The sequence below is a fragment of the Pseudonaja textilis genome, chromosome 7 (genome assembly GCF_049901715.1).
Source record: "Pseudonaja textilis isolate UNSWEBS1 chromosome 7, rPseTex1.2, whole genome shotgun sequence".
NCBI classification, from domain to species: Eukaryota; Metazoa; Chordata; class Lepidosauria; order Squamata; family Elapidae; genus Pseudonaja; species Pseudonaja textilis.
Genome location: NC_141996.1, coordinates 54,650,056 through 54,709,437, shown reverse-complemented (window position 1 = coordinate 54,709,437; position 59,382 = coordinate 54,650,056). Strand labels below are relative to the sequence as shown.

The 59,382-nt window shown below is 38.2% G+C and overlaps 1 protein-coding gene and 1 long non-coding RNA gene across 5 annotated transcripts in view; both read left to right on the top strand.

Moving 5' to 3' along the window:
- The first annotated feature begins 2,515 nt into the window (after positions 1-2,515).
- Positions 2,516-30,415, top strand: HSF2BP (heat shock transcription factor 2 binding protein). 2 transcript variants are annotated; one of them, XM_026713655.2, is made up of 8 exons: positions 2,516-2,628; positions 4,186-4,336; positions 6,243-6,346; positions 10,336-10,485; positions 16,078-16,216; positions 20,962-21,079; positions 23,762-23,865; positions 28,072-30,415. In XM_026713655.2, the coding sequence occupies exons 1-8, from the start codon at positions 2,578-2,580 to the stop codon at positions 28,278-28,280; spliced, it is 1,026 nt and encodes a 341-aa protein (XP_026569440.1). In that variant the 5' UTR covers positions 2,516-2,577; the 3' UTR covers positions 28,281-30,415. The 2 variants fall into 2 exon arrangements, with proteins under 2 accessions (XP_026569440.1, XP_087793793.1); XM_087937667.1 differs by lacking the exon at positions 10,336-10,485.
- A 20,346-nt stretch (positions 30,416-50,761) lies between these two features.
- Positions 50,762-59,382, top strand: part of LOC148125343 (uncharacterized) — a 16,462-nt gene continuing 7,841 nt past the window's right edge. Inside the window, exons 1-2 of one of the 3 annotated variants that reach the window (XR_015744362.1) lie at positions 52,610-52,670; positions 54,704-54,800. This is a non-coding gene — a long non-coding RNA (uncharacterized LOC148125343). Of the gene's footprint in view, positions 50,815-52,609; positions 52,671-54,280; positions 54,801-59,376 lie in introns of those variants that run through there. The other 2 variants (XR_015744363.1, XR_015744364.1) reach the window with 2 other exon arrangements.

Genomic DNA, 59,382 nt, shown 5'->3' with positions numbered 1-59,382 from the left:
ATTTGAAATTCAATTTTGGAGAAAACTATTTTCGGGTAATAGTTGAATAATTTAAGTATTACTATAGTAATACTTAAATTATGCAGTTATAACTGCAGGACTTTTGTAGAAAAAAATAAATGAAACAATATATTATAACTAGATTTAAAGAAAAAGAAACCTCTAAATAAAAAGTCCATGTATTATAGTAACCGCTATACTTTCAAAGTAGTATATAAAAATTATTGTAATGCAACTCCATATGGGGCCATGGAAAGTGTTCTGAATGCTTTTTATAGTGATTTGATTAAATACTACTCAGTCTGTACAACACAACAAACTAGTGATATAGATTGAGTTGGGATACAATATAGATAAATATTTTGAAATTTTATACATTGCCCAATCCAGAATTTCAGTTTTTAAATAAGTTTGTCATGGTGTAAAATGTCAGTTCTGAAAAAAAAAAATCCTTAGGGTATATTTGACTTGTCAGAAAATGTTTTTTAAAGTTAGCTCTCATTCTTTTTATGCTGATGTAATAAATTTGCAAGGACTGTTATATTACAGTTCCATTTTGATAAATTGTTATTATAATGACCTAGGTTCCTGAAAGTTATTTAAGGATTTAAAATGTTAATGTTTTATTAAATTATATCATCCAAATTTGGAACCTTTTAAATCTATAAATAATTTTTGATTTATTGAACTTGGACCATTGCAGAAATGGGGATTAATATTTATATCCCAGACTCCTAATATCTTAACAAAATCTATCAGCTATCAATCAGCTCTGTACTGAATGAAACCTGAAAAAGTAGACAATATTTAGTTAATTTTATTGCACCAAGTCATATGTGTGACTTGGTGGCTCACAACAATTAAAACAATAACAAAAATAGTAGAAATGTATTAATAGTAGAAAGTTTAAAGATTGAATCATAATGTTGCAAAAATTGAAGTTATATAATTGGTAATAGTGTGAGATCCAGCTATATTTCCCTAAACGAACCATCAGAATTTAGGTGGATATTTTGAGTTTTGAGATTTGCCCAGCTGCTTATAGGATTTTATTTTTGTTTTTGTTTTATTTTTTTTTCCTTTAGCAAAATGGGGTCCAAACGCTTATCAGTACTTGTGGAGAATGAGGAAGACAAACTTGACTGAAATAAGTCAGATCTGTTATTGAAGCAGAAATCATGACTGAAATAAGTCAGATCTATTATTGAAGCAGAAATCATGACTTAAGGTCAAAAGAAGAAGAAATTATACACAGTTGACTAAGTCACATAGAGTAAGGCAAAATCTGATTTGAAAAACTGCTGTCAGCCCCATTATGTAGACCAAATCAAGAAATCCAAAAGTAGAGTGATTTTTAATATTGGCACTAGTAGTGGAGTTTTGTTTTTGTTGTTATGGCTCCAAGAGGGGCTGGAATCCTAGCTTCTATAGCCACTTTATTTACTTTGTTTTATTTTAAAGAAAAGATCAACCTATTGTATAATAGTAAAAATATGACAGTTCTCCTCACCTTGACATCTTTTTCTCACACATCCAAACTATCAACACTGTATTTGGACTATGGAAATGTAGACAACAACCATTAGTTAACCGTTAGCAGAAAGCAAACAAATCTTGGTTCTTGTCTAGTGGTTAGTTGGTAAATAATCCTTTGGCCAAAAAAATGGACAGAGCAGTTGATTTATACAAGTGCTATATTCATTTGGTGACTGGTAGCAACTTTTCCTGCAATTGATGATGTTGGATGAGATGCGAGTTTCAACCAGAAAAACTGCCAGTTATTTTACAGTGCCACACACAATACAGCTGGGCAGAATGGTGGCACAACTGGGTTCCAGGCATATTGTGGGGATGCTATGATTGCACTTAATATGATCCCTCATCAGGGTGGTTACTTTATACTGTTTCGTGCCAATTTAGTCTGTAACGCTAAGATGTTACATTGCAGAACAGTGATGAAAGCCAGTTGGTTAACTTTGGGTCAGTCATTCTCTCAGGCCAATCCACCTCACGGGGTTGTTGTGGGAAAGTAGGAAAAGGAAGATGTGTTGGATATGTTCGCCACTTTAAGTTATTTGTAAAATTCCTAAAGGCGGAACACTTAAAACTTCTTTTTTGGTAGGGGATTACTGTGTTGTCTTCAAAGTAAGCATTATTCATTAGCTTCATTTGTGTGTGTGTTTGTGGGTGGGTGGGTAGAATAACGATTCACCGTAAATTAAATATACCCGATTAGAAAGGTCTATATTATCTTAAAGGATGGTGTTTTCAAAAAACAAAAATCTTGTTATACATTGAGTTTAACACGTTCTCACAGGGTTACACCGAAATATCTCTCCAAAGTTAGGAGATCCCGGCCGAATCAAAGAAGAAGACAAGAAGCTAAAATTTACTCAGAGTTACTAATTCGATCTCCCATTTTCCACCGACCTTTTTAACCAACAAGATAACAATATAGAGCGGCAAAAGAGTTCTGTGGTCTGGCGACTTTCGAGAGTTGTCCCGCCACAAGATGACTGTCACGTGGTGTGCAGCGAGACTGAAAGGAGCGGGGACGTTTTTGATCGTGTGTGAGAGATGAAGCGAAGTTGCTTATCTCGCTCGGCCTGCTCAGGAGGCGGACAGCAGGTAGCGGAAAGCGCTGCCTTTACTCTCCCGCGAGATTCTTGATCCTACGCTCGAAGTTAGCCCTTTTCCCTCAGTTACGGGAAGACGGCAGGGGACAGGCGATGCTTCAATCCCCATCCCCCAAATCAGCCGCAATTTTATAGTGATAACAATAGGCTTCTGGCCTCCAGAAACCGACCATGAGGCGCTTTCTTCCCTTTTCAATTTCGATGCATCCAGAGACGGGCATCCTACAGGAATATGAATACAGGGTGGCTGAATTTTCACTACATTGAAGCGTTGTCATTGACAGCACCGTGCGTTGTGCGAACAGATTAATGAGTCGATGTAATCGTTGACTCCTGAGCCGCTTAAGAAGGATTTTGTATTAAGTGATGTATATTTTAAGGATATGGTCTTAAGCGTGTTTGCTTAGAAATAAATTTAATATAGGAGCAAATAAAAATACCTAGTCTGGTATGTAAAATAACTTATTGCAGCATTTTAGTACTAATAATACACAATTTTCGGAAATATAACGGTAATGAAAGACACATTCTTGTTTAGTTTACTTCATTGTCATTGCACCTTGCACAAAGAAATTAAATGCCATCTTCAGTGTACATTATAACTATAAAAATAAAATGCAAACACACATCCTTCACGTTCTATACAATTGAATTGAAAACCCGATATTGCATTAATACAATATACAGTAGAATTCTATACAGTAGAATTCAACATAGTGCTCTGAGATAGAAGCTGTATTTTAGCCTATTTGTCCTTGTTTTTATTTTCCTGTATTGTCTGCCAGATGGTAATAGTTAAAAAAAAGGGTGTGTGTGTGTCCAGAATAAGATTGATCTTTAAGAATGTTTTGAACTTTCTTAAGGCAGTGGGAGCTATAAAGCTCTTCCAAAGAGGGAAGAGGCAACCAATGATCCTTTGGGCAATGACAACCCTCTGAAGTGCAATCCTATCTGCCACTGCAATTGGCAAACCATATACAGATTCAGTAGTTAAAATACTCTCAATGGTGCTGTGGTAGATGGTCACCAGCAGTTATATTTCAATTGTTATATCTCAGTTATATATCTCAATTGTTTCACAATTGTCTACATTCCTCACATGGGAGATGAGCACTTACTGTGGATGAATATATATATAAATGGATATTAAAAGTTCTCTATCTTCTTGAAGTAAAAGGGGGAACAAGTTGCCTTGTATGTAAAACTAGCTGCTTTTTCAGCATTGCATGCGGTATATGTCGATTTATAAGATGAATGCTTTTTCCTAGTTAAAATAAACATGTACTGCTGCAGTTAACTTGCCTTCATAGAATTTATGCAAAGATATGTTAATTTCTCAATGTTTTTTTTCACCTAAATGCTCACCTTCCATCTGTTCTTTTATATACCATAATTTAATACTTCTGAAATGTATAAATCCAAACAATGTATGAAAACAATGGTTTAATATAGCCTAAAATGTAACAATAAAAGAGAAAGTTTGTTGTTAAAGACATTTGTTGAATAGCAGGGAGAAAAAAGAGGGGGAAATTGTTTTGTTCTGTTGCAGAAAATTGAAGTAGAAGTTGAATTTGTTAAGGTCAAAAAGAGAGCTTTGGAGAGGTTGACAACTGAAGTAATGCAGTTGCATGACATTCTACCCAAGATATTGAATAGTGATGTCTTAGAAAGCTTTCAGAAACTGGATGCCCTTGAAACAAGTAAGTTCTCCTATATTAACCACAATTAATTCATAGAATAGTGTTGAATATTCTATGAAAATAAGACAATTGTTAATATTATTTGGTTGTATTCCTGCTTTCTGTTCTTTTTATATTCTATATGCAAGACAGGAATATAGTAAAAATACTTAAATATAATATACAAATTTATTGGTTAGGAAAGACCCTACTTTTTTGTTTAAAAGAAATTAAGGTGCAAGAGTGAAGAATGTTAAGTAATATGAAATATTGGAATGATACTTTCCTTGCCTAATAATCTATTTCATATTGAGTTGAAAAATGGAAAAATTGAAATGGAAAAATGGCTGATATGAAAAGTCTTAAAAACATTCCTCCTGCTGCTTTTTTCCTACCAAGTGGTCTTTTTATGACAGAAACTAAAATTGTAACTTTACAACTTGAACTGCATTATGCCTTCCACTGGGAATTTGTGGAAGCAAAAGATACATAGCAGTAAGCAGTTAAAAGTTGAAATTAAAGAGGAACTGTACAGTTACTTTTCCTTCTTTACTCCTGATCATATCTGATCTAGTCACTTCAGCCTCAGTACTACTGTTCATATTCTTGCGGTTTCTGAGCGAAAGAGAGGAGACATAATTATTTGCTGCCTATCTGAGCCAAATATAATAGCCATAGCAATAGCACTTAGACTTATATACCACTTAATAGTGCTTTACAGCACTCTGTAAGAGGTATATATTTATATTTATCAACCTCGGAAGGAAGGAAGCTGAGTCAACGTTGAGCCGTTCCTGGAAGTGGGCAGAATCAGCCTGCAATACTACATTTTAACCACTATGCCACCACAGCTGTGAATCCATGACATTATGGATTCAGACTGATAGTAGTCTAGAACAGGGGTCACCAACCTTTTGGACCTCGGACCACCAAACTCATAATTTTAAATCCCAGGGACCACTAATCGGTTCTGTGGGTGTGGCCTAATTTGTGGGTGTGGCTTGATGGTCATGTGACTGGCTGGGCATGGCTTGTATATAAATATTATAAATATTTATATAAATATTGAATTTTTTATAAAAAAAGAGCAACTTTTACCCAAAATCAGGCAAAACAGGCAGGCAGATTGAGTTGTTCACAGAATCACAGATTCAGTCAGAGATCTATCTGCCATTGGCTAGCTCAATCTGTCACATAAAATTTGCTTGCAAGCAAACTCACAAAATTAACTCACAACACACCGTGTATGTAAATATTGAATTTTTTTATTAAAAAAAGAGCAACTTTTACTCAAAATCAGGCAGGCAGATTGAGTTACTCACAGAATCATTCAGTGATCTATCTGTCATTGGCTAGCTCAGTCAGTCACATAAAATTTGCTTGCAAGCAAACTCACAAAATTAACACACCATGTATGTAAATATTGAATTTTTTATAAAAAAAGAGCAACTTTTACCAAAAAACAGGCAGGTAGATTGAGTTGCTCACAGAATCAATCAGTGAAATATCAATCTGCCATCGGCTAGCTCAGTCTCTCAAATTTGCTTGCTGTGAGTCTGCACTGAATAATAGAACCTTCAGTCCTAAGGGAGTTTTGGCTAGTTAGAAAGCAAGAAATCTAATCTAAATCTCCCGGCATAGCAGAACTGATGATGGTCGGAAAAAGGAAAAACAGCAATTTAGCAGGCAAGTTTGCTGAGTAATGAGTGAGTGGGCGGCCATGTGGGCTGTGCAGCCTTGTGTTTCTGTGCAGCCTGGATTAATTGCTCTGGGGAGGTGCTCTGGGGGTGTAATTTCTCTGTGGCCCACCAAAATTTTCTCACGGTTGGCTACTGCTGGTCTAGAATAAGCGCTAGTCTATGATTAGAGTTTAAATGGTAGTATTTGAATGACTTGATTTGTTTTGCTTGTGGTCCTCCATTTTTAGTTGTAGAAAAGAAAGGTAATGAACTGGAAGAATTGAGAATGGATTGTGAACACTATAAAGCTCGCTTGGAAGCAGCCCAGGCAGACTGTGTGAGAGAAAGAAAGGTAAAGAAGGATTCCTATTCATTACCCAGTTTATATATAAAAACTATTATTACATTTGCTGGGACTTATTTGAAATCATTATTTCTTAAATTTACATCTTATCTCTCCTTCAGAAGCTTAATGTTCTTTTCCTTTAGGAAAAGATTTGTGGTCTTGAGAATGACTGGCCCAAACTCAGCCAGTGAATTTTCATGGCTAATGATGGACTGGATCATGAATCTGCTTTGTCATAGACAAATACCTTGATTACTATACATCAGGTATTGGCAAATAAGGTTAAAAGTTCAGTCTTTTACTTTCCAGTTCTGTATTTGTTTTCCTGTATTTCTCTACCTTTTAGAAATCAGAGAATATATATCTTAATATACACAGATAGGCTAAAGTTATGTGAGAGACAATATGTGCCAGTATTTTGCTCATAGAATTGCTCTTTTAATAAGGTGAAACATGCTTATTGTCAGATTAGCATGACAATCAAATAACCAAAGATATTTTGTATGAGGGAATATTAGTAAACTAAAAGTAACTGTACTAAAATTCTCGCATTAGATATTTTTTTCTAGCGTGACTGTTCTATTTTCTCATATAGATTTGAGATGCAATCCCATGTATATGTATATCTAGAGAAGTCCAAAGAGATTCAAAGAGATGACATCTACATAGTTTCATTGTTATGTTATTTCCACTTTCCATCAGAAATTGCTGCCTATAGTTAATCAGTTTTCACCAATCTAATGTCTTTGCACATGTTGGTGTACAACTTTCCTTATTTCCAGGTTGCATGGCCGATAAAATGTCAGAGGTTCTCAGATGTTCTTGCATACTTCTGCAAGTACCCTCTGCATGCGAATCAAATAGAAAGTTTTTAACAATTCTTTAATGAATCAGCCAAAAATTCATTGTGATATCAGATACAAGACTGCCCATTTCTCTAGGAAGGTGTGTGTGCACTGATGAGCAGAAAGCATTTCTTTGGTTTAAGTCACTTATAGAAGATTGCAGAAACTTGTTCCTTTTTCTGTTAACTCTTTGAAGTAGTGATGTATAAAACTGGAAAGAATTGCTGATGAACATATTGAAGTCTTCTCTGTAAGTTAAGCAACATCAGACACAGTATAGGTATATATATTTGAAGTAATCACAAATAATATAATGAGTTTCAGGTTTGCATTGCCTTTCTTTAAAGATCATAAACGATCTGAATTATAAGTTTTATTTTAGTCTATTGCCTTTGTTTTATTATTTTGTATCCAAACTGAATATGATGGTTGACTTATCCTCTGTTTATATATGGAGGTGGAAATCTATTTTTATTATTTAAAAGTACAGGTAATCCTCAATTTACAACATTCATTAACAACTGTTCAAAGTTATGGCAGTGCTATAAAAAAATAGTTACAGCTGGCCCTCACACGTACAACTGTCACAAACCCCCTGCAGTCACATGATCAAAATTTCAGTGTTTGGCAACCAGCATGTATTTATAACAATTGCACTGTCCTTGGGTGACGTGATTGTCATTTGCAACCTTCTCAGGAGGCTTCCAACAAGCAAAGTCAATTGTGGGGGCACAATTTGCTTACCAACCATGGCATAAAAGGTTGTAAAATTGGGCACAATTCACTCAATGACCTTATCACTTAGGGGTAGCATTGTGGTCCTGATTGTGGTCATAAGTTGAGAGCTATCTATATTTACAGATGAAGAGAATTAAGGTTCTCAGCAGCCGAGCTTAAATACCGTATTTTCAGACTATAAGATGCACTTTTCCCTCCTAAAAAAGTGGGTGGAAATGTCTGTGCGTCTCATAGAGCGAATATGGGTGTGATTTTGGCCTCCCGAACCTTCTGTGCGTCCTGTTTTTGCCTTCCCCGGCATCCAGAAGCACTCTGCTGGCCAAAAATAGACTTGTTTTGGGGTCCCAAACCCTCTGCGCCAGAGGTGGTATCTAGCCGGTTCTCACTGGTTTGGGTGAACAGGTAGTAGCAATTTGGCCTAGGTCGCTGAACCAGTAGTGACTTCTGGCTGGCCATGACCCCTGCCCAGTCGCCACTCGCTGACCCCTTTTGGCCACTTGATGCTCGCTTGCCCTTTCCAGCCACTCGACAATCGCCTCATCCACTCCCGCCCTATATATGTTGCCTTTGCCACAGGGCCCAGCTTATCACCTCGCCAGTTGCCTTGCTGATGCCCGCTCAGCTCATCTCACCAAAGGTAAGCAATGCATGATGCCTGCTCAACCTTTGCCTTGGGTCAGAGGCTGGGGCCCCAGGGACGTGCCATTCCCCGAGGCCCTGAAGCCATTGCCTGCCTTGGCTGGGTCAGACAACATGTGATTCCCTGGCTTTGGCCTTGCCCCGGAGCCACCCCCCCTTGCTATCCGCCTCAACCATGTCAGGGAATGCTCCATTGCCCAGCTCCAGCCTTGCCCAAGCACACATCCCAAGCTCCAGCCTTGTCCCAGAGCCACCACCTGCTCACCACCCGCTCTTGCTTAAGCGTGACACGTCACCCCGTTTCCCCACCTTCAGAGGACCTGGCTCTTAATCTCCCCGCTTCCTTCCCCACGACTGCCTCTTTCGTCGTCCCATGGCTGCAACCTTACCTTCCTCCTGCGGCTGGCTTGCAGGAAAGGCAAGCCAGGGATGAGCCATCATCGCCACTGGGCTCCCCACTAGCCCAAATCTTGCTCCCTTTCTCACGAGATGCCTGCAGCTGCCGCGTGTTTTTTTCAGATTCGGCTGGAGTCTAGCTGCACTGAGAAAAAAACACAGCGGCTGCAGGCTTCTCGCAGCAAAAATGACTGATTTCTGGCTTCATTCCACTTCTCCAATGTGCAACTGCTACTGGCCTGTTCTATGCACCAGCCACCTGCGCGTACCCCATTGCTTGCTGCCACTATGCCTGAGGGACTTGCCCGGGCAAGTCCTAGTGGAGTGGCGCAGCAGGCAATGGGGGTGTGCAGGTGGCCAGTACATAGAACAGGCCGGTGGCGGTAGCATGTTGGAGAAGTGGAGCGGAGCCAGAAGTCAGTAATTTTCACGGCAAGAAGCCTGCAGCTGCTTCATCTTTTTTTCAGTTTGAGAAGCCTCCCAGTTGCTCCCTCTTTGCCAGCCGGAACCAAGCTGGCAGCAGCGGCTAGCTCGAGGCTTCTTGTGCGGAAAACTACTGGAGGTCTCGAACGTGCCAAAAAACCTCTGCTGTTGCCCCCCTGTTCTTTGACAGGACAGCGACAGCACTGCAGAGGCCTGGGAGGCTTCTCACAATCGCACTAAAACAATAGAACTTGCCTTCCCCTCTTCCACCAGCCACTGCGGGAGGAAAGTAAGCCCGAAGAAAGAGGTGGTTGTGGGGGAGGAAGCGGGGCTAGGGCCAGGGCCTCTGAAGGAGGGGAAACAGGGCAACGTGTAACTGGTGAAGGGAGAGCAGGTGGCATGCAGGAGGAGGCCTTTGACAGATTAGGCCAGGCCTGCACGGAAAATAGGTAGAAATATTTTTTTTCCCTTACTAGGTTCTGTGGGTGTGGCCTGATGGGGGACCATGTGAATGAGTGGGCATGGCTGTGAGTGACTCAAATACTTGACACCCCCACCAGGCCATGCCCATCAAGCCATGCCCACAGAACTGGTAATGGAAAATTTTGAATCCCACCACTGTTCCGCGCATCCTGTTTTTGCCCTCCCCGGCGTCCAGAAGCACTGTGCAGGCCAAAAATGGGCCTGTTTTTGCCTTCCGGCGGCTTCTATGCACCCCATTTTTGGCCTCCCCATTGGGGAGGGTAAAAATGGCAAAAAACTATTTTTTTCTTGATTTCCTCCTCTAAACCTAGGTGCGTCTTATGTCCAGTGTGTCTTACAGTCCAAAAAATATGGTAATTGTTATTTAAATTTGCTAAGAGATTTTTTTGCAATTTCTTGCAAAACATTAGAACTATCTGAAAACTATAATTTATACTATTGATCACCTCTTTATATTTTGATTATTTTCAGGAAAAATTAAATATTCGACAGCAGCTGAATGATGCAAAGCAACAATTATTACAACAAGCTGAATATTGTACAGAAATGGGTGCAGCAGTATGCTCATTATTATGGAGTGTTTCTAATAATGAAGATGCAGTTAAAAATATTCTAGGAAGTGTAAGTTTAGCCATTTTGGGGATATTAAATCATTTAATCACTTTTGGAAGATGAAATCACTACCAGCCTTGTTAAAATCCTTTTTAAAAGAGCTTACTCTTTTTCTCAATCTAATTGGAATTAGCACACTATAGTCAAATGTGACATATTTGCTGAAGACTTTCTAGAGTCTACATTATGGTAAATTTATTCCATTTGAGGCCAAATATTGGTCCAAACTTAGTCAACAAGATGGGTAGAATTTAAATTGTCCCTTAATAATGTTAAAGTAAATGGAGAAATTTAGAAGACATATTTAGGAATTAAATTTGTTTTTTGTATATAAGTTATCAGTTGAATACTCAGATGCAAAAGAAATAAGCAGAAATTTTAAATACTTATTAAGCAGATACAGATGGAACCAGATTAAATAATAAATAACTAATAATACGAACATGTTAACTACTTCTAACTGATATCTAGAAAAAATCTGTCTTTACCATCTTCAGGAATGCTTCTATGAATGGGGCACATTAGCTTCTAAGGGAAGGCTATTCCATAAGTTTGGTGTTGTAACAAATATCTGGCCTGAAACTGCCATTCTCACTTTTATGAAAATGAGAAACAACAAATTTCTAAGATAGATCAATTCTGTTTGGAGAAGATGATCATGCAGTAGATAGTTCCCAAACTGTATAGGGCTTTATAAGTCAAACCCAGAAAATCATGGGACAACCAATACAGCATAGATGTAATGTGTTCTCAGTAACATCTGGTTGGTAGACTATCATAATTCGTATCAATTGCAGTTTCTGAGTAATTCTCAAAAAGGGCTCTATATAGAGTTCATTATAATCCAGACATTTGGTGAGGATATGAGTTACTGCTGCAAGATCCCCTAATTTCTATTGAGCCGATGTACCAAGACTGGATAAAGATCCTATCAGTGGTGAGGCCACTTGGCCTTTACATTCCATATCCTCTCGTTTCTTCTTTGGACCCTGGTATTTCTCCAGCTTCTCATACTCGTTCCTGATGTTGCTGCTTAGCACAGCTACTTCTATCACCACTGCTATTGTCTATTGTCTGCTATCATGTTTGGTTAATTTGCCTGTTGTAGGATTTGGACTTCCGGTGGCACTTCCATCGAAGTCAGATCGGAGTCCTTGATTGTGCACGGCTTTGATTTGTGCTCTACCCATTGGAGGATCCCAAATGGGGCTGGAGCCACCTTGTAGGGGTGGTGAAAAAGGGGGAGACCACCTGCTGCATCGAGGGGAACCACATCTCCCCTCCCTTGCTAGGAACACTCCCACTGAAGACGGGCTGTAGTGGTGGTCTAAAATGGCCACCCTAAAGACAAAAGACTGACCGGGAAATAAGGTTGTGCTGGAGCAGTGAAGCTGTGAACAGTGTGTGGACCAGGTGAAATATCTGGAAATTAAAAGGTAACTCCGGAATTAAAGGGAAGAGTTATTATTAAAGATTGTAGAAGTGGTGACTGAAGAGAGAGAGTAAAATTGGAAATTCAAGAAATTGGACTTTGGCGACTTCTGGTTTGTGGCGCTTCGGTGCAGGCAGGAATCCGCGACTGTGCGCGGTCCCTGCCTGTGTTCACTGCCTGAGTGCCCTGAGCCATTTGGCTTCGGGGCTAAGCCACCTTTGCAGAAGGTGGTGAAGACTGGGGGGCTCTGGCAGGGACGAGAGACATCGCATCTCTCTTCCCTAGCCGGCTAAATCTCCCTCTCTGAAGGCAGCTGAGCGGCGGTCTGTAATGGCCGCCACATAGAAGAGCTCAGCCGGAAAAAGAAAGTTCTGGAGGAGCTTGTGAAGAAGTGAAAGTGATCTTTGCTGACCGGGACAAAGGAACAGTGAAAGTATCCTGATATTTAACCCTTATTAAAGATACATCGTTCCCAGACTGAGTAAGCAGAGAATGGATATTAAAGGGAAAACTTTTTTTCTTTTCACTCTCCTTCCAAACGGAACAGCTTTGAGAGAAATCGGAAAACCCGCATTGAAGGTATGCTAAATGCTAAAGACTATGCTAATGCCAAAGGGATATGGATTTCTAAATATTTAAAGAAAATTTTTTCTTTTGCTGTGAGTGGGAAGGGAGAGGAAAAAAATTGAAGTAGAATTTGAAAATAAGGAGCAGACTGCCTAGAATTTTAAAGAGCCATTTGAACATTAATAAGACTTCAAAAAGACATATTTCAATTGGAATTTTGTGACTTAATAGCAACCCCAGAAAAAGAAATGGAAGAAGGGAAAAAGCGCTAAAAGAAATAGTCTATCTGGATTGCTTGGTGACTTTGGATCTTTTGGGAAATTTTTTTTTTCTTTGTTTAAAAACACTCGGCTGGTTGTTTTGGCCTCCAGCCAATCAGAACACGGCCAACCCCCCAACCAATCAGAACACAGCCAAACCCCCTACCAATGAGAACACCCCCCCACCCAATCAGAACACAGCCAAGCCCCCACCCAATCAAGTCACACCCCCACTAGCAGTTAAAAGGAAGAAGCAGCTGCAAGCTCACATCACTCTGAGAAGCACAGAGCCGAAGACAGAAGCCTGAAGATGATGAATGAGACTTCATCGAAACGTTGCCTAGATACTTCCAATCTTACGCGGGAGAAAACCCGAATAACCAAAGATCCACATACTAATACCCGCGAGAACCTCAGAATATATATATATATATTCTTAAGTTTTCGCGGGTACTTACATGTATGGTATTCAGCTTTGTTTGGGTATTTTCCCACGTCATTGTAGTTGTGCTTTTAAAGTTGTAGCAACGTTTCGGCAGAATCTCATCTGCCATCATCAGGCTTTAGACAAACACAATACAGAAGCTTTGATGATGGCAGATGAGATTCTGTTGAAACGTTGCTACAACTTTAAAAGCACAACTATAATGATGTGGGAAAATACCGAACAAAGCTGAATACCATACATATAAATACCCGAAAACTTAAGAAAAATATATATATATATATATATATATATATATATATATATATATATATATATCTTCTTCTTCTTTTTCTTCAGCGTTTGTCTCGCGCTCGGGCGAGGTCCGCTAATGTCCTTAAGTACTGCTTCCACACCTCTCTGTCTACCACGTATGTCGGGTCTGCCTTCGCGATCTCTAGATCGGCCTTGATCGTGTCCATCCAGCGTTGCTTAGGTCTACCACGCGGTCTCGCTCCTCCGACAGTCACCTTCATTGCAGATTTGATGATAGATTCTTCCTTGGCGCGGCTCACGTGGCCGAACCATCGTAGCCGGGACTGCCTCATGACCGTGGGGATGGGCACGACGTTGAACCGTCTACGCACTTCTTCGTTCCTGACGCGATCGAGTAGGGTGAGGCCTACCGACCATCGGAGCATTCGCATCTCCATTATCTGGAGTCTGCTTTCAACTTCTTTGGTCGCCGGCCAGCACTCTGCGCCGTATATGGCCACGGGGCGCACCACAGAGTTATAGATTTTCGCCTTCAGGCGCATCGGCATCTTCTTGTCACAGAGGACGCCCGTGACGGACTTCCATTTGCCCCACGCTGCGTTGATCCTGGCTGCCACCTCAGTTTGTAGTAGGCCTTCTTCCCCAAGAATAGTTCCCAGGTACTTGAAGGTGGAGGCGCGCGGTAGCTCCTGCCCGTTCACGTGGATGGAGCCTGTCATTTCATTGTCAGTGGTCGGGTATTCGGACTTCTTTAGGTTCAGCCGGAGCCCGAACTGCTCGAGGCGGTCGTGCCACTGTTGGACTAGGTGCTCGAGTTCAGCCTATATATATATATATATATATATATATATATATATATATGTATGTATGTATGTATGTATGTATGTATGTTATAGTACTTAAGGCACTATTAATGTAGAATGTGGTAATTAAAAAATGGCTATATTATAAATGTTTATAATGGATTAAAGGATTAAATGGGGAAAATGTATAAGGTAAAGGGTGGCAAGCTTGAATTGACAATGAAAGGGGAAAACTTTTGGATGATAAGATGAATTTTATTGAATAAGGAATGGAATAATAGTATGTGATAAAACTTGCAAATGTGATGGATATAAGAAAATGTGCAAAGAATATAGAAATTGAATAAGAATATAGATAATATTGTAAAATAAGGCATGAGAATATTTAAAGAAAAATGAAATAAGCTATATGAAATGAAATTGGATAAAATGAGGGTAATGAATATAGAAATTGAATAAGAATATTGATAATATTGTAAAACAAGGTATGAGAATATTTAAAGAAAAATGGGGCAAGTAATAATAAGATATGAATTTGGATATGAAAGCTGAATATGTAATCATGGTCACATTTGTATTGAAATGTAAAAACCTGTAACCACATTGTTCACCTAAGAAGATGTTTTTTAAAAAAATATAAAAATAAAAAAATTATTGCAAAAATTTTTTTTTCCTGTTTGTCTTGAGCTGGAAGTTCCACAGCATCTTAGCCCTATTATTTTCCACAACCTTCTGTGGAATCTCCCATCTGGACTTGGGAAGGTCTATCCCAGGGGTGTCAAACTCATGTTGTCATGTCGTCATGTGATGTATCACAACTTTTCCCCCCTTCGCTAAACTGGGCATGGGTGCGGCCAGTGTGTGATGCATCTGGGCCGCGGGCCGTGAATTTGACAGCCCTGGTCTATCCCATACACTGTGCAGATGTTCTTGTACACAATGCCACCTACTTGGTTGTACCATTCAGTATTTCCTGCTCCTGCTTGCATCTTATTCCCTTATTGCTTCTATGGATCTGGTTCTTAGAGCTTGTACTTGTGCAGCTGTGCTCAGGGCTTTCATGCTGTCTTTTATTCCAGCTCTTTCCAACCGCTGATAGGATTTCTCACTGACAGCCAACTCAGTTATCTGATGATGGTACATCTCATGGAAGGTCATGGAATATTGGAATACTGCTATTGTGTCCCCCCAATCCATTTCTCTAGAGTTGCCAAACCCAAATCCTACAACTGTTCATCATATGTTTTAGTCTGAAAACCATTTGTCATGTTTTAGTCTTCTCTAGATTTATTTTAAAAAACCTGCTGCTATCCCTAACAAACACGAATGGTTGTTTTAACATTGTTTTTAAACCTTGAAATTGGACTGTCTTAAAGACTAATAATTTATCATAATACAAAGTTATCTGTACTGTAGTAACTTAGACTGCTTATTGCAAGATTTGTTTTCTTAGCAACAAACTGTTACTTCTTTAAAATTTCTTACCCATTACATAACTGATCAAAATCTCAAAATGTGTCAGTGAAGCCATCTGTAGTATACACCAAAGTTTGTGTTGAATATACATTATTTATGATATATGAACTGAAGAATTATGTTGATCAATGCTGTAAATTAAAAATATTTATAAACACCAATTGTCTAGTTATGCAAAAAATCTTTATCCTACTGGATTGCTATGTTATATAATTAGAAAAACCTTTGTCCTAGGGTAAGAAGTACCTTATAAAATGAACAATATGTAACTATATGTTTACTTTTACATTTCATTGTTTGAAGTGCTAGTTTTTATAAACTTGTTGGTTTATTAAATAGTTATTTTACTCTGTGAAATTTCAGGCTCAAGCAGTAAAGTTTTTTAATATTGCTGGACAAACAATGGAGAGTTTTGTCTGCTCTTTAAATGAAGATAGCAAACATCAGGATATGGATTCTGATGAAAGTCAGTTTGTGTTAGGTTTGGCTGGAATTGTTACAAGTAAGTAACTTCTAATATTTTATAGAATAATAAGAAATCACTTAAGTTGACTTACAACTTCAAATTTATTTTTTAACTTAGCTTATTTTAGTATAACCATGTTATTTATGAAAACTGATCATACCATATTAATGTCTTTCTCCTTGAGAATATATTTAGTACTAATGCATCTTTACTTACTTTGACCAGAATCATATTTGACAAATAAAATAATTCTTCTTTCCCCTCTGGTAGAAAAACTATGGAGTATCTGACTCAGATTATGCTATGCTGCATCTTCAAAATTTCCAACATTGAATCAAAGTTTTCTCTTTGAAATAAGAAAACATAACTTGTTCATAGTTTGAACAAAATATAGTTTAACATTTCTTTCAAATTTTATTTCAGTGATTAATGTGGTATCAATAATGTATCAAAGAAATAATAACAGATACCACATCTCAAATGTTCTAGGCAGTTACATGTACTATATGTGAAATCAAAATATTTTTCCTGTACACTTTTAGAATTCTCCCCAAAGTTACATGTTCTTATTTCTATAGTGGTGTTGATTTTAAAACTTGGTAATGATACGTAGGGAGACAAAGACCATTTCATTTCTGACCAGGATTTGCATCTAGAAAACAGAATTTAGCAGTTGCACGCAGCACTCCTCCAACAGATCCAGTTAAGATTAATTCTTAACAAAGTGAGTCACCTTGTTTTATGTCCGGTGAAATTCTAGACCATCAACAATAAAAGCCCCATGTATACTTTTAAACATATTTCTAAATAGTTATATAATATTCATATAAATTACTGTCCCAACTTAATAAAAACAAACAAACTAAAATACAGATGTTCTGCAGCACAACTATTTATTAGCTATATATTAGTTCTCATGATTTGCTGGTGAATTGTTTGTGACTGGAATTCATATGCATATTATAATTATTCTGGATTAATATTTGTGGATGTCTTGTCCCATTAGCTGGAGACTGTTAGGGATGGAGGAATAGATTCAGTTCAGTCCTAGCAAGACTAAGTAGCTATGAGTGGTTCATATGGCATGGCATAAAGCAGGGGTGTCAAACTTGATTTCATTGAGGGCCGGATTAGCATTGTGGTTGTCTGCCAAGGGCCGGAGGCACGTCATGTGGATGGCTAGATGTGCTTACTCTGTCCCACTGCCTGTTTTGGCTTGCAGTTGGAGACTACGGCTGATCATCTCAGCCCCCCTCGCAGGTCTTGCCCTTGGCCTACACATGAAGCGCATACCCCTTGTGCATCCAATACACCTTGGCCCCACTTTGGGCTGCTGTCGCCACCACTCAGCAAACTCGCCCAGCCCAAAGGAGGTGAAGCAAGCAGCTAGAAAGGCCGAGTAGAGTTGGTAGAGCATGCCTAGGCCTAGGCCTGTTGCCAGACAGATGATGTCAGGCAGCAGCTGTCCCACCCTCTGCTTCACCTTGACTTGGCCCACGGTGGTGGCAGTAACCTGAGGCAGAGGCACAGGGGGGAGACGTGATCTGACCTGCTGGATGTGCCAGGCAGCCACTTTCCCTGTCCCAGCCACAAGGGATGGAGCAGGCACATCTGGTGGTCTGCATCACCTGCCTCCCTCTGCCTCTGCTTGGTGCTGATGCCACCACCACACACATGTGAACGGCCAGGAGCAGGGCCTGGAGACACTGGTGCAAGCATGGTGCTGATCTGCAATCTGGTGATGGCCATCCGGCTGGACTGCAGCCAGCCTTAGATCTGCAGTGACGCCTCAGCCCCATCCCCATGGCATGCACATAGGAGGCGGTGAGCCAGTGGTGGTATTCAAAAACTTTTACTACCGGTTCTGTGGGCGTGGCTTGGTGCGCGTGGCCATGTGCCTGGGTGGGAGTGGCTTTTTTTGCAGCCCCCACCCGTTTTGGGGAGCTTCTTAGCCACAGAGGAACCTCTGGGGAGGCGTTTTTGCTCCCCTAAGGCTCCTCTGGGGCTCAGGAAGAAAAGGAACAAAGCATGGGAGGGGCACGCAGCACTCCTCCAAGCTCCGTGTTGGGAGCTTCCTAGCCTCAGAAGCCCCGTGGGGGGGCGTTTTTGCTCCCCAAGGCTCCTCTGGGGCTCTGGAAGGCAAAAAATGGAGGGGGGGGGTGAGCTCCTCCCTCCATTTTTTGCCTTCCTGGGCCTCAGCAAGGGGAATCCCGGCACAGCTGATCCTATCTACAGCTGATTATTGGGAGGGAAAAAGGAGAAAGAAATACCTTAGGCGAATGTCAGGCAGGCAGGTGGGGTGAGTGAGCATCGGGAGGGAGGGCGACCGGGTGGGGGGGCGTGGCCAGCCAGAACTTACTACCAGTTCGGCGACCCACGCCAAATTCTTGCTACCGGTTCACTCGATCCATTGCGAACCAGCTGAATACCACCACTGCAGTGAGCGTGAGAAAGCTGGTGTCCTGGGTGAAAAGGAAGTGCTCAGAACGCAGTCCCCAGGGACTCCAGGTCCCGCATGCTCACACTCCATGTGCATCCCAAGGGGCAGTGCCGTGGATCTAAGGCTGGCCGCGCTCCGGCCTGGATGTCCTCCACCAGGTTGCAAATCAGCACATGGTTGGCCTGAGTCAGGCCGAGGCCCCACGGGCTGGTCCTTTGCTGTTTCTCGGGTGACTCCTGCGGGCCAAATCTTACCATCTTGTGGGCCAGATCTGGACCGCGTGCGTTGAGTTTGACACCCCTGGCATAGGGCCTAGCTGTTTGAGGGACTGCCTGTCTCCCATAGTGTCTGCCTGTCAGCTTGTCCTGTGTGCTCCAACATTGTCAACTTGCTATTGATTAAGTAGTGTCCTTCAGTGAGACCCAGAAGCCAAGCCTTCTCTTTTGCCTTTGGAGCAGCTTCCCTCCATGGTGTGGATTTCCTGCCTGCTGTCAAGCAGTCTTTTGAAACCTTCTGTCTGTCCCTTTTTTTCATTCCCACCCAGACTTGGATTAAAATGGTTTGTTATTTCCTCAGTAGCTGTTGTTCATCTATATATTTATCTTTATGCATAATTTGTTTTAACCTTATGAAGCTACCCAGAACCATTTTAGAATTAAGCGGACAATAAACTTACCTAGACAATAAACTTACCAAACACAGCAAATATTGCCTAGCATTTTTTTTCGTTGTGGAAAAGTTGTGTGATCATTGTTATTCATTCTCTCTCTCTCTCTCTCATCTTTTTTTATTCTTTAAACATCTCTTTGAATGAACAATGTGATTCCAGGTTTTAACATACATACATAATCATAATTACATAATTAGCATTCTTATCCAGTTTCATATCATATCATTACCTATCCCATTTTTCTTTTAATACGTTTTATTACTTTATATTATTCCATTCATCATTTCCTGAAAAAACACTTCCAACTTAAAATATATTATCCAATATTTGTCCCCTTTCATTGTCAATTCAACCTTGCCACCCAGTTTTATTTTATACATTCTCCCCATTTTATTCCCTTTAATCCAATATATAAAAAATAAAAAATCAATAGTATCAATATAGCCATTTTAATTACTACATTTTATATTAACAACAATGATCTCCTATTTACTATTATATACGCATATTTTTCCCCCAATCGGGTTCCACATGGTATTCTTTCTCTATTACATAATAAATCTTATATTTATTCCAAAAACATTTATATATCAAATTTCTATTTCCCATTTTATTTCCATTTATCCAGTTATAGATATTAATAACAATGTAATCATTTTTAATTTCCGTACTCTGTATTCACTTTCTTCATCACCTTGCTGAATATTACATAGTAATCTTCATATTCACTTTCCTCATCACATAATTATATCTTAGATAGTAATCTTATGATAAATTCTTATTTCCATTTCTATTCCAGTTAAATTTATTTGTCTATTTTTAACAATAATTCACAATAAACTTTTAGTTCCAAATTCCCTAACCTATATATCTATATTCTTAAGTACCAAAATTTCCATGCAGAATCCCCCATCCTTCACATCTTTAACCATCATCTCTTGGTCTCCTAGCTATATCATTTATTAGACTCTCATCTTCGTGGCAGCCATTTTAAGGCTACCACTACAGCCTGTCTTTGGAAGGAGTGTTCCTAGCTGAGGAGGGGAGATGTGGCTCCCCTCAATATGGCAGGCGGTCTCCCCCTTTTTCACCACCCATACAGGACAGCTCCAGTCCGGTTCGGGACCCTCCAACAGGAAGAGCATGAATCAAAGCCAGGCACGATCACGGAATAAAATAAAAGACAATCTCAGTCAGTTACCTTGAGCTCTTGGGCAAAGGTCGTGAAATAAACTTAACAAGTAAAACAATAATCTGGACTAATTATCTCTGAATCCAACCTACCCAACTGCCCAAGGGTGTCCACAGCATTAAATCACAAAAGTCCAATTCTTTGGAATGTACAACATCTTTAATGTTGCTTTACACATTTAGAAAGAGGTGGAGCTTGTGCTGCAACACTACTTTTATCAATCTGATCCCTTTCCCTTCCATGTCGATATTAATAAGAAAGTTGCCTTATGTGTGACATGAGTGGAATATAAATTTAATTAATTATTTAATAATTATCTACTAGAGAAAAGGTAGGATATAAATCTTAAGTAATAATATAAATGAATGATCTGTGTGCAACTAATTAGCAGGCTTTCTGAAAGTTACTTTTTCAGTAGTGCTCTTAAATAAGAACACAACTTATTTAAAGTGTTTATGTTTTATTTTGTCTTTTCTTAGACGTTGCTGCTTTAGCAATTGGTCGTGAATTCCTTGTTGGTTCAAATCGGGAACTGCTGGACACAATGATTCAGCTGCTGAGAGATATGAAGCCAGGATGTTGCACCAAATTGAAAGTGTATGATAATCATTTTTGAATTAAAGATAATTCAAAAATAAAGATAATTGAATTAAATTATCTTCAATATCTTATATTAATATTACATGAAACAACAATATTACTTTTATATTAAACAAATTTATCTTAATATGCCACTGCTAAAATGTTGTGGCAGAACAGTTAAAAATGCATGCTCTAGATAGTAAATTTTCTAAAGAAAAGAAAGTACTATTCAGTCCCAAATCTTCAATCTAAGCAACCCAATTAGGATAGCAATTTCCTTTTTATCATGCTGGGTAGAATTGCAGAAATAAAAATGGAATAATACTAAATCTATCCACATATACGTTGGGACTTCTAAGTTGTTTCTTTTTGAAAAGGCAACTTTGTGCAAACTTGTAAGTCATTTTCAAAAGAAGTTCCAGAAATACTCTTCTTAGTGTATCAGATATAAGGGGTGGACTGATAAAGTAACAAGTTCCAGCTCATGAATACTCTTACTTACCCATATATTAACAAAAGGTTTCTACAATAAATTATTTGACATCACTTAGCCTGGGAAAAATTTCCTTAGTTTTTTTAATTACAAGTAATTTATTTAATTTTCATTTGCTACTTAACAAAATTGCATTATGCTTATAAAGAATGGACAGCAGGGGGTGTTATAGGCTAGATTTTCAGAGATTGTGGATCATAGAACTATATTTTTGTGACTAGAGAATATATATTAAAAAGTTATACCTAATGAAAATGCTTAAGCAAGTATAAATATAACTTTGTGATGTAAAAGTTACAAGAATAGTGATAATAGGAAGAGGTTTTGAAGAATTAAGAAGCATTTCCTAGGGCCTAATGTTCTAAATAGAGAGTTTTCCCTTTGTACAACTTAATAGTGTGTGTGTGTGTGTGTACACACACACACACACACACACACACTCTATAACTTCTGTAGACATTTATTGCACAGCTTTCTCAATTGCCTAGAAAAAGAACAGCTGAAAAACAGAAGCACAAACATGCTTTTCTATAACACTTTTTAAATCTGGTTTGCTGTGTCTGCTGATAAACAGATGGTAAAAATGTATTGCAAAGTGAAATTTAATATGATTTTCTTTGTTTAATGACTTAGTGGGGCAGCTGTTCCTATTTTCTCTGGGAAGTTTTGAATTAGTATATGGCCTTCTTGGAAGTTGATAGATGGGAACAAATTGGAACATTTGCTTATTGTTAGTATGAATGGTAAGACAAAGTAGCAGATACTGACAGGGCAAAAAAAAACCTTGTTCCCAGTGTTGCTGTGTATGATCTTCAGCAGATAAACCTATTGACTTCTCTTTTCAACAAGAACTCTAGCCCTGTGATAATTATTGTAGTTTTTTCTTCTAAGACAGTTTCTGTAAACCAAGCTTTTAATTTTCTGCTTTATTTTGATGATATATTGAAAAAATAGTTGCAGGTACAATGCACTTGTAATTTCAGATGTGTTTCTTATTCGAAGTAGTCTAGCATTTTCACTCCCTCATACAACTCTATAATCTACTTGATGGATGATACTCATAAGGCAACAATTTTTGAATCTAGAATCTATTTGAATCTCAAAGAGGCTAATTTACAGAATGTGTCCAAAATCTAGAATCCATGATTCCAGTAAAATTTGAAATTTTATAAAACATTTTGTGACACAATGCAAAATGTCATTAATCATTTCTTGTGATCCATTCCCGATATTTGGCTGTATACAGTTCAATTGCATATTATCAAGGCAGTTACATCTCTGAATATCTCCCTGAATTTTTAAGAACTTTTCAAGCATATTTGAAGTTCTGCTGTTGTTAAAGGCATTGAGAAATCTGGTAAGGAAATATCTCAGAAGTAATGACCCAAAGACTCATGTGTTTTCTGATTTGATCTAAATTCTTCTGAGTTCAGGATTTCTTACATTTGTTAAAAAGAATCCTTAAAAGGATTGAGATGTAAGATAACATGTAAAGCAGATTAGGACCCATAAGTAATATGTTATTAAATAGCAAGAAATTATTACAATCTTTATGTTGGCATTCAATCTATATTTTCCCAGGAACAAATATCGCAATAGAAATAGCTTTCAATCTAATCTAAAATCTAGCCTGGAGGCATGTAGCAGAGCCTCCAGGCACTGTGGTGTTTGTTATAGCCCATGAAGGAAGGAGGAACAAAACACTTAGAACCTTTACTATCTCCTTTCTGTAGTGAAGAGAAGAAGGCATGAGATTACAAAGCTCTCAAAAGAACCCATTCCTTCTTTTCCTCTCATTCTTTTTACAAGTACCCGCTGTACCTCCAGATTTAGATAATATGCTCCACCTCTTTACTGTTATTCTCTATTTTTATTCATTCACTTTTTCTTATGATACTTTCTATAGTACGACTCATGTTGTACAGTTTAAAGATTAAGCTTTATTTCAAAGCTATAGTTTTACTCATGCAAATATAATCAGTTAAATTGGTTTTAAGCCCTCATAGTAATTTCATTTATCAGGTTGCCCTTACATTTAAAACAAATCTAGCACATTTCTCATTAAACACAGTTAAATCAAGGATTTACTTGTATATATGTACACATATGCTACTACAGTATCTTCAAATCAAAAGGTGCAATATAAATTTTGGCCAAAAATTACTTCTTTGCATTTCAGTCATTTTTTAATTTTTTTATTGCAGGCTGATGCTAATGTCCTTATATAATATTAGTATTAACATAAAAGGTGTGAAGTACATCAGTGAAAATGCAGGATTCTTCCCATTAATCTGGTGGCTCCTGAATGGTAAGTTTTTTATAAATACAATAAAAATTGAGGATTTTATTGTACAATATTTATTCTACAATAAATAGAAGTATAAAATGCTCAATAACATTATTTTTAAAAATTGCTCCTCTAAATTTATTAGAACAGTATGTTATATACTAAAATGTTGCCAAAAAGTTGTGTCGTTTAGGATCAGTGTAAAAGATAGAACATTTATATACGGGGACAAGAAAGAGAAAGGCAATAGGATGAGCTCTCTGAGGAAAAACACATCAGAGTTGTAATTAGCAGGTGATACGGCCAAGGTTTTAGATTCTGATATGTAATGATGAATGATGCTAATAATAGTAAATATTAGTATTTTTAATTATATTTATGATTACTGCCCTTTCAAATATTCACAGATACATTATCTTGTAATCCTTGTAATAGGCTTTTTTCACTGAATAATTTTCAATGTTGCCATTTTTAATATTGCACAGGGAATGAATGAAGCTAAAAAAAAACCACATAGTTGTATCAGTGAGTTGAAGCAGAGGCAACATTCAAATCAAAGGGCTTCCTGATTTGCAACTTAATGTTTTTATCAGTGGTGGTTTTCAAATAATCTTACCAACAATTTGCTGAGGGTGGGAGGGCACACACATATGCGTGTGTGGTTTCTGCGTACCTGGCTTCTGCACATGTGCGTGCGCGCACAGCTTCTGTACATGCATGCAGCGAAGCTCGACCGAGCAGCCTTTTGGTGCCTGCTGCCCCCCATCTCTGTTCTCTCTTTGGTGCCTACTTCTCTCCGCTACTGCTCTAGCTGGGAGAGCGTTTTGTGCAATTTAGTAGCTGTGACCCGCTGCTTTGGTCCTCTAAGTTGCAGCTGAGAAAAACAGCATTTCAACATGGCTGCTACTTCTCTGTGCCACAGTGCTTTCCGGATGGAACTTAGAGGACCCAAAGCAGCAGCTGACTGCTGCTAAATTGCACAATATGCTCTCCCAGCAAGGGCAGCAGCGAAGAGAAGCAGCTACCAACCTGCAGAATACATGGAGTGTCCCCACAAGTGACTGAGGCTCAGCAAGGGATGGAAAAAGGGGCTGCAAGATCTCCGCTGCAGCGCTTTCCGGACGGATATTCTTAAAGGTAAGAAGAACCATCTGGTCTGTTCCCAAACTGCTTTGGCCCTCCTGTGCCCATGCTGCCCCCCCACAACCCTTTGGCCTAGCGCAGCAGGCCACAAGCCAAATAAATTCCTTTGGCCTGGAAGGCCGTAGTTTGAAGTCATAGGGGGGTGGCAGCATGTGGGCAGAGGCTCCGGGGCAAGGCTGGAGCCAGGGAATGATGCATCTCCAGGCGCTGAACTGAGGCGAAGAGCGAGTGGGAGGCATGCTTACCTTTGGTGAGCAGAACAGGCGACGTGTGGAGTTTAGCTGGGCTGCATGGCAAAGGTGAGATATATGGGGCATGGTAAGCAGGTGGGCGGGAGCAGGGCCAGCCACAGGTGGTATTTGCCAGTTTTCTAAACTACTCAAACGTTCTGCTAGCGGTACACCAGAGAAGGTCCGAACCTGATGAATACCACCTCTGGTCTTTACCATTGTGCTCAGTGGCTCCCCAGTATGTATTATTTCTGATTTAAAAGTCACAATACTGTATGTGCTTATTTAGATATGTGATTATTTTCACTGGAATATATTCTCAAATAAATGTACATAGGAATGGAAGTTGCAATCCTAAGCAGAGAAGATAACTGAACATAGTACTATATGTTTTATTTGTAACTAAACATTCATAGGACTGCACTGTATATATAATACTGTTGTAGAGCCCTGACATTGAAACTTTAGTTTGTTATTTGATTTCTATTTCTGCCCATCTCAACTAGTGACGACTCAGATCAGAGCTGTCAAACTCACGGTCTGTGGTCCGGATATATCATGCCCTGGCCATGCCCATGAGTGGTTTAGCAAAGGAGGGGAAAGTTTCAAGATGTCACATGACAACACCTTGACAATGCGAGTTTGAGACCCCTGGCTTAGATGCTTTCAATATTGGTTCATCTTCTACTCTTTAGCTCCCTCTGCTGTCTGTGACCAAAAAGAGCCTTTTTTAGTTTAGTAAAGATAATAATCAGATAAAGTGTTTAAGAAGTGAAAGGTATGACTTATTTTCTGTTTGAAAAATAAATTCCAAAATGGCTGTTTTTTTCAACAATGAAGTGATTGCAGCCCTGGCTCTCATCTAGATTGCTCATCTGAGAACTTCAAAGTGCCACTCTAGAGACTTCTCACAAGCTGACACTTGTGGGTGATTCTGGGACTCTCCCTAACCCAGATAGAGATAAAGAAGTCCATGCAGATTTTACTCCACTAGTTGTTGCTGACTATAGGAGGCAGTGCTCATCTCCATTTCAAAGGCCATTGAGCCAGCACTTTCTGAAGACATTTCCATGGTCATGTGGCCAGCATGACATCACGGAGTGCTGTTACTTTTCCCACCAAAGTGGTACCTATTTACCATAAGTCGTCTTTTCGAGGGGTGTCCTATTTTCCCCACACACATCTTGCCTGACCCCTGGGCCGCTTCTTTTGAGGCTGAAAAGAGTGGCCGTCATGCTTCACCTGGCCGCCGGGCCACTTCTTTCGTGGGTTTATTCTCTAATACCTCTCGCTCCCTCCCTCCCCCCTCTCTCTTTTTTTCTCTCTCTCTCTCTCTCTCTCTCTCTCTCACACACACACCAATAATAAATCCAATCCTAATTTTGGGGGTGGGCTTAATATTACACCTACCCCCCAAAATAAGCCTGGGGGATGATCATGGCCAGCATGAGTGGCGGCACAGGCATGGGGAGCAACTGTTCAGCTGCAGAGAGGGGCAAAAGTCATTCTGCACTGAAGCAGAGGCATTCCGAGCCTTCAGTATATCCCAGGATTGCAACGCTGAAGGTTCAGAATGGAGCCTTCAGCGTTGCAATCCTGGGATATTCTGAAGGCTTGGAGTGGAGCCGTTTTCTTGAAAGGCAGGAAAATGGGGGGGGGGGATTTTCCTGCCTGTTATCCATTCCTCTTGGAGCAGGACCCTGCAAAGCTTGTTGTGGTGTTGCACTCATGAATGGCAGCACCTCCGTAAGCTTCTGGTGCAGCTGGCATCCTGCTGTGAGCGGCTGTGCCAGTGTATCCAAACTCGCAGCGATGCCGCTGCTCACACATGCAACAGCATAGCAATCCTTGAAGGGTCCTCGAAGAGGCTGCACCAATGTGACGAACCTCACAGCAATGCCGCCGCTCACACGCGCAATGCAACAACAAGCCTTGGAGTGGAACTGTTTTTGCAAAAGGCAGGAAAATGGGGAGGGAGAGGGAGCTTGAGAAATAAATGACAGGCAGGAAAATTCCTCTCCCCATTTTCCTGCTGTTTGTGAAAAAGGCTCCATTCCAAGGCTTCAGCGTATCCCAGGACCCTGCAAGGATTGCTGTGCCATTGCTCGAAGAGGCTACGATGATGTGACGAGCCTTATAGCAGTACCACTGCTCACATGCGCAACTGTTAATATTTGAAAGCAAGTTACATCAAATAATTCTGATAAATACCTTAAATACCTTATCCAGGAAATTTGGAGTATATAAACATAGGAATATATAAACATAGGAAACTAGGAGTATATAAACATTTTCTGTAAATTGTTTAACATTAATACAGAGTAGAATATGGTACCTGAAAATGTGACCCCAGAGTTGCAAATACTAGATATTAAAAAGAAAAAAAAATCCAGGATTTTTTTTTTTTTATCCCCTTTTGTCTGATGTAGGGAGTGCTAACCAGCCATCTTTTAAAAAAATGTCAGAGAATAAGAAAAAAAGGGAACTAGACATGCTGATTGGCTTTATCATTATTGTAATTGCATCTATTGGCACAATCAGAATTCCCAGTTGTCTGGAATAATGTTCCAATTTAGGGTTTTTATCAAACATATTGAGTCAGAAAGCATTTTAACATTGGGTTCAGAGTCAGTGGATATTAAAGGTAGCACTGCTATCTCTGTGGTTTGTGGATTTAATGTAGAGAACATTGGTAAATAGGCAGCTGAAAAATTAGTTTTAGAAGGACTTCACTGGAATAATTTAGAACTTCTTTAAATTATAACAATGGTAATTATTTTTGCCATTTATTGTATTTATATGGTGACCATTCTTTAAAGCCACATCGCTATACTATTTTCTTCCTCTCTTCTAGATCCAGATCCAGAAGTATGTTTTCATGTATTACGACTTCTCCAGTCCATGATTATGGAGCCAGATATATTAACTAAGTCAGGTCTTGAAATTCGTGAATCCCTACCACTTCCACGTATCCTTTTGCTATCAAAGAGCTGTAATAAAGATCTACAAATTCTGGCCCACGAGCTGCTTGAGGACCTCAGAGTACTAGAAGGTGAAATGTAAGACCCTTGCTGAGGATATCATTAATTTTTTTTCAAGCATACTTTTAAGTTCTGTAATAATTTGTAAAGTATTATACCTGCTTTCTAATATATTTAGTCATTGTAATTAAATGGTTTAGATGCTTGGCATTCCTGCACAGGAATCCCGTCCATAAATAGCATCTCAGAATTTCTAGGCTTGTGATGTATCAAGTCTCTTAGAAATACTGAGTTTAATATCTGCAATATTACCATAACCCTCCCTTAATGAAAATCTTACCTGATAGCTAAGGGATATAGTTCAGAATTCATATTTTCTACATCATAACTTATTAAGATAAAATCAAGCACCTTTGGTCTGTATTATTCTTCATCTGGCTTCCTCTTATTTTAGTGACAGTGAGAATAGTCTTTAAATTTTGATTTTTAACATCAAAAATGATCCCAACTTAAAAATCTAGTAAAGGATGGAAAGACTTCATTTTTTGGTAAATATTTATATCAAAACTGAAAGTTAAATTATCAGCAGAATTGTCTGGGTGAAAGATTACTGGGCAGAAGGCTCTGTCTGTTTCCCCCTGGTTTCTTCACACTATATAAGTTTACTGCATTGCAAAGGGATAAAAGAAGAACATTACCATTAGAAAAACTGCCTTTTCCTTTCCTGGTACTCTTCTGGGTCCTAGGATTTTTAGAAGGATTAGCTACGGAGTAGCATAAATTGTAAAGCTTTTTTTCCATTGCTGACTGTAGACTTCTATTTCATTCTGTGCCTTCCAAAGTTGAGCCTACCAGCATAGCACGTGACTCCCGCAAATTGCATCTTATGTTATTCTAGAGACAAGGGGAGAATATAAGTGGAGACAGCCAACAGTAGCTGTCAGAGTTCATTTTGCCCTAACACCTCACTCATAGTGGTCTAGGTACAAGCATTATCTTTGGTTATTAGCTGGGCTGATTCAATTTGATGTTATCATATTTCTTATTCTTTAATGCTTCTATGCCACATTCCTTCTATTTCCAAGGAAACTGAAAAGATAACTACCGTTTATCCTGTATCTATGATTTTGTATAGTGCTAGCTAATTTAAAAAGGTTAGCATTTTAAAAGACTAGCCAAAAAAGGTAGAGACTAGCTAAAAAGAGCCACTAGCGTCCTCCTTTGGGCTTTAAGCAACTAGGACGATGACATTTTGCTAGGCCTGATTGTTAGTATGGTAATAAATAATTCATGGACATACAAATATATTAGTAACAATTTTTCAATGGTCATTTATTAAGCATATAAGAGTTTCCTGCTGTTCCTTGCTAAAATGAACAAGGAGCAGTGATTTTATCTCCTTAAGATTAAGATAGTCTTTCATGTTGTTTTTAAATTGTCTAAAATGTTGCAGTGTAACTTTCTATAGGAAAATCTTCAAACTGAAGTGAGGGCATTTTTATTGGTAAATTTCCATGTCTTCCCCCATAGTTGTCTGTGCACTGAGAATACCCATCTTCTGAAGTTGTAAGCTATTTATATTAGTATTATAAAAGTATTGCCCTCTTTTATTTTCATAATTAAGATATTTAAAATATGCCAATACTGTGTAATGGCTGAACATTAAAATGCTGAAAGCATTCAATGTTGAAAATAAAATAAATAACTTGGGTAACTAGTTCTGCACTTCTCTGGGTTCTCTTTTGAACAAAGGCCCACTTTTATTGTGGCTAGGAGACATCCAGAATGAATAAGAACAAAACATGGATTTTGATATTTCTGCTCTTTTTTTCCCAAACTCTTGTACGTTTAAAAATATATATCTGAAGAGACATGTCCTAAGAATTTAACTTATTTACAAAAGTTCTACTTTGGCTTTGTTTTTTTTTATGAATACCAATTTTCTTCTGAGATGGATTTTGGCTTTTGAAATTCAGAAATTATGAAAAATATAATTGTGAAGATGCAGTTACATTTTGAAAATAATATTGAATTGTATCTTTTTTTGAAAGAAGTAATATACATACTTATTATAAAAATGTTTTTGAGTGCTTGAATATTCTTAGTCCTGATATGTTTACATTTCCAGTTCTCCCCATTACAATGTGTTGCCATGTTGGCTTAAAATTGTTAGAAGGCAAAGATTTAATACAATAAATAAAATTACATTTGATTATATCTAAGTTATCCTTATGTCTCATTGATGTATTGAACCATGCCCATTCAACTTTGCTGAATTCTGGTTTCAAATTTTAATACAGTGCTAACCTAAAATCTATAAAAGTTTGTAATTTTAGAATAGTCAGAAATTTTACTTTCCAACAAAAGATTAATCTTAGTTAGAAGCAAGGAAGGAGTTGATGTTATAACTTTGAATGCCGAAGAGTAAAAAAGCACTCATTTCATTAAAAGAGGCATCACACCATTATCATATTTGAAAAGTAATGAATGATTTGTAGTCTAAAAATCTTCTGGAAAAGAAGTCATCTTTTAGAAATAATATCCCTATTCTCTGCAGAAAAGGAACACCAAAGGAAGACTAATAAAATAACACGATAAAAATTATTTGAATCAGCTTGATAAGGGTATGTTTCATGATATCAATTTATACAGTTTTAACTAGACCAAGGGTCTTCAAACTTGGCAAGTTTAAGACTTATGAACTTCAACTCCCAGAATTCCTGAGCTAACATGACTGGAGGAGGAATTCTGGGAGTTGAAGTCCACAAGACTTAAAGCTGTCAAGTTTGAAGACCCCAGAACTAGACAATGAGAATTATTAAGTTACTCAACACCTCACTGAGATGTAGGTGAATAATTAACAGGAATAATAAATATATTTAACTTAAAAAATAAATCTGCTAAGACCTGAATGTTATTTTTTTCAGTAAGAGAAGTTAATAATAAAACCAAAAAGAATGGTTATATTGTAGACTGTCCTGTTTCTCCACCTCTAACCCCATTTATGTGGCCAATGGTATAGTAGTCTCAAAACTGATTTTAAAAAATACAGTAGCCAATAGGTACCAGAAGTAAATGCATTCACTAATTTAACTGAAGATCCAGTTATGATGTAACTTGTTTTATTTTCATGGATAACAAAATTGGACATCAAATGAAAACAGAGAGAAAGTGATATAACTGCATAAAAGGCATAGTAACTTTTTCCTTCTAGTTTTAAATGGTCTCAAGTCGAAGTAATTTTTCCTTCAATATAACTTGAATATTATATAAGTGGTTATAGAAAAGAGTGGGTAGTTATATTGATCTGGCACTGGAGGTGTTATTTTTTAAGAGATGAAGAAAAGTCCATTCTCTTCTAATGTTTAATATTATTTTTTTTAATTTGTTTAAAATGTTTTATTTTATTTATTGTGGCATTTTTCCTCATAGTTTGTTGTCTACTTTTCCTACTTGTGTTTTCCTGAAAATAAGATCCTGTCTTATAATTTTTTGGCCACCAAAAAATGCATTCCCTTATTTTCGGAGGGGAATGTTGTCCACTGACTCACTCATTTGCAGGTATCACCCTTGGCCTCCTTTTTGCTGTCAGAGGCCTTCAGGAACTTCTTCAGCCAGCAATGCTTTCCTGAAGGTCTCTGCAGCTGATAACAGAGCTCCAGATTGATCCCTAGCTCTGTTATTGGCTACAGAGGCCTTCAGGAAAGGCCTTTAGGAAAGGACTGTGCAGCTGATAATATTGATCATCAATCGATCCGGAGCTCTGTTATTGGCTACAGTGGCCTTCAGGAGGGTCTTGCCAGCCACAGAAGAAATGGGCTGAGGTGTGCAAGGCCTGGCTGCAACTGTCCGAAGGTAAGTAGTAGGGCAGTTCCAACGCCCCCATCCCCACCCTAGCTCAATTTTTATCCATGCACCCTGGAGTAGGCAGTCTTAATTAGGGCTTATTTTGGGGGTAGGACTTATATTGAGCACATGTATAAAAATCAAGCTAGGACTTACTTTTGGAGTAGGTCGTATTTTTGGGGAAACGTGAGTAGTTTCAAGGACATTGGAAATGGAAAAGGACTATAGCTGTTAATTGTAAATAAATAATGACATAAACGAAAAGGAAATGAATATTTAACAGACTGGACAAATATGCTTACATAACACACTCCTCCATGTTTTTTGGCTTACTAAAATACTACAGTGATGATCCTATGTTGATAAAGATTGTGTTATAATTTGAAATGAGCAATACTGAAGTGACTGGATGGTCAAGATGATATAGTTTCTTAGGTTAACTGCCTATGCTTTCCACCTGTTGTCTATTCCATTTGCACAACAGCATGTGAAATTGATTGTCAATCAGTGTGCTACCTAAGTGGACAGTTTGATTTCACAGAAGTGTGATTGACTTGGAGTTACATTGTGTTATTTAAGTGTTCCCTTTATTTTTTTTGAGCAGTGTATTTTCTCTTAACCACCCATTTTCACTTTTGTCTGTTGTGCATATTATGCACATTAACAATTTTGTTTAAAAAATCTTATTATGGCCTTCTTTATGGCATATAAGCAGGCTCCATATGGCTCTTAGCCATCAAGCCACTGGCACGTAACTTGAATAGAATAGAGTACTTTATTGGTCATGTATGATTGGACGCATAAGGAATTTGTCTTGGTGCAAATGCTCTCAGTATACATAAAAAAGATACATTCATCAAGAATCATAAGGTACAACACTTAATAATAGTCATAGGATACAATAAGCAATCAAATCATACTAGGAAACAGTCAATATAAATCGTAAGGATACAAATGACAAAGTTATAGGGGAGGGGGCGATAAGGAGTGATGAGAAGATTAATAGTAATAGTAGTGCAGACTTTGTAAATAGTTGGACAGTGTTGAGGGAATTATTTGTTGATGGTGTTCGGGAAAAAACTGTCCTTGTGTCTAGTTGTTCTCATATGCAGTGCTCTTTACCGTTGTTCTGAGGGTAGGAGTTGAAACAATTTATGTCCAGGATATGATGGGTCTGTAAATATTTTCACAGCCCTCTTTTTGATTCATTCATATACAGGTCCTCGATTGAAGGCAGGTTGGTAGTAATTGTTTTTTCTGCAGTCCTAATTATCCTCTGAAGTCTGTGTCTGTCCTGTTGGGCTGCAGAACCAAACCAGACAGTTATAGAGGTGCAGATGACAGACTCAATAATTCCTCTGTAGAACTGTATCAGCAGCTCCTTGGGCAGTTTGAGCTTTCTTAATTGGTACAGAAGGAACATTCTTTAATGTGCTTTTTTTGATGATGTTTTTGATGTTAGGTGTTCATTTTAGGTCTTGTGATATGATAGAACCTAGGAATTTGTAAATCTCTACTGTTGATACTGTGTTGTCTGGTATTGTAAGAGGTGGTAGTATAGGAGGGTTTCTTCTAAAGTCTACCACCATTTCTACAGTTTTAAGTGTGTTCAGTTCCAGATTGTTCCAGTTACACCATGAGGCAAGTTGTACAACCTTCTGTCTGTATGCAGATTCATCGTTTTCTCGAATGAGACCAATCACTATTGTACCATCTGCAAACTTACAGTATTTTAACAGATGGATCATTTGAGATGCAGTCATTGGTGTATAGGGAGAAGAGAAATGGAAAAAGCACACAGCCTTGGGGGAGGGGGCCCTGTGCTAATTGTACAGGTATCAGATGTGATTCTGCCTAGCTTCACCTGCTGCTTCCTGTCTGTTAGGAAGCTTATGATCCACTTACAAGTGTGTTCAGGTACCACTAGCTGGTTTAGTTTAGTTAGAAGAATGTATTGGATGATGGTATGGAATGCTGAACTGAAGTCCACAAAGAGGACCCTTGCATAGGTATTTGAGATTCAAGGTGTTGTAGGATGTAGTGCAGAGCCATATTAACAGCATCATCTGTTGATCTATTTGGTGGGTATACAAACCTCAGTTAATCTCTAGGCTATAGAAATGAGACCTCCCATGTTTTCCTGTTCTATATTAAAAGAAGTGTTTTCTACCCTAAGCTGGCTCGAGCACTGCTGCATTTTAGTTCTTTTAAAATAAACATATTTTGATTGGCTATTGCACAGAGCCACCCCTTTACCCGGATCTGCCTACACTTTAATATTGACTGCAGCTATTGCAGTAATATAGTGGTTATAAATCTTGTTTGACAGGCAGAGGAGTATTGGTTAGAAACCTGGTAGGATATTTTTAAATACTTTTTTTGTTGGGCCTTTTTGTTTTTTTCCAGCTATTTGGAAACACTTTCCAGCAATGGCTGGAAAAAATGCTGAGCTAGTATACTGATGGACATACCTTAAAAAAATTATTAAAGTGAATAGTTCAGGAAAAAAAAAATAGTATTTTTAAAAAGTTCTGCTGGGTTTGTTCTGACCCTGTGCTTTTTATAATCACTATACAATCTTATAGTCATTATATAAATTTTATAATCACTATACAAATATAACATTTTAACATAAAATAATATATGACATAATACAAAATGTTGTAAAACATTTCCTGTGCTACTGTTTGCTAAAAAGGTCTACAGGTGAAACTCGAAAAATTAGAATATTGTACAAACGTTCATTTATTTCAATAATGCAACTTAAAAGGTGAACCTAATATATGAGATAGGCTCATTATATGCAAATCAAGATAGTTCAAGCTGTGATTTGTCATAATTGAGATGATTATGGCTTACAGCTCATGAAAACCCCAAATCCACAATCTCAGAAAATTAGAATATTGTTAAAAGGTTCAATATTCTAGGCTCAAAGTGTCCCATTCTAATCAGCTAATTAAGCCATAACACCTGCAAAGGGTTCCCGAGACTTTAAATGGTCTCTCAGTCTGGTTCAGTAGGAATCACAATCATGGGAAAGACTGCTGACCTGACAGTTGTGCAGAAAACCATCATTGACACCCTCCATAAGGAGGGAAAGCCTCAAAAGGTAATTGCAAAAGAAGTTGGACATTCCCAAAGTGCTGTATCAAAGCACATTAATAGAAAGTTATGTGGAAGGGAAAAGTATGGAAGAAAAAGGTGCACAAGCAACAGGGATGACCGCAGCCTGGAGAGGATTGTCAGGAAAAGGCCATTCAAAAGTGTTGGGGAGTTTCACAAGGAGTGGACTGAGGCTGGAGTCAGTGCATCAAGAGCCACCACACACAGATGGATCCTGGACATGGGCTTCAAATGTCATATTCCTCTTGACAAGCTGCTCCTGAACAACAAACAATGTCAGAAGCGTCTTACCTGGGCTAAAGAAAAACAGAACTAGTCTGTTGCTCAGTAGTCCAAACTCCTCTTTTCTGATGAGAGCAACTTTTGCATCTCATTTGGAAACCAAAGACCCAGAGTTTGGAGGAAGAATGGAGAGGAACACACTGCAAGATGCTTGAAATCCAGTGTGAAGTTTCCACAGTCTGTGTTGATTTGGGGTGCCATGTCATCTTCTGGTGTTGGTCCACTGCGCTTCATTAAGTCCAGGGTCAATGCAGCCGTTTACCATGAGATTTTGGAGCACTTCGTGCTTCCTCCCGCAGATGAGCTTTATGGGGATACTGACTTCATTTTCCAGCAGGACTTGGCAAAAGTCCTGCCAAAAGCACCAAAACCTGGTTTAATGTCCGTGGGATTACTGTGCTTAATTGACCAGCAAACTCACCTGACCTGAACCCCATAGAGAATTCTGTGGGGCATTGCCAAGAGAAAGATGAGAGACATGAGACCGAGCAATGCTGAAGAGCTGAAGGCCGCTATTGAAGCATCCTGGTCTTCCATAACACCTCAGCAGTGCCACAGGCTGATAGCTTCCATGCCACGCCGCATTGAGGCAGTAATTGCTGCAAAAGGGGCCCAAACCAAGTACTGAGTAGATATGCATGCTTATACTTTTCAGAGGTCTGATATTGTTCTATGTACAATTCTTGTTTTATTGATTGCATGTAATATTCTAATTTTCTGAGATTGTGGATTTGGGGTTTTCATGAGCTATAAGCCATAATCATCACAATTATGACAAATCACAGCTTGAACTATCTTGCTTTGCATATAATGAGTCTATCTCATATATTAGTTTCACCTTTTAAGGTGCATTACTGAAATAAATGAACTTTTGCACGATATTCTAATTTTTTGAGTTTCACCTGTATGTTATTTTCAAGGCAGATACATCTCTGAAAGTATCCCAACTTTTCCAGTAGTGGAAATACATTAGAAGTTCTGTCATTGCTGGAAACATTTGGTAAGGAAATATCTCTGAAAGAATGACCTAATAGGTAAAAAACTGTATATGCCTAGTAAGATCCATCCACAGAAAGGAAATAAATTGGCAATTATTTCCTGGCCTACAGGATTTAGCTATTAAGAGACTAACTAACATTTTGAGCTGAATGAATTGCTTCCAAAATATCCCAGTTTGGATATAATTTTCTTAAATCATTTTTGTGTCCATTAGACATCAACATGACAAAGGAACAGCATAAGGATGTGATGTGGAATAAGGAAGAGCAAATCATTTCTGCCTATGGCATAACATCTGATACAGTGGTAATCCATATGATCACTACCAATAGATGGCAGTTTCCTTTAAATGATTTCATAGGACTAGAAAACTGGTAGTCCTAGGAAATCAGTAGTATTGTTAGAAAAAAGCACAGAGCAAAAAATAAAATAAATGAAGAACAAATAAAGAATCAAATTTGGCTTGAACTTTTAAGTGCTTTCCAGGTTCAGAAGAGGGTGGTTTTCCATTGGTAGCGATGCTAGGTGGGAGGAAATGAGATTGTATGAGGGAGCAACATTGCTTGGCTTCATTGCTGCGACATGGTAATGGTAATCTGTGATGAGCAGCATAATTAATGCTAATATATTTTCCTCTTGACTTAAAAGACAGAAGGAAAACATATTCATGTGGCTATGAGGAAGAGTTTTTAGAGTAGCATGCTGTGATGATAAGCCTAATAATGAGCTTTGGATAGCTCACAGAAGAGAGTTCGGTCATATTCTAAAAGGAAAGGCAGAGCAATTCTCATATTACAATTGTCTCACGTGGAAAACATAGATTGGGTTATTTGTGGGGGCAGGCTGCATTTCCCCAATCACATCTACCTATCCCATCATGCCAGACAGGAAGGGCAAGTTCAGTCCACGAAATAATGTCCTTTGTCAGGACATAAATCACAGCACTAGGTTTTCTACCACAGCATCAGGATTGGCCCTGATGTCACTGGCCTTCCAAAAGGGCCTGAGGACAGGGCTTTGCCATCTGACTGGGAATCTTGAGAATGGAGGTACAAAGCCCATAAAGTGGCTATTTTAATAATGAAAACTGATTATAATCTTGTGGATTATAGGGTTTTAAAAATTATTTTTGTTAGTCTTTGAGTTATTTGTTGTACTGTTTTTTTGGGTTAACTATATATTGTTCAGAGTTACATACAGTATGTGTGATGGATGGCTATAGAAATATACCCGAAAAAGTAAATGTTCCTTCCAGATCTCAGTTACTTTAGGATGTAGCATTCATTCATCCTGTCTTCCTTTTACAACTTTTACTGTTTCTTCACCATCAGATGCAATCCAGAGTGCTTCCAGATAACACTTTTATCAAGCAATTGCTCTTTCCCATTCATGGGATCACTTTCTGACCACAGTATTGATTAGACATAATGTAAGCTTTAGGTGGCTGATCCCAGAAGAAACTGTAGTCACCTGGCAAGAAAAAAGACACCGCTTAGATTCACTTGATAAAGCAACAGATTTCTATGAAAACTATTTTATTTCAGAAGAGGAGCAGGAAGCAAGGGATGAATTAGTACACAAAGGCCAAGTAATGCCAATAATAGAAGAAAGATATCTACAACAAGTCCAGAATGGCAAGGAGAAAAAAGAATGTTCAGAATGAGAAGGAGCAAGAATAAAACAACCGAAAGAAGTAAGAGCAACCAGGACCATAAGATCTAGATATAAGTAAGCCAATGCAAGAAGAAGTAAAGATGCTCTCGGTCAACATTAACAGGCTGAACTCACCTGCAAAAAGGAAGAAAACTTTTTCAAAACTACAAAAATTAAAACGACATAATAGCACTGTCAGTTTTAGAAGCCATATTAGCACCAGAAGCTTCCACACTGCCATATTCTTGAACCTGGGAAAATGGGAGGGGAGAATTTCTTGGAGCGTATGTGGTTAGACATAATAGCATTCTTCTTTTAAGTCAAGGTCATGTTATTTCTGCACCTGGCTGAGGAGTGGTTGAGGAAATATCTCAAGTTGGGACGGCTGGTGATTGGGGTATGTAATGCAACAAGGGGTGCAGGGAGTGGATTTGTAAGTTTTTACTTATTGGATGGAAACCCTGACCTTTCAGATTTGGGATTTCCCAGATGTGCCAGTTTACTATTCTAATAAAAGGAACCTTTGAGAAGTCTGTCTCAGAGTTATTGATTGGATGTGAGGTTTTCTGGAATGCTGACAAGCACTGCAAGAAGTGCACTTTAAGAAACAACATAAATTATTGAAATACCCCAAACTGGGGAAATTATTCACTATCACAGCAAAAAAAAGAGGGGTGGTACCATATGTTAAGGAGACAATAAATGCCAAGCCAATTTTTAATGATGTAGAAGGGAGAATTTTGATGGTGGACGTGGCTTTGAATCAAAAATGGACTTTCCTGGTCATTATATATGCACCAAACATGGGCCAGGAGGAATTCTACAAGAAACTTCACAAAAAATATTAGAAGTAGAATATGAAAATATTTGCATTATGGGAGACTTTAACACAATAGTTGATACAAAATTGGATTATAAAAGTAGTAAAACAAATAAAATAAGAAAAACCTTACCTAGAACTCTTATAAAAATTATAGAAGAATTAGCAATACATGACATTTGGAGAGAAATAAACACAGAAAAAAATATACATTCTATTCTAACATTTTAATTTTTTTATTTTTATTTATTTGATTTGTCAATTGCTTACAAAATAATAGATATAAGTATAAACATGAGTAAGAATACAGAAAATAGGTATGATTAAATGGTGACAATAGGACAGGGACGGGAGGCATGGTGGTGCATTTATGCACGCCCCTTACAGACCTCTTAGGAATGGGGTGAGGTCAACATGCACCAATCTTGGTCAAGAATAGACATGCTTTGAATGAATTTGGAGCTGAGTGAGAATGTGCAAGAGATTGAAATTGAAACAAATTTTTGGGCAGACCACAACCCAATAAAAATTAGCTGGAAGGGGCAAAAGAGGAAAATAAGGTGCACTCTAAATCAATCAATAACAAAAGATAAAAAATTTATACAGATGATGGAAAGAGAAGTGGGTTTTTTCTTTAAAGAGAATAGAAAGGAACAGACCTTACAGAACATGTGGGATATTGCAAAAGCAGTTATTAGAGGTCTAGCTATATAACCTACTCAGCACAGAAAAACAGATAAAAAAAACAGTATCAAAAAACGCTGGAAGAAGGATACAAAGGAGTGGAATTAGAGTTACAAAAGGATTCTTTTTTTAAAAAAAACAAATTTTATTGATTTTACAAAACAATACACAAACAAACAAAACATAAAATATAATGACATAAGAAATCTTTTTCTAAAAAAACCAATACAACATCTTATTTAAAGACAGAATTATTCCAAGTTATCACATTTCCATACAAACACAATTTAATATATATATTTACCTTATCTGTTCATCTTCATATCTTATCCCGAACTTCTCTTTATTACTTCCTTTCCTTCTATTTATTCAAATTATATCTCTTTAACTTTAGATTGTGTACATTTTTTATATCCATCTGTCTTATACATTTTCATTATTCTCTTCCAATACAAAAACAAACAAGACATAAAACATAAAAACATAAAACATCTTTTCTGAAAGTTGCTTGATCCCAGGTTAAAACTCATCGTACAGACACCACTTCAAAAATCATGTTCCTTTTATATATCATTCCATATCTTATTACCGTTTTCCATTTTCTATATAGCTTCTTCCTTTTTTTAACTCTCTTAGTTTTATTCTACTTATCTCATCTCAGTTCAAGTCATAATACTTATCATTCTTTGTCTGTTCTCAACTATCCATTCATTTTTTCTCTTTAAACAAAACCTCTCCTGTACACTAATTGGAGTATGACGCCTTTAACTCTTTCCCCTAACCTAATAATACTTAATATCACACATAACTGGTATTAGGATTCTGTTTAGCACATCCTAAAGTTACACAATGTATTATATAGAGAGAAAAAGAAGAAAAAGAACAACAATAAGAAAGAAACAAATTTATAAATATATAATATAGCTAGTACCCCTGTCAAAACCATTTTAATCATACATATTAATACTCATTTATATCTTAAACATTTTATTCTAAAAATGCCTATAATAACACAATCTTATGTACCTTACAGAATCCCTTTTTCAATTAGATTTACCCATTGTCTCTAAATAAATTTTGTTTCTTTAAATCTTGCTTCCCATCGTTGAGACTTCTCACCCCTTCCTTTCTCCCTTGCTTATTATTTTCCTTACCCTTTTTACCCCTTTGTCTCTCCACTTCCCTTTTCTTCTTCGGCTTTCCCCCTTCCTGTTGTTTTCTAACCTTATATCCACCTTTCAACTCATTTTTATCTTTTTTGGTTGTTTTTTTAGGTTTTAAAATCCCTTTTTCCTTTTCCTCTTTCTTCTTCTCCCCAAATAGGATCACATGTTCATCAAAGATAGTTTCTTCTTTGTCCCAATTATCCTGCTGCGCAATCCTCCATAGGAACGCACCGCCATTTCTAGAGATTGAAAAAGAATGTCCAAAGTATCTTTCCAGTCTTGTTCTTCCTTTTTATATTTTGGATATTCAGTTTTAGATTCATCCAAGGATGATGCCATTATAAAGAGGAAAAAATTTTCCCAAAACAACCACCCGAGTGTTTTTAAACAAAGAAAAAAAATTTCCCAAAAAATCCAAAGTCACCAAACAATCCAGATAGACTATTTCTTTTAGCGCTTTTTCCCTTCTTCCATTTCTTTTTCTGGGGTTGTTATTAAATCACAAAATTCCAATTAAAATATGTCTTTTTGAAGTCTTATTAATGTTCAAATGGCTCTTTAAAATTCTAGGCAGTCTGCTCCTTATTTTCAACTTCTACTTCAATTTTTTTCCTCTCCCTTCCCACTCACAGCAAAAGAAAAAATTTTCTTTAAATATTTAGAAATCCATATCCCTTTGGCATTAGCATAGTCTTTAGCAGTTAGCATACCTTAAATGCGGGTTTTCCGATTTCTCTCAAAGCTGTTCCGTTTGGAAGGAGAGTGAAAAGAAAAAAAGTTTTCCCTTTAATATCCATTCACTGCTTACTCAGTCTGGGAACAATGTGTCTTTAATAGGTGTTAAATACCAGGATATTTTCACTGTTCCTTTGTCCCGGTCAGCAAAATCACTTTCACTTCTTCGCAAGCTCCTCCAGCACTTTCTTTTTCCGGCTGAGCTCTTCTATGTGGCGGCCATTACAGACTGCCGCTCAGCTGCCTTCGGAGAGGGAGATTTAGCCGGCTAGGGAAGAGAGATGCGATGTCTCTTGTCCCTGCCAGAACCCCCCAGTCTTCACCACCTTCTGCAAAGGTGGCTTAGCCCTGAAGCCAAATGGCTCGGGGGACTCAGGCAGTGAACACAGGCAGGGACCGCGCACAGTCGCAGATTCCTGCCTGCACCAAAGCACCACAAGCCGGAAGTCAGAGTTACAAAAGGATTCTTGTAAGAAAGCTTAAGAAATCAAATGGAGCTGATTAAACATAAATATCATAGAAAAAGATGAACTGGCACAACAAATAAAAAGAATAAAGCAAAACTTTTTCAAAAATGCCAACAAACCGGGAAGGTGGCTAGCCTACAGACTGAAGAAAGAAAAAGAGAAGTGGATAACAAAACTACAAGATGAGAAAGACACATTACACAGTTATACTGAAAAGAGTAAAGATATAATACATAATTTTTATAAGACCTTACAACAATGAAATACCAAAAGAAAGAATAACACAGTACTTGGACAAGGCTAACCTACCCAAAGTTCCAGAAACAGTGAAGAATATGCTGGATGAAAGAATATCAATGACAGAACTTACAGAAGCAATTAAAAAACAAAAAAATAACAAAACTCCAGGACCGGATGGTCTTCCAGTTGAAATTTATAAAGATCTACAAGATACCCTGAGCTGGGCAATCTTAGAAGTGTATAACGAAGTGTTACTGGAAACTAAAATCCAGGATACATGGAAAGAGGGCTATATCACCCTGATTCCAAAAGAAGACTCAGATATAACACAAATAAAAAATTATAGACCAATCTCATTATTAAACATAGACTACAACATTTTCGCATCAATAATGACTGAAAGATTAAAAAGATTTCTAATTGACTTTATCCATCCAGACCAAAATGGGTTTTTACCTGAGACAATTAAGAAATAATGTGAGAATAATTCTGGATACACTAGAATATTATGAAACCCACAATGAAAAACAATTAGTGTTAATCTTTTTGGATACACAAAAGACGTTTGATAACGTAAACTGGCAATTTATGTTGCAGCAATTAAAATGTATGGACTTCAGGGGGAAATTCTTAAATATGATAAAGGTAATTTATTCTCAACAGAAAGCTAAGGTATTGGTAAATGGAGACGTGACAGAAAGTTTCAGTATAAAAAAAAGGAACAAGACAAGGATGTCCACTCTCACCATTATTATTTATTCTAACACTAGAAGTTTTAACCAGGAATATTAGATTAGATCTAGAGATAAATGGAGCAGAAATTAAAAATCAAAAGTATAAATCACAGTCATTTGCTGATGATTTAGTTTTTATATTAGAAGAACCTTTAGAAACTGGCCTCAAACTGATAAAGATAACTGAGGGGTGGTGGGGATGAAAATAAATAAAGATAAAATTAAGGTATTAGTCAAAAACCTTACAGATAAACAAAAAAAGGAATTGACAGAGAAAATTTGTTTACAAATAACAAAGAAGGTCAAATATCTTGGTATCTATCTAACAGCAAGGTGTGTGACGATCAAAGATGATAATTATATAAAAATGACACACCAAATTAAATTGGACCTGGAAAGGTGGAATAATTTACAGTTCTCTATAATAGGGAGAATAGCAGCCGTAAAAATGAACATACTACCAAAACTACTCTTTTTATTTCAAACAGTACCAATAAAATTAGAAAAGAATTTTTTTTGATGAATTAAATAAAATGACTCTGAAGTATATTTGGCAAGGTAAAAAATTGAGAATAAAATTGAAAATGTTACAAGAATCTGGAAATAATGGGGGCTTTGGACTTCTAGACTGGGAACTATACCATCATGCAGCAGCTCTTACATGGCTAAAAGACTGGGTAAATTTGAAACACAAGGTTAGTGTTATTAGAAGGATACGACTTGCAATTAGGCTGGCATGCTTTTCTTGGGTATGGTAGAAACACAGTGCGTAAATACTTTCAGAGGCATTATGTGAGGAATGCATTGCTTAGTATATGGGAAAAAATTAAACCACAACAATATAGGGAAATACCAGTCTGGCTCTCCCCAATAGAGGCGCTCATATATCCAAATCTCATTAATCTGGAAAAAATTGTACTATATGAAGATATCTTAAATGAGACGGGTAAACTTAAATTAAGGCAACCACTACAGGACCAAGGGGTTAATCTAGCTTGGTGGCCGTATTTTCTAATTCAGTCAAGATTTGAGAAAGATGTTAGAACATGGGGTATAAATAAAGAACCTACATTAGATAAAATTTTAATGGGGATGGATGAAAAATTGATTAAAAATATACAACTATTTACTGCAAGATCTACGTAACATAAAAAATGTCAGTTAAAACAAGCTAGCATTTCAGAGCATGCTGCCTTTGCCGTTTAAATAATATGCTGACAAGCCTGATTCAATCTTTGTATAGTAGCAGTTTCTTATTTTAGGAAATAAGAAAATAAGAAATAAATACATTTGTTCCATGTATTCATTGGAAGTTTCAGGGATAATGTGAGAGGGTAATGTGTTTTTTAAAAAAATATTTTTTATTAAAAGGAGATTTTATAAAGATTTAAAAAATATGAAAACAGAAGAAACAGAAAAAGATAAAAGAATAAAAGAAAAAGAATAATAATAAGCAAGAAAAAAGTATTTTAAAAAGCTACATCGAATCTTATTTGCAGCTGTTTCAAACAGCAGTTACCCTCCCATATTGTATTTCATAAATCTTTTAATCAATAAAATCCAAAATCAGCATTTAAATCTATTTTCATAAAGTGTCTATAAAGTGTCTTTCCAGTATTTTATTTTTAAAAAAGTATTTCTTTCCTTGATCAAACAATTCAGTTTAGTCATTTCTGCAATTCAGCCCTTCCTCCATTATTGTTGTTTCTGTAGTTTTTCCATTTTGTGCATATAATGGCTCTGCTGCAATTATCATATATAAAACCAATCATTCATGAGCATTTTTAAGTTGAGTCTCGATATGTCTTAGTAAGAATAGTTCCATTTTTATCTGAGTGTTAATTTTTAAAACTCTCTGCATCACCATACATATTTGTATCCAGTATATTTTCACTTTTTCACACGTCCACAATGCATGATAAAATGTCCCTTCATGTTTTTCATATTTTCAACAGTGATTAGAAGTGCCTTTATGCATCTTAGGCAGTTTCTCTTAAATGGTATACATCATTTTTAAAAAGTTTACTTTTAAATTATAAGACACTGAATTTCAGATCTTTTAACCACATTCCCAATGATCAATTTGAATATTATAACCAACATTTTTGGCTCATTTTACCATACATTCTTTAACTTGCTTTTCCTCTGGTATTTATGTATTTTAATTTCATCTTGTAAGTTAATATATCTTCACCATGACTTTGCTTGCCCCCTTCACTTTTTCACTATGTGAACTTGTTGACCGGATACCATGTTTTCTGCATGGCTGTGCTTTGCAGAATGTTTAACTGGAATTTTGCAGTGAACCACACATTCCAATTGACCTGAATGAGAAAGAATTACTTTATGCATAATTCGAAGAATGAGTGAACATTAAGTTCTAAGATAGATTGCTTACTTCTTCATGACAAATCAGGAAAATCAAAATTAGGCTATATGCTAAAATTTAGGGCATCCCATTTCTCCTTATTTTTGCTCTTATGAATTTAATAGGATAGGTTTTCCAAACTTTGAGAATGAAGAAAGTTCCACCTGTTGAATTTCTGTTTGTCCGTATAGCTGTTAAGAACATAGGAACCTTGCCAGAAAGAAACTGGTGGCCCCTGGATATCCAGAATGAAGGAATCCTAAACAGATGGAAACATACAGCTGTTCAAATAGAAAACACTGTATTCTTATTTTGACACCAACATGTCAATCATTCACTATAACACCATGAAAAAAAAATCAATAAGAAATATGGGTACTTACACAACAGCTGCAGAAACTGACTTATTTTTTAATCTACAAATAGTGATCTTTGTGTTTCTTGCTAACATGAGGCTCAATTGTACTAAGAATTTTGGACCTTTTTTTAATGTAGGAGGAATTCCCTGTGCGGTGTCTAAGAAGTTCCAGATGTTTGTTATAAATGCACTTTACAAGATAAGTGTAATTAATTTCAATTTAGCAGCCTAGAGAGTACCCTAACTCTGCATATATGTTCTTTTCTGGGCATAATTGGGTTGAATGGGTGAATAAGAGCTGGGCTGCATGAACTTCTGTGAAAAATGAGGGCAAAGCATATAGAGACTAAGAGAGATTTTAAGATAGTTTTGTTAGGTCTTTATTAAGTATTTGGAGTGGGATTCTTACACACGGTATATGTGAAAAGGTCTCCATATTATTTCCAACCCTACAATATTTTATATTTTAATCAAATGTGCAAGATTGGCTAGTTGTTAATGTTTCTGAATAAAGCAGCTTAGCCAAAATGAAAATATTTCTGAACTAAGATCCAAGTGATAATTCCAAATCACCAATTTTATGCTATCTGAAAATTGAGACCCAGATATGAGATGTACAAATAGTTTCAACTTAAGACAATTCATTTAGTTACAACTGCACTGAAAAAAGTAACTTATGACTGTTTTTCACACTTACAATAGTTTCAACATCCCCATGGTCACATGATCAAAATTCAGACACTTGGCAATTGATTCATATTTATGATGGTTGTAGTATCCAAGAATCATGTGGTCACCTTTTGCAACCTTCTGACAAGCAAAGTTAATGAGAAAGTCAGTTTCACTTAACAACCCTATTACTAACTTAACAACTATAGTGATTCACTTAATGGTAGCAAGAAGGTCATAAAATGGGGCAAAATTCACTTAACTGTCTCACTTAGCAACATAAATTTGGGCTCAATTGTCATAAATCAAGGACTATCTGTACAAATTTACAGAAAGATTCAATATGGTTTGTGCTAAATGCAAATTATTCACATCAAATTCTTCTGATATCCTGTGATCATTTCTGAATAGAGATAGATTTGGATATCAACAATTTAATGCTATGATTAAACATTGGATAGATTGCAATACGTGTTTTCTCCCAGTTAAATGAAATGAGAATTGTGTTGCACCAGTTATGGCAAGCAAGCTGAACATTGCAACCATTTAAATAAGCGAAAAAAAAGCTGTACAAAAGAGAAGAAAACTGGAGAAAAGCATGCTTATTTATTGTCATCACTACCCAAAAAGTAGGTTCAACAATAGTGTTAATATTAGATTGTGTCAGTCCTCCCTGGTAAATCAGACAGGAACTAGGACTAGATGAACTAATTCTACTTTATTGTCAGGCTAAATTAACAGAATCTTGCAAGTTTGAAAGTACAAATTTCCTGCCCATCACTTTTAACTACCTGGTCCATTAGGGCAGATCCTTTCTCAATTTCTTTCTGTGACTGTTAAGCAACTGTAGGCTTCTGCCCTTCCTGTCTGATTGTTTCCTAGGCAACCTGTCTCTTCCTTTTTCCTCAAGGCCACTAATGCATTCCATTGCAGAACCCAAATCAGATTTTCCCCAACCTGTATTCAGAATATATCAAACTGCTTCACTTCTCAAAGAACTAAAGAAGCTGCAGTTGCCAAGGCGTGATGTTAACTGCCCTTATTATATGTCAACCAGTGGTGAAATGCTACCGGGCCAGTAGCAAAAATTGTAGTATCAGTAGTAAAAAAAAGCTCTGACAATCAGCTGAGAGGAGAAAGAAGAGAAAAACGCAGGATTGGCCCTCCCACCTGCCCTTGCGCTTTTCTGTTCTTTATTGTCTCAGCTGATTGGCGTGGCAGAACCTTAGCTAGTGTTTGGAAAGCTGCGCGTGTGCGTTAGGTGCGTGCATACGCAAAATGCGTGATCACCGAACCAGTAGGGAAACTGGTAGAGTCCCATCACTGATGTCAACATGACCTATGATCACCCAGAGCTTCAGTATCCATATCACACAAAATATACCCATATTTTTTACCCATGTCCCATTTTTGCAGAAGTGAGAATAATTCTGAATACAGATCTCAAAAGAAAATGACTAATCATAACCAGTGGTGGGATTTAAATAATTTAACAACTGGTTCTTTGCCCTAATGACCAGCTGGGTGGCTGTGGCTGTGTGGTCATGGCCAGGGTGGGCGAGGCCAGGGGGACTTGACAGCACTCATCTCCTGCAGCACTTTGCCAGCCAAAATGGGGTGCAGGGGTTAATTACAAAATGTGGACTTTGCTTTGTGACATCCAGATCCAGCAAGCAAGGGGTGTGAACTGCATGGAAAATAAACTTTTGTTTGGTTATGAAGAAATATCCCAAAAGTCAGCTGTAGACTAAATGTAAACTGACACACCTCCTCAGCAAACAGCAAATTTTGAAGCTCCAGGTAAAAAGAGGACTCGTTTTAGGATGAGTAACCACAGTTTGCATTTGGAGGTTCCTAAACTCTATTTTAAAGAACATTTGAGGGATGGGTGCAGAATAGCCCTTCTCTTCCTGAGGATGTAGAGTCCTGGCACCAATCAAAACACTTTTTGTGAAGCAACTGGTCAACACTAACAGGGTAAGCTGCTAGTATATTAAAATAAGAGCAAACTCCACTTCCTTCTAGTATTGATGAGGTTATACCTAGCTTGGTAACGAAACATCTGCAAGACAACCATCAAGCTCAGACAGCACCAAGGAACCCAGAGTTCAAGCCTGAGCTACAAATATTCTTTTCTATCAAACGCTTTTTAGTTAGAAGGACTCAAAGCCTGTGTTATATAAGATGACTCCCAATGGATTTCATTCTAAATTTTGATATGATTTCTGTAAATAAGGAATGTAGAATTATAATCGCTGAGTATTTGATCCTTCATGCATCAAAAAAATACAAAGGGATAAACAAATAAAAAACAGATTTGAAAAAAGAAAAGGCTCTGGGGAAAAAAGTGAAAGGGTAAGAAAGAAAGAGGAAAAGAAGGAAAACTGAAAAAGAATGACTTCCAACTTTCTTTAGTACAGATAAAAGTAAAAAAAATATATCAAACTCATACTCTAAGATTAACATTTGTCTACATTATTTCCATAATCCCTTATTTAATAATCAAAGTCCAGATCAATTTTTAATTTCAGTTTCTCACAAAAAGTCCAGTAATGGTTCATATCACTTTAATCACTATTTGTTGACAAAACCATAACTGATTTATTTAATTGCACCAAACTTTAAATAAAACAGAAATGGAAAATCCTAAACTCTAGTGTAGACCCATGATTCTAATCTTTGACAACTTTAAGGTGCATGGAGTTCAATTCCCAGAATTCCCTAGGCAGCATGAAGATCGCCCATCTTAAACTTGCCAAGACTGAAATATGCTGATCTACAGATAGGGATTTTTCCATTCCTCTTTTACTAGGTCCTACTTACTTATGAGCAATCATTATACAAAATCCCCATTCCCAACTCACCCCATAGTAATGATCATGCAAAATCCCCGTTCCCCTCATCCTAGAGCAGGGGTTTGGGGCCTGGAAGATCTGCACCATCCTGGAAGCCAAACGGGCATGGGGGGGGGACCACATGACACCCCCGTGCTCTGTTTTGGATCTGGATGGCCTCCTGCACCAATCTGGAAGACAAAATGGGGCACGCAGGGGAAGTCCTAGGAGTGGCGTGGTGGGGTGAGTGGGCCAGCCAGAGGTGGGATTGCAACAGGGAGAAAGCAGAACTACATCTGTCCTTACACAAAGGGGAAAAACAGTCCAACCTATCAAAAACAGCACCACAAAAAACAGAATAGGAACACAAGTTAAAATAGGGAAGAAAATGGTAAGTGAACACTTGTCTACCATAGACGAGTTCAAATCACCAGGACTGGATGGATTACACCCCAAGGTTCTGAAGGAACTGGCAGATGAGAACCCAGAACCACTGAATTATATCTTTCAAAGATCCTGGAGCACTGGGGAACTGCCGGAGGACTGGAAAAGAGCTGATATAGTTCCCATCTTCAAAAAAGAGGGAAAAATTAGATCCAGGAAACTACAGACCTGACCTCAATACCAGGGAAGATTCTGGAAAAGATAATCAAGCAACGAATCAGTGAACACCTAGAAGCAAACAAAGTAATAACCAAAAGCCAACATAGGTTTGTTAAAAACAGGTCATGCCAGACTAATCTTGTTGCATTCTTTGACAAAGTGACAAAATTAGTTGACCAGAGGAATGCTGTCGATATAATTTATTTGGACTTCAGTAAGGCATTTGATAAAGCAGAACATAACCTACTACTAGATAAAGTAGAAAAATGTGAGTTACAGCATCACCACTAGATGGATTTGTGACTGGCTGACCAACTCAATGTGTAGCCCTCAATGGAACTGCATCTACATGGAGGGAAGTATGCAGTGGAGTACTCCAAGGCTCTGTTTTAGGCCCAGTACTCTTCAACATCAATGACTTGGACAAGGGGATAGATGGGGAACTCATCAAATTTGCAGACGACACCAAGCTGGCAGGAATAGCCAACACTCCAGAAGATAGGCTTAAGATACAGAAGGATCTTGACAGACTTAATATTGGGCACTATCTAACAAAATGAAATTCAATGGTGAAAAAGTAAGGTTCTACATTTAGGCAAGAAAAATCAAATACAGTATATATGGTCCCTTGCTCAATAGTAGTAAGTGTGAGAGGGATCTCAGAGTGCTAGTGGACAACCATTTAAATATGAGTCAGCAGTGTGCAGCAGCTGCCAAAAAGGCCAACACAGTTCTAGGCAGCATAAACAGAGGGATAGACTCAAGATCACATGAAGTGTTAACATCACTTTATAATGCATTCAGTTTTGGTCCCCACGATGTAAAAAAGATGCTGAGACTCTAGAAAGAGTGCAGAGAACAACAAAGATGATTAGGGGACTGAGGGCTAAAACCAGGGGGTGGGATTCTACTGGTTTGGGAGAACCGGATGTTAATTGTACATCCAGTTTGGCAAACCGGTAGTTCCGAAGCCCAGCTGGACCCGCCCACCCCTCCCCTCCCAGAAGTCACCATGCACCTGGTTCTGGCTCCCAGGTAAGTGTAGGGAGGCTTGCAAACCCCAAAATGGGGTGGGGGTGGACATGGGGGGGGCGCCCCCGTGCCCTCCCCCCATGCGCCATTTTGGGTCTCCTGAGGCTTCAGGGGAGGCTTGCTATGCTAAAAACGGCCTTTTTTTGCTTGGGGGTGAGTGCAGGAGGAGTGCTGCCTGTCACACACCCCAAGCCAGGCCCATCCAGCCGGTGATTAGGGCAGAGAACAGACTGCTCGATTAGGTGATTAGTTTGCCTCTCTCACCCGAGGGCTGCCTGCTCTCCCTCCCACTGGCTGGCATGTAAGGGCTTCATTCAGTTTGTTCCTGCCCTCACAGTAAAGGTTCTCCGGCAGCTGGGCTTGCAATTGGCTTGAAACAACTGAGTTCCAGGTCCTTCCTCCTCCTGCTCCTTTTGCTATGCCTGCTTCTGCCGTCTCCTCCTCTTCCTCCTCCTGCTTCCTGTGTCTCCTGCTACCTCTTCTTCATTCCTTTGCTTCTTCCCAACTTTTCTCTTCTCCTTCTCCCAACATTGCAACTGGGCAATGTTGAAGACCTCTGTCCTAAATGCTAACGCTGTTGCATATAAAAAAAACAGAGGAGCTCTGATCAAGTATCACAACCACATTTTGGATCTGAGTGGAGGTCCTGGAAAAGGTGTCAGAATAACACTTAGAAGGGACTTGGGGGGGGACGGGACCCTATACCATTTCAAATAAATGGCTGTCCAGTCTTTTCTTAAAATCCTCCAGTGTTGGAGCACCCAGAACTTCTGGAGACAAGCAGGTCCACTGGTTAATTGTTCTCACTGTCAGGAAGTTTCTTCTTAGTTTTAGGTTGCTTCTCTCGTTCAGTTTCCATCCCTTGCTTCTTGTTTTGCCTTCTGCTTCTTTGGAAAATACATTCTCTCCCCCACCCCCTTTCTGGAAGCCCCTTAAAAGCCTGTTGCCTGTCACACTCTTGGGCAAAGCATGTGAGCCATTTCCTCCTTTCAGTGGTCCATGAAAGTATATCTATAGTATGTAGATTATAAAGTCAAAAAAAGGTGAACAACATTTTTACAGAACTATAGATAAGTTGAAGCTGGGTGTGACAAGGAATGGCTGGGAGAGGAAGGGCCAGGCGAGGCACCCCTTGACGTGAGTGACATTGAGTTGGTCATGCCCAGCCAGTCACATGACCAAGCCACACCCATAAATTAAGCCACGCCTACAGAACTGGTTATTAAGAAGTTTGAATCCTACCCCTGGCTAAAACATGAAGAACGGCTGCAGGAACTGGGTATGTCTAGTCTAATGAAAGAAGGACTAGGGGAGACATGATAGCAGTCTTTCAATATCTCAGGGGCTGCCACAAAGAAGAGGGAGTTAAGCTATTCTCCAAAGCACCTGAGGGCAGGATAAGAAGCAATGGGTGGAAACTTATCAAGGAGTGAAGCAACTTAGGAGAAATTAAGGAGCTAAGGAGAAATTTCCTGACACTTAGAACAATTAATCAGTGGAACAACTTGCCTCCAGAAGTTGTGAATACTCCAACATTGGAAGTTTTAAAAAAGATGTTGGATAACCATTTGTCTGAAGTGGTGTAGGGTTTCCTGCCTAGGCAGGGGGTTGGACTAGAAGACCTCCAAGGTTCCTTCTGTTAAGGTCTTGGGATTTAAGAGCCGAACAGCAGTGAAGCTTACCAGATGTGGCTGATGCAATAAGAATGAATCAGCATAGCATGGGTATTTTCCTTTAAGACTGGGGATGGGTTCTATATAAGGCAGCCATTTATTGAGGGCGTGTTCTCTCTCCTTGTGTCCAGTATTCTTTGCAAGACATTCTCTGAGCAGAGTTAAGAAGAAAGATTGCTTGTAAAGGTATTTTGCCTACCACATATATTTCGGTGTACAACTGTTGTAGATAAACCACCACTGTTTAATGTTTAAGTCTCTGTGCGCTGTGTTTTGCTCCTGAGTTGTCTCATAATAGCAGTCACTGCAAATGCTCTGACACTCTCCAACTCTGTTATTCTATAAGCCCTACTACTTATTTTGAGGCCTAAAAGAAAATAAGACCCAGTCAGGGAAACAGGTACTTAATTAATTTAATTAACACTTTAAAATGATACATTAGTCTGCTCACTATAAATTTGTTTGTAGGTAGGTAAAAGACTTTGGAGGGGGGCATCATATGCCATATCTGGAGTTCCACAATGCAGGAATCTGCTTATCCAAAATTTATCAGCTTCCCTGCTTATAAATAAAAAAAACTAGGCAGTTGTATTAGCTTTGTTCCACTTTCCAAACCATGCAATTCTAGAAAAATGTAGGCTTCTACATCTTCTTTACTATCTGCCAAGCCAGTGGGGGATATAAGAGGAAAACTGGCTGATAATGCTTGTTGTAATAAGTCTCCATATAGTTGGCGCCTTCTAAATCTCTGGGTCTTTACATCATTGTTCAACGCCTTAGGTCCAGGCTAGCTGGTAACCCAGTAGCCATCATAATGAATTATTCTGCTAAATATGTGGAGGTGGAAGAGAAGGGTGAATGCATCATTTCAAAATATGCAAAGTTAAATTTTGCCCCTTGGTATTTCTGGGTATACAAGAGCAGTGCACATTTATTTTTAGACTTTTGTCTTTTTCTGCAGATGTTGCTGTCCATTAGGAGAGTTCACCCTGAAAGCTATATATTAATGTTCATTTCTTTACATGAATTACAAACACAGATATTTCTAAACTTGATTTCTTTTAATTCTTTTTTAAGATGGACAATGCATGTAAAAATAAAACCTAGTTTGGGAAGAGTTTTATCAAATTATCTTTATTGAGAACTTGATTCTATGATTTCTTTTGGTACCCACTTCCATTTGGAATCCATATGAATTGGCATCTTTTAATAAACTGAGTCTTGAAGAACAAACAAAGTTTGAATTTCAAATACTTTTGCTAAAAAGTGGATGGTTTGGAAATTAAGATTACTTGAATGATTTGCAGATTAAGAATTGTCAATGAAAATGAACTGGATCAAACCAAATTAGGTTTGATGTCACTATAATGTGAAAAGTTGTGAACAAGTGAATCATGCATCTACTTTAAGCTGCTTAGTCCCTTCTCTGTTGATGAGTGGCTTCAAACTTCTCTTTATTTTACATGGTTTTTGGTCTTTCACTCATTACCCTTCAGGTAGAAGATATAGCTCTTCTTCAGGTAGAAGATATAGCTCTTCAACTTATCTCAACTAGAGATAAGTGGTCATCCCACCAATGGAACAGTCTTTCTATGTTGGCTGGAGAATCCTGGGAATTAGAAGTTCTCACATCTTAAAGTTGCTGAGGTTGAAAGTGTTGTAATAGATGATTTTAAAGACGAAAGGCCGATTTTTCCTCTAGGCCGATTTGAGTTCTCAGTTCATTTTTTTAATATGCACATCCTATGGGGATGTTTGGCACTTTTTCAGATCAAGCTTAAATTGGCTTCCTTGCATCTAATTAATAGTATTAGCACATCATTCTTGTATTGTTTGTTTTAGGCAAATACTAGAATCACTTTTCTTTATGTTACAGGTAGTCTTTGCTTGATAACTAGTCATTTGTTACAATGGAACTTTCGACAGACTCCCCAAACGAGATTTACAATCTAGTTCTGGAGTTGTGATGACTATAACCTCCCCACCCAATCGCATGACTGCATTTTGGTCTCTTGGCAATCAAATCATCTTTAGGCTAGTTGCCGCATTCTGCATTGATATCACTGTGATTTACAACTCTTTTTTTGCCAATTTCTGGCTTTTTTTTGCCTATTTCCAGCCTTTTTGGCCAGTTTCTGGCAAAATGCAGCTATAGAAATACAAGGATTTGTTTAATGACAGTATTTGTTTACCAATCACCATTTTTTTTGTCAAAACAGGTCAGCCACATGAGTGCCTTGACCTATGACTTAATGATGGAAATTCCGGGCTGCATTATGGTCATAAGTGAGATTTAAGTGTAAAAGACATGACTGGGTAAGGAACTGTGAATACTGTTGAGTGCTAAGCTGCTATGTATAGTTCCCACATGACCTTAACAAATTAACAGAGTTGGAAGGGACCTTGGAGTCATCTAGTCCAACCCCCTGCCTGTTCTGACCAAGGCTTCCTGAGACCATAATTAATAAGCACATGCTTAGTCCAAACAACTCTTGCTTTATTTCAACGCTGGGAATTATGTTAATTTGAGTCCCAAACAGTCTCTCGAGATAAGCACCCACCTTTATCTCCTTTGAACTAAAATGCCAAATTAACTGTAAAAAGCCAAACGAAGTACAAAGTCCACACAGAGCTTCAAGGTTTAATCCAAACAGAGTGAACATTGCTTCCTGCAAAGGTTCCTGTCCCTTTGCACTTCCTTTATATCTTATGGGAGGGGCAATCACCTCCAAGCCTTACTCCCGAGTCACCCCTTTTGTTTTAGCTGCTCTTGCCTTCTGGCAGCTCTGCACACACGCACACTGGGGACAGGCTCCTCTTATTCCTCTGCCTTGTTGCTGTCAGATTCTGGAGGCTCCGGAGTCAGCACATAACTCCCCAGATGGCCCTGGCCCATCTCTATATCTGATGCAGGATTCTTGTCTGAGCCCTTCCGAGACTCCCAGACTGGCCCATGTTCTTCCCCACTGTCCGATTTTGCTGTCGTCTCTGCAGGCTGCCGGCGGACCACAACACTGCCCAAGTAGGAGACCCAGGGGTATCACACTCAAGACCTGGAGGCTGGATCTGGCCCTTTGGGTGCTTAGATATGGCCCATGGGGCTGCTCTGAAAATAGTGAAGGACAGGCCTGTGGTGCCTCTGCCAGCGAAAATGGAACTCTTGTGGGCCACACATGGCTCTCCCAAGCTCAGTTTTTGCTGGTAGAAGGTTGCAGGAGGCCTTCCCAGCTGAAAACGGAATTTGGGAGCCCATTTTCGCTGGCAGAGCACTCGGGCCACCACAGGTACCCCCCAACACAAGTGACGTTACCCTGGCCATGCCCACTTTGGCCCCACAAGGTCAAACACAAACCTGATGCAGCCCTCAGTGAAATTGAGTTTGACATCCCTGCCCTGCACCATTTCTGACAGAGGGCACTTACTGTGGCTTCAGTCATAGATCAACTAATGTGCTAAGGAGCAGCATAAAAGTTTTAAAATCTCTATCCCACTGCAATTGCTTCATACTGTTTATAGAGAGAAGCTGCAACATTATCTCCAGTTTTAACTGTTGTGATTTTGGTTCTGCTTTGATTTGTTTCATGTTAGAATGGCATTGTTATTCTAATTATTTTGTTTGCCGTCATATGGGAATGGAATATTTTGTTAATTTTCCTTCTTTCTCAGCATTTTTTAGCATTTGTTGAGGAGAAGATGATGAAAGCTTCTTCAACATATCTAGAGGGCATCACTATTGTTCTAGATTATGCTTGAACAACATGATTTGAAAAACAAAACACAATCACATTGGGCAATACTATTTGCACACTGAAAACTTTTCATTATATGCTTATGAAATATATTAATTTGCAAAACTAACAGCAGAGCTAGATGCTACATTTGATAATGTGCCCAGATGTGGTTTGATGGTACGTCACTGGATGGTAATTGTTTGTGAGCAGATCTAATCCAGATTGAGTCTGTAGTCCTGCGGAAAAGAGTTTTGTTCTTTAATTTTTAGTCTGTTTCACAATTGAAATTGGCTCTACAATACTGTAGAGGATTTGAAAGACGATCAGTCATGCATTTAAATCTATAAGGTTCTTGCATATCACTTCCAATGCAGTTGCATCTCGAGGCAGTTTACAGTGAAACTAGTAAAAATGAATGTTGCTTTGATAGAATATAACAAAACAATTTAAAATCAGTTTACCTTTCCAATAAGCAACTGAGTTGGGAGATCATTTAAAAGCAGTTTATTAGGGTACCCTGATAAAGTGGGTCTCTCTATGAAAAAGGAAGAGAGAACCCTGAGCCCCATGTTTTCCTTCTGTTTATAGTTAACAAAGAAAATGCAAGAGGAAAGTTGATTGGACGGAATAAAAGTAGCCTCCCCTTTCCATAGGAAATCAGTTACATGTAATCAAACATGTTACCTATTTGTATCCCATAATATCACACCATATTCATTAAAATGAGATCTGACACCAGAAGGGGCGTAATTGTTAGGAAAAAGCTTGTTTATCAGTTTAGGAATGTTAATAGCTAATAAATCTGAACATTTTAAAAGAGAGAAAATAAAACAAATTAAAATACAAGGTAACTATGCTAGTTAACAAATAACAAAACCCATGTTATTTGCCCCTCAGGTCAGAAATGAAAAAAATAAAGTGAAGCAACTCATCCAGAACACTTATATAAGGAAGATGGGAATGAAGATAATGTACCTTCTCAGATATTAAATAAGATGTATTCATGGGTACCTGAGAGATTTCATGGAAAATTCTAGATGGCTGGGGAGATTGTGAGGAATCACAAAATTAAGCAGTTGTATGGCAAATGCAACAGAATCTCTGATAACTAAGTGATCAGTCACGTTTATAATAGGAAAGGTGTAGGTCAAAAACAGACAAACAAAAAACAATCTTGATAGTAAATTTGCAGCCAATAATCAGTTGCTATTGTGTGACATGGTCATGTGCCTCCTTTAACAATTGGTTCACTGTGACCTGCACTAGTTGTGGCTTCCAGACCAAATGCAAGATTATTTCACATAAAGCACATTATAGCAGTTGTAATCTGTGGGGGACCACTGTAGTTAGATTGTTCTTGTCCAACAAAATTAATGTGACAACTCTGCTGGCAACAAACTACCCTAAGCAGAGAGGCTATTTAGGATTCAATGCTAGTGACAACACTCAGAGCATTCCCTGACTACATATTTCTTCTTTCTGAGAGAAGTTTCATTTAGAACAGATACACTACCCAATTTCCAAATTCAGAAAACACCTACCCACAAGGGATGTGATTTAGTCTCAGTTTATTGGTCCTTTTCTACACCATTACTACATCCGGACACTGTAAATTGTCTTTTTAGTCTTAAAATTATTGAGAAATAGAGCTGAGCATCATAAACATCTTCATGTAGGGCTGTGATGGCGAACCTATGGCACGTATGCCAGAAGTGGCACACAGAGCCACTTCTGCCAGATGCAAGAGGTAGCCGGGAAGAGCCCCACTGTACATGTGCATGCGTCACTGCCAGCCAGCTGATTGTCGGGTATCTGCTGCACGTGCATGGGGGGAGATGTGTGCATGGGAGACACGCGTGCATGTGCAGAGGCATGCAGCATGCGGGGGGTGTTGTGTGCGCATGCACAGAGGTGTGCAGTGGGGCAGCGCATGTGCAGGGGGGTAGGGGGAGTCACGTGCACATTGCATCATGGGTGCAGGCACGCAAGCGCACTTTTGGCATGCAATGCGGAAAAAGTTAGCCATCACTGATGTAGGGGATAATTAACACACAGGATGACAATAAATAGTGGTTTATGGCAGCCCATAACATTTGTACCAAGGAGCAGTCGAACATTCTGTCTTAATTCCTAGTCTATCCCAGATTGTTATTTATGCCGCAACATAATACTGAAGTTTGTTCTATTTGCTCTGGAAGCTGTTTTGTAGAACAAACCAGAAGCAGAAACTACTATTTGATTTTCTTTCAGTGAGTCATAATAACCATAGTTTGTCAAATACATTTTGATCACTAAGCCTCAAACCAAAGAAGTCAAGGTCACAGACCTTTCATTCAATAATTGTTCACAATTCTTAATATTATTGAAGAATATTTAATTTAATAAATGCATATTTATGAATTGTGTGAATCGGATATATGTGCTGATTCCACAATTCCTGCTCTCGGTGGAGTGTGGCTCAATAATAGCTGAACAGAAAACTAATTTAGGATTAGCTGACAATGAGAAGCTGCTTATCAATAGTCAATCCTATCTAAATGAGTAGTTTGTTGGATTTGTTGTGGAAATGCCTATCTTGCATATTGGATTATATTTAATAGCACTGAAATATATGCTTCAAAATCAAATAGGTCACTCGCCTGATAAACAAAGAAGTGTTCTAGTATAATTAAAATATATAATCAGTCCTATGTGAGAGCACGAGGTATGTTGGAAAAAACATAAAAACAAAAATAGTTAAGCTGTGGTCCTCCTGTCATTGAGCTCTTCATACATTTTACTTAACAATTCCCAAGTTGTTTCTCTGGGGACTATAAAATTATGCTTTTGAGAGTATTTGCTATCTGTTCATCAGTATTATTTCAGGTCTGTTTAGTGTCCTAGATTGTGTTTGTTAGCCTGTTGTTTCAGAGAAGAAACTATGTGAAGTGAGGACGAAACCTAGAAGAGAAAGCAACAGGGAACTGAAAGTAAAAAGAGATTATGGTGTAGATATGTTAATAAAAAACTTCCTTGGTGTTTGCAGCAGTTAGAAGGGTCCGCAGAATTTTAGAGTTTCTAGTTTGAGTCATGGCTGATTGAAGATGTTTCCTTGAACAAGCAGAGATGACAACAACTGTGAAACAGACTGATAAGCTCCAGCCCCACATTTCTTCCCACAGAAGGGG

Bases quoted from the DNA above. Each gene is read 5' to 3' on its own strand.
- HSF2BP (XM_026713655.2), top strand. From the start codon at position 2,578: ATGAAGCGAAGTTGCTTATCTCGCTCGGCCTGCTCAGGAGGCGGACAG. The intron at 4,337-6,242 runs GTAAGTTCTCCT...CTCCATTTTTAG, and splicing joins ACTGGATGCCCTTGAAACAA to TTGTAGAAAAGAAAGGTAAT. The intron at 23,866-28,071 runs GTAAGTTTTTTA...CCTCTCTTCTAG, and splicing joins AATCTGGTGGCTCCTGAATG to ATCCAGATCCAGAAGTATGT.